This window comes from Quercus robur, chromosome 10 (genome assembly GCF_932294415.1).
Source record: "Quercus robur chromosome 10, dhQueRobu3.1, whole genome shotgun sequence".
NCBI classification, from domain to species: domain Eukaryota; kingdom Viridiplantae; phylum Streptophyta; class Magnoliopsida; order Fagales; family Fagaceae; genus Quercus; species Quercus robur.
Genome location: NC_065543.1, coordinates 55704851 through 55756107, shown reverse-complemented (window position 1 = coordinate 55756107; position 51257 = coordinate 55704851). Strand labels below are relative to the sequence as shown.

Sequence of the window (51257 nt, the reverse complement as noted above, 5' to 3'; positions counted from 1 at the left end):
TCAAATTGTAACCCAAATCAATTCAAAATATGAATATAAGGAAAAATCTAATAATCTTCACCATAATTAAAATTCCACCAAGCAATCTTTCAAACAAGTCAAAGAAAGAATTTCTAAAATTCTCCTACACCTCCATCAAAGTCTCTATGGATTATCTCAAATTGCAACCCAAATCAATTCAAAATATGAATATAAGTAAAAATCTAATAATCTTCACCATAACTAAAGTTCCACCAAGCAATCTTCCAAAGAAGTCAAAGAAAGAATTTCTCCTTAATCCAAAAATGAAGAATTACAAATTGCACCAAGCTTTTCAAAAATTATCCACAATGAAGAGATTTTGTAGATCACCAAATTTAATCAAAATCCTCCCTACCTTCTAGAGACTTCTCTCAAGCCTTGATTACTTAAGGTGCCAAATCAAAACGAAGTCCAACCAAAAGACCAAAGTGCAAATCATCTCAAGCTACTTCCAAATATGCCAATAGGCGCCAAATGCATCCAAAAATAGTGTCAAAAAACAAAAAACAAAAAAAAAAAAATGCTTGCTTCTATTCAAGGCAAGAGTGAAGATACCTGTGGCAATAGCAAATGGGGTCTCTTAAGAAGAACTAATTCTCTAAAACTTGATAACCATATAGAAATGTGTAGTGCCAATGTGGAAGACCTTCAAAATAGCGAAAAGAGCAATTTCTAAAATCTTAACCTTTTTTTTTTAACACACGAGACAAATCTAGGAGAATATATAGTACAATCCAGTATGAATCTTTTCACAAAATTAGGGTGACCTCATGTAATCATGTTGATATAATTAGCAAAAAGTAAGCATCCATTTTTTTTCCCTTCTCACCCTCTAACTTCTCGACATTTGACATGGAAATAATCTCAAATAAAAAAAATCAATAAGAAATATAAATAAAATATAAGGAGCTCAATGAACACACCATGGTAAGTTTGAAGATGAAAGTTCAATTAGTGTATTAAACACTATGAACGTTTAGACTCCCAATTTACAAATTACCAATTCAAGCTTAATATCAAACAATTAATATGCGGAATATGAGCATAAGCTTAATATAGAATTGATAAACAATCTAAACCAAATAAAATCACATCCACAACAGAAATTAAATGGCAAAGATTAAGGGAAGAGAGATGCAAACACAAGGACAACACACGATGTGTTATCGAAGAGGAAACCAAAGACCTCGGCGTAAAACCTCTCCGCCACCCTTCAAACGGTAAATAATCCACTAAAGAATGTAGTTGGGATACATGAATAGCAGAAGACCCTCCAAGCCTAATCTACTCAGTGTACCTAAGCCCTCCAAGCTCCTACTCCAATGAGGTTACGCCGAACCTATTTCTTCTTTAGCTTACCGAATTTCGCTACTTGACCATAGCATCAACTAATATGAAATTGGTCTCTTCTTAACTGCTTCCTAAAGCACCAAATGGCCTTCTCACAGATATGGTGATGGTGAGAAAAGGTTTTGGTAATGTACCTCTCAAGGATGTAACAATGGATAGGAAGAGAGTAGAGGAATTTGAAGAGTCTCTATGTGAAGATTGTGGATGAATCAATCTTATTTTTCTCTAGGGTTTCTCACTCAAAATTCTTTTTGGAAGCTCTCTATATTTCTTGGGTATAAGGGTCTATATATAGTGGGGTAAGAAAGGAATGCGAAGAGTCAGTTTTTCCCAAACAGGGTGGTCTGGCGACTTGGCCTCGCGATTGGACTAAGTCGCGAGTTCAAGTCGCGAGCTAACGGCCTGGCCAGCCTGGGACTTTTGTCCTATAGTGTAGCAGCTGGCATAACTCTTCAACTCCCTTGCATGCTTCACACATGTGCTAGCTTTGGCGGCTTGCCAGTCGCGAGTCCTAGCAGCGAGTCTCTGCATCCTTGCACAATCTTGAGCATTTCTTCACACTCTCTCACTCACTACCCTTACATGATTCCCACCTAAATACAGGATTACTAATTGCTAAAATACAAGCAAATTTGGCACGAAATAAAGCCAATAAGATGGTTGATAAAATTCAACCTTATAGAAGACAATGTTTTGATTGACCTTAACCAGTTTGGTTTCCTACACTTTAAGAGCTTTTGACCGAAAACATAAAGTAGAAGAAAGCAAGAAAGAACTCAGCTTCCTTTAAGCTTGAAGTGCTTAGTTAGGCTTGGATAGGTCTAGAGATGGAGGCTTGGACAGGTTGAAGATGGTGTTCTTGCAGTACTAGATGAACATTGAAGCGGCCATAGATTGGCGCTAGGCATCATAGTAGAGTAGAGATTCAAGCTCAATGCCGACAACTGTAGAGGAAATAAACAATCATGCAAAATTGTGGTTTTTTAAGTTTTAGCTTTATAAGTATTTAAAACTATACATGAGGATCGAATGCATACAAACAAGATGGTGTACTTAAGAATATATAAACACTAGTGAAGCTTAAATCAAATTTTCAAGACCAACAAGCTCACTTAATGTGATCATGCCCAAAGGCTTTGTGAGTGGGGATTTCCAAGTTGATAGCTTATGATAAACTTGCTGCATGGTCGGATGAGAATGTGGATTGGTGTGCAAGCATGCCAATGCTATCTTTACCACTAAAACCACCTTCTTCTTAGCTTGCCCTGTAGGCAACGCAAGCCGTTGATCCAATACATCTTCTAATAGCACATCATAGGAAGATGATGCAAATGAGGTTGATAGAAATGATGAGATCAAATCACCCAGATGCCTTCCCGTAATTACTTCTAATGTGACTACTCCAAAACTATAAATGTCGCACTTTTCACTTACTTCCATTGTGTAAGCATGTTCTGAAAGTAAAAGATCAGAGTTTTACTATTCTTTCACATTGTAGGAGCAAGTTTTTAATAACATTTCTATTCATATAGTAAATTCCTTTGGAATTAGGTGGAGGGGCAACTAAAGAAATCAAATTCTGCTAAAATTTTGAATGTCAAATAAGAAAAAGGGAATTCTTTTTCTTAGAGAGAGAGAAGGGGTGGGGTTACCTATGTATTATGTCATCTTCAAAAAATTTCCTTGAAAGCATGAGTATTATAGGTAGTGCAAGCAAAATTTTGATTTAAACTATTCACCAAATAATTAAATCTAGTTTGAAAGAATTGACCAATTGGAAAATGACGCTGACTTTGTAAAATGTGATTCTTTATTAAGTACAAATTAGTTGGATGTATTTATGCACAATTACTATGTAAAAAAAAAAAAAATTTAAATCTCAACAATTGAAAATAAAAAGAATATTTTATTTATTGTAATAGTGATTATGACCCTAAATAAAGGAGGTAACCATATAAATTATCAATGATTAGTGGACAAAGTTTACCTACAAAATTGGTTGTAGCCCAAGGCTACAACCTTACTCAATAAAATAAAGACGAAAATACACTTTTGGTTCCTACATTTTGAGCCGATTCTCATTTTGGTCTCTATTTTGATTTTACTACTATTCTAGTCCCTAAAAACTAAAAATCAATTCTATTTTGGTCCCTACTATAAACCCACTAACAAAAAAGGCATATGTGGCAAACAAAGTGCTTTGTTGGCAGGCTTTGCAATTAAAAAATATATAATTGATCCTACGTGTCATTAGCCACACGCCCATGTCATATCCACATTAGCAAAAAGATTCATTAGGCATTTAAATAATGCCATGTTAGCATTTAACTTATTTTCTTAATTAATTTTTTTAAAAGCCAAAAAACAATAATTAGTTTAAAGAAAGAAGCTAAAATTAGCTTATTTTCCTCATTTGCATTAGAGACAGACAAGCTTTCTTATTCGAAAAAGAGCTCTAGAAGTTCAGTCGGTGTTCTCTCATCTCTTAATTAAGATATTTCGAAATCGAGAATCATGAGACTCGCCCAACCTAGTAAAGGGGATTTCATCGGTATTTTGTTTAGGGATAAACCCTACTAAGGAAAGGATGAGATATGGCGTTAACTCCACTTGTTGGTATTCGTTGGGACGCATGGTTGGCTAAAAGTTCTAACTGCTCTAGTGGAGACTGCTGCTAGCTTTCCAGCTACTGGAACACTAAAATTCTTTCAATGGAGGTTTAACCACAATTACCAAACTTATGCATCGCACGTATATTAATCCATACTGTTGAGTTTGGAAACTCTACCTTTCCAAAGTGGAAGCTGATGAGAATGAAAGAAAGATTGGAACGAGTTGGAGTTAGACTAAATCACTGACACACACACATATATATATATATAAAAGTTTGGACGAAATATTTCAACAATTTTGGTAATTGTGGTTAAACCTCCATTCAAAGACTTAATATATATAACGTCCATTCTTATCTCTTCTTCACTTTCTTCTACCTCTAGCTCTCTCTCTCTACAAAGAAAAAATAATAATGGAAATTTCTCTGGACAAAGTTGCCACCTCCGTTCTTTTTGTTATAATGACAACGTTGTCATGCATGATTCTGAATTGAGTGTGGTTAAGCCCAAAATATTTAGAGAGGTGCTTGAGAAAGCAAGGTCTTGTAGGCAACCTATAGACTTTTCTTCGGGGACACGAAGGATAGCTCTATGATGATAAAGCAAGCTTGTTCTAAACCCATAGAACTCTCTGATGATATTGTGCCACGTGTTCTCCCCTTTGAACATCACACAGTGAAGCATTATGGTATGTATGTCTACTGTTAGGTTCTAAAGTGTAGGACTTTATGTATTTAGAACTCTAATTTGTATTGTTGGCAAACCATGATCAAAACAATGTGTTTAGAAGTGTTTAAAGCTAGCTCAAAGTTGTATGTCAATGTAAAGTTGGAATCGAGTGTAAAGCAGAAAGCACTGTGGCTTTCGGCCTGGCTCGATCGATCGAAGCTTAGGCTCGACCGATCAAACGTCGGGCAGATTGCTTTTCTGCAGAATTTTCCAACTCAGCTCTAATTGTTTTAAAACGTTTTTTGGGGTTTCTTATTTGTCCTAAGTATAAAAGGCAAACCCTAGCCACGTTTTAGTGTTGCTCATATTGTAGTTTGTGTAAATCTCTTGTGAGATCTAGAGGAGTTTTCCTTTATACAAACTTAGGGTTTTCAAGGAGGAGATATTCTCTACACCTTGATGATCAAAATAGTTGCTGCCATTAAAGCTTAAAGAATACAAAAGTGGGGGTGCTTGTAGCTGGTGGGAATCCAAGAAAGAAGGAGTCCGTGGATTCAGAGCTTGCACGTGGTCGTGTCAGTAAGTTCTACTGGTTGGTAGCATTAGGAAGTCAAGCGGGGGTGCTTATAAGTCCTTTTGTATGAACTTCGATTCTTTCTGAAAGTGGATTCAGGTTTACCTTGAGGATAGCTAAGTCAAATCCTCCCTAGGTTTTTACCGGTTTGGTTTCCTAGGTGATCATATCGTGTGTTATTTATTTTCCGCTGCTTTGCATGATTTGATCTTTATTATTATGATAACCTAAACTTGTTTAATTGGACTAAGTAACAACTTGGCTAATTACCTAGGTTTAATCAATTGTTTAAGGGGTCTAAAAACTGTCAAGTGGTATCAGAGCGGGTAGCTCTTTTGTTTTTGATCCTTTGATCTCTGAGCTTATCCTTGACCCCTGTTGTCATGGAACACGGACACTCTCTAGTTATTCCTCCTCACTTTGATGGGAATAATTACATTTACTGGAAAGTAAGGATGAAAGCCTTCCTGAAATCCATTGATGAGAGGGTGTGGAATTCCGTTGAATACGGATGGGAGAAGCCCACTACTCCTGTTAGTGAGTGGCAAACTTCTCAGAAAGAAGCAGCTTCGTTTAATAGCAAGGCTATGAATGCGATTTTTAATGCTGTTTCTATGGAGGAATTTAAGAGAATCTCGAATTTTGAGATCGCTCATATTGCTTGGAATATCCTCCAGACTGTGCATGAAGGCACAAAGGCTGTCAAAATAAATAAATTGCAGCAATTGACTTCTAAAATTGAAAGCATTAGGATGTCTGATGATGAATCTTTTGATGAATTCTATGCTAAACTGGATGATATTGTTAATTCTGCTTTTAACTTGGGTGAAATCTATGATCAACCTAAAATTGTTAGGAAGATTCTTAGATTTTTGACTGAAGACTTTAGACCCAAGGTGACTGCCATTACTGAAAGCAAGGATGTGGACTCCATCCCTATTGATGAGCTTGTAGGATCTCTTCAATCCTATGAGTTGGATCTACCCAAAACTTCCAAATCCAAATCAATGGCTCTTAAGTCAGTTGATGATGTTGATAGTGGTGGATTTGATGATGAGCTCTCTGCTACAGAAATTGCCTATCTTGCCAAGAATTTTAGAAATTTTCTCAAGAATAACAATAGAAAGGCAAGTGGCACAAACACTGCTGAACCTAAAAATTTTAGGAAGCATGATCCCACTAAGGTTAATAACAATGATAAACCTAGAGAAAGAATAGGTCAATCTTCCAATAATTCTTTGGGCTCTCAATGTTTTGGATGTCAAGGGTATGGACACTTGAAATCTGAATGTCCAATCTATTTGAAGTCTATGGGTAAGGCTATGGCTGTAACCCTTAATGATGGTGAAGTTTCTGATCATGATTCTGATTGTGATGAGGATGGAAACTTCATTGCTTTCACTGCTACTGCTGTAGTTGATGAGAGCATATATGTTGAAGAGAACCCTTCTGATGGGGAACTCTCTGAAGATGCAGATCTTCAAGAGGCCTATAACAAACTTTGCAAAGTTGCTGCAAAAGATGCTATGAATGTTGAACTTGACCTAAAGAAAATTGAATCTCTTGAGCCTGAAAAGAAAAATTTACTTATTAAATTGTTTGATGCTAATGATCTTTTGAACAATGTGAAAACTGAAAACATGCTTTTGCGTGATAAAGTTAAATCTTTGGAACTTGATTTATCTGTTGCTAGATCTGCTAGTTCTAAACTTGATCAAATGCTGAGTGTTCAAAAGTCATCTTCTGATAAAACTGGTTTAGGTTATGTTGATAGCATCTGTGTGTCCGCTCCCCATTCCACTAAGTTTGTTCCTTTATCTTCTTCTTCTAAACCTTCAGTAAGTGAGATAGTGAGTGAAACTGTCAAACCCCCTGTGAGTGAGGTTATTAAACCCTTAGAAGGTTCATCATCTAGGAAGATTAGGGTTGATCTGAAAGAATCTAAGCCTAAGAAGCCTACCCTATCTAAGGACAAGACACATGATAAACCTGCATGGGTTTGTCATTTTTGTGGAAAGACTGGACACATACGTCCAAATTGCTACAAGTTACAAGCTGCAAAGAGAGCAAACAAACCAAAAGTACCTGTGCCTCAAGCACTTGATCCTATGGTACTTATTGGTGATTTGGTAAAGGCTTTAAACCTTTATTCCAATCCTGGAGTTGGTAATCATTCTCAAGTGAATAAGAACTCCAATGCTCGTGGTGCATCTAAAAAGTTTTGGATGCAAAAGACTCGACCTAACTGAGTCTTTCTGACATGGTCCTTATGCTTCATTGCTCTACCCTTTGTGACCATTGTTCTTTGGTTGTTTTTTTTTTTTTGTCTCTAGGATTTGCATTGCATAACATTCATGCATTTCATTCTAGGTGTTTTTATTTTTATTAAAATAATTAAAAAAAAAGGAAAAAGGAAGCACATTTTGTTTTTGCACTATTCTTCTTGGTTTTTGAGAACAAGGTTGGTCAATTTATTTTCACATAACATGTTATTTGTACCTTATTTAGCTTTGATGAGCTTCTTTATTGCACTCTACTAGTTGAAGATTTGTAGTGCATGTTGTGTGAGAAAGATGTATATGGTTTTTGATTACTATGTCTTAATCTTGAAGTCACTTGTTTTTAAATGTCGGACTTGAACTTTTAGAGAAAGGCATAAATAACCATCTCACCACTGTTCACTAGCCAATCATGAACACCTTAGTGCATATCATAAGATTTTGTACTCGAGAAAGTGTAGCACATGCACAAAAAGAACATAAGGTGAAGCCTCGGTAAAAGTGCTTAATTCTTAAAATCTAATTGGTGTGTACTATTAGGCTTGATGCCAAACTCACATAAACTTAAAATTGGAATGTATATTATGAGGCATAAATACAAGAAACTTACATGATTGCAAGCTTATGATCTAGGAGATGTGGGAGTTATATGATGTAACTCTTTAGGTGATAGTCTCTTTTAAATTCTTTGTGATGAATTTTGTAGACTTTGTGATTGATTGCTATTCACATATCACCTCACATGTATCTCATGTCTTTGCTAGTCGCACACACTACACGAGTTACTCGTTGCTAAACATTGTACATGTTATTGTGTGTGTTTATGGTCTGACCAACCAAGTTTTTGCAATCACTTTGAATTATGTGCAAACTAAATTTGTTGCTTGAAAATTTGTGGAGAATGCAAAATTTTGTTTTTGGGAATATTGGGCTTAAAATTCTTGTTTGGAAAATCATATCATCTCATACTCATGCATTTTTGTTCTTGAATTACAATGCTTTGATTTAAATCAATTTGTTTTTCAAAAATTCTGGTTTTCCTGAAAAATATGGTGAGCCTCTGCCTGATTCGATCGGTCCATTCTGTTTTTCGACCGATCGAAATTTTTAAAATTTTAAAATTTTTAAGAGAGGGAGCCTCTGTCTATTTCGACCGGTCGAGACTGATTTTCGACCGATCGAAACTCGTGTATCAGGTTTTTTAAAAAGCAGAATAGGACCTTTTCAAAGTCACTATTCAAACTTTTTCAAGCTTCTCTCTCTCTCCGCGTTGGCTCTTGGCTCCACCATCAATTTTTTGTCGTTTTCCTTCAAGATTTTTGCAAGGTTTTTGTCCTTAGAAGCCGGTAAGACCCTTTTGCCCTTCTTTTTCAAGTTTCTTTCTTGTTTTCATGCATTTTTCATGCATTCTCATGGGTATTTTCGGCATCTTCAAAATTATTGGGGTTTTTGATGATTCAAGCCAATTCTTGTGTAATTGATCAATGGGTTTTTATGCCATGATGTTATATTGATGTTCCCTATAGTTTAATTTGATCAATTTGGTGGTTTTTGAAAAATTGAAAATTCTAGGGTTTTGAATTTGATCCGAATTGGGGATTTTGTCAAATTGGCTTAAATTGATGAAATTGGCTTCTCCAATTGATGTAATTGGTCATTATTGTTGTTATTCTATCATGTGTAATGATCAATTCGTCAATTTTTAAAAAAAATTGATCAAGTGGTTTCTATATTTTGGGGTTTTTGTGCTAAAAACTTTTATGTGCAAGCCAATTTTGTAATTTGAATCTTTTTGACTCAATTCACTGCACTAGCACATGCATCATGACATTTAAATTTGTTCATGCATCATATAGATTTTGTGTCTATTTTTTGTTTTTGTGCTAACTTGCAGTCTGCCTTTGGTTTTGGTTTTGTGGTTTTTGTTCTTTCGCTCTGTGTTTTGATCCTTATCTTAGCACCATGCCTAGGAAAACTAGAGCTCATAGGACCACTTCCACTTCCTCTGAGTCTCCACCTAGAGTAGAGCTGTTTAAGAATGATAAGTGTAGAGAAGCCTATGACACCTTGAACTGTAGGCGTAAGATCTGGTATGAGCGAGCTATTGTGTTAGATGCGCTTGATCCGGCCATTAGAGCTAATTTTAAGTCTAGGGGTTGGTTGCCTCTCGTACAGATAGATCATCCCCCTCCGACCACCCTGATTAGAGAGTTCTACTCGAACCTCTCTTGCCACATCTATGATTCCAACACCCTTGTTAGGAGTTGGATACGAGATGTAGAGTTCACCATTACCCCTCAGGTGGTGGCTGAGGCTCTTGGGGTGCCGGTTGTTCGGGATGCTGTCTATCCCTATGATGAGTCACCCTCTTTAGATGTAGTCATGTCTTACATCACTGGGTCATCTATCCAGTGGGGTTCTGATCCTCGGATCACGTCCGCTGAGTTTACCGAGATTGCCTATCTCTTCTTTAGGATTGCGTGTCATTCCTTGTGACCTATCTCTCACTTCCACACCATCCCTTTAGAGCGATGTGTGTTTTTGTACACCTTTGCTTCTGGAGTGTCTATCAGTTTTCCTCACTTGTTCCTTCGTTCTTTGAATGAGGTTCATAGGAGTTCTGCCGTAGGGCATACGCTGATTCATCCTATTTTCATTCATAGGATTCTGCTCTATTTGGGTCTAGATGGTTTTCCGTCAGGTGAGCCTGTTCATGTGATAGCTCCCATAGGTGCCACCTTTCTTCGTCAGAGGGCTGCTCAGTTGAGAGTTCCTCCTTCTCGTCCTAGCGGTGCGTCATCTAGTAGTGTTCCCCCTCCTCCCTCTTCTACAGGTACAGCTGCTGCTGAGCCTTCAGGTGCTGCTGCTGAAGCTGATGCTACTGTTCCTCCACCGACTGCTACGGATGATTCAGACATTCGTCGCACGTTGGATCATGTCTTGACCGTTCAGGCGGCTCAAGGACAGATTTTGGTGGACGTGCTTGATGTGATCCGTGCCTTGCGTGCAGAGTTGGCGCAGTTTAGACCACCTCCCTTTTAATGATGGATATCCTGTTTGCCCTTTGGCATTCCATCACAAAAAGGGGGAGTACTTGTCGAGTTTTTGCTTTCAGGGGGAGACTTTTTGTTTTTGGTTGGAGTTTGTGGAGTTTTAGATTGTATCTAGGTGCTTCACTGTGTACTTAACATTTTTAGCTCTTACCTTGTTTTTTATGGGATATTCATGATAGGGGGAGTTTTATGTTTTTGTTGGTACTTTATTTGTTTCTTGTTTCAAACTGCTTATTGATTTATATTTATGAGTTATTCATTGATATATGTCTTTATTTGTGTGTTGTTTGAAATCAAGAAGTTATTTTGTTTACTTGTATTATTTCCACACATGCGGTTATGCATTTTGTTTAGTGTTTCAGGAAATATACAGGTTGATTCAATTGAGCTGCTGTCTACACTTGCAACTGATGGATAGTAGTTAGGATTGAATTTTTGTTTATGAGCATTATTTTGTAAAGGGCTTTTCATTTTGTAAACTTTGAGCTTCTAAGTTGTGTTTTGTCACGGATTGCCAAAGGGAGAGTTTGTTAGGTTCTAAAGTGTAGGACTTTATGTATTTAGAACTCTAATTTGTATTATTGGCAAACCATGATCAAAACAATGTGTTTAGAAGTGTTTAAAGCTAGCTCAAAGTTGTATGCCAATGTAAAGTTGGAATCGAGTGTAAAGCAGAAAGCACTGTGGCTTTCGGCCTGGCTCGATCGATCGAAACTTAGGCTCGACCGATCGAACGTCAGGCAGATTGCTTTTCTGCAGAATTTTCCAACTCAGCCCTAATTATTTTAAAACGTTTTTTGGGGTTTCTTATTTGTCCTAAGTATAAAAGGCAAACCCTAGCCACGTTTTAGTGTTGCTCATATTGCGGTTTGTGTAAATCTCTTGTGAGATCTAGAGGAGCTTTCCTTTACACAAACTTAGGGTTTTCAAGGAGGAGATATTCTCTACACCTTGATGATCAAAACAGTTGCTGCCATTAAAGCTTAAAGAATACACAAGCGGGGGTGCTTGTAGCTGGTGCGAATTCAAGAAAGAAGGAGTCCGTGGATTCGGAGCTTGCACGTGGTCGTGTCAGTAAGTTCTACTGGTTGGTAGCATTAGGAAGTCGAGCGGGGGTGCTTGTAAGTCCTTTTGTATGAACTTCGATTCTTTCTGATAGTGGATTCAAGTTTACCTTGAGGATAGCTAGGTCAAATCCTCCCCAGGTTTTTACCGGTTTGGTTTCCTAGGTGATCATATCGTGTGTTATTTATTTTCCGCTGCTTTGCATGATTTGATCTTTATTATTGTGATAACCTAGACTTGTTTAATTGGACTAAGTAACAACTTGGCTAATTACCTAGGTTTAATAAATTGTTTAAGGAGTCTAAAAACTGTCATCTACAATAAACTTAATTACCTAAAGATTTTGTTGCAACAAACACAAATTATATCTCACTCATTTCCATAGCAATAAAGTATGTATGGTTGTTTTAAGTCCTGTAACTTCTGTTTAAAAGCTTCCAACTATGAATTAGTTTATGGCCAAAATCTTAAATCTGAACCAGAAAAACTAGACCGATTGATTAAACTATAAACAAGAATCTAAATTGGTAGCAGTGGAGCCAAAATTTTCTTAGGTAAAGCTAGTGTTACTACTTCTAGTTTAAACACACAACTAAAATTATTTTTTGCCAATTAGTAATAGTTAATTAATAAGAAACTCTCACTTGAGATTTGTTGTGAAAATGATATAGACATTATATTTTTTTAAAAATATTGGATTTTCTTCTAACCTTCGTGAACAAATGCAGGCAAGAATTCTTTTACATGGCTTGGCCCAAGACCCCGTATTAACATTATAAGCCCTGAACAAATCAAAGATGTTTTCACCAAGATAGGTGACTTTTAGAAGCCCAAAACAAATCCACTTACTAGATTGCTTGCAATGGGAGTAATAAACTACGAGGGTGAGAAATGGGCTAAACACAGAAAGATTATCAACCCTGCTTTCCATTTAGAGAAGTTGAAGGTTATATATTACATTTCTTATCTTTTTAAATCCATGTGGAGTCAATAGTTGTGTCCAGATTAGATTATTGTTATCACTTGAGTAAAAAATGTTGTACCTTAGTTTGGAGCAACATGATTTATCTTTAAAGTGATATTGTACAAATCACCAAGTTTAACACAAAAACACTTCTATACTAAACTCCATAGCTAAGTTTCAAATGTCCGTCTAGCACATGTTTGTGATCAAAAAACTTATAGGCACAGTACAATAATCACAATAGGGAATTGTTTGCATTTTCGTTATCAATAATGCTATAGACACAAACTATTTTACAAACTTTTTTACAAACTAATGATATGGTGAGTAATTATTTGTAAGTGAAAAGATGACGTTAGTAATGGACCTAGTCGAGAACCAGTAAGAATTTGCCACATAAAAAATTTGTAAAAATGTTGTGAAATAATTTGTGATTGTAGCAGTACTCATAACGTAAAAGTGACAATATTTTTTGAGATGGGTAGTTAATGGGCGAAGTAGGGTTCAAACTACATACACTAGGCACCACAAAGAATATGATTATTGCTAGATACTACCTTTGATTAATTAATTCAAAGTCATTAAAGAAAATACTACCTTTGATCTATTGCTTAAAATATGATTGACCGAAAATATTGTGTGCAAATAAGATTCTAAGTACATTCAAACATTCAAACATCAGTAATGCTAGTATAGCAAATAATATTATATGTCCATTTTCATCTTCTTCTTTTTTATAAAAATAAAAAAAATAAAAAAAAAAAGACTATATGCCCATTCAAACTTTTAAATATGAATAATATCAATTAAATTTAAACTTAGATTCTCGTTTGCTCAAATGGGAAAAGTTTGACTCCTACCTACACCCAAATTTTTTTTTTAATAGTATCTTGTTTTAAAAGTAAAGAATAATTATCATAGGGTAGATGCTACAAATTTTTAATTCTATCTCTATAAAAAAATTAACTTAAAAACATCTATACCAATCAAATTAAAAAAGAAAAAAGAAATAGTCATAAAGCATTTAACTACTTTGAATTCATTATATAAATGAAAGGGTAATTCTTTGTTGGCAATTTGACATATTTTACAAACCGCATGTGTATTATAAGCGTAGTTTGGATTCTATCAAAAACAATATAGAGTAATAATATAGACATAACATTTTTTTACTGTTATTGAAGTGGTAAATTGTTAGCAATTTTTCTCTTAAAAAAATGGTTATTGATTGTCATATGGGCTATATATCATTAGTAACTTGTCATTTGCAATAGCTGTGAAAAAATTTGTGCAGAAAGTTCCGTATGGAGATTTGTTGAACAATATAAAGCCAAATAATCTTGTTTCTATTTATTATAGTTTAAACAATTTACATTGTGATTGCTACAGCTTATGTTACCTGCATTTTATCAAAGTTGCATTGATATGATTAGCCAGTGGGAGAGGTTGACCTCTGAAAATGGATCCTGTGAGTTAGACGTATGGCCTTATCTTGAAAACATGTCAAGCAAAGTGATTTCAAGAACAGCATTTGGAAGTAGCTATAAAGAAGGAAGAAGAATATTTGAACTTCAAAGAGAGCAAGCACAACTTTTTGTAAAAGTATCACAATTTGTATACTTTCCTGGACTAAGGTAGTGATTAAACATTCAACTTTGAAATTTAGTCAAGTTTGGTTCCTTAACCCCCCCCCCCCCCCCAAAAAAAAGTCAAATTTGATTTTTATTGAGATATTATTAACCAATTACAATTCAGTTTATTGAAATTCTATTGTATCTATTAAAAAATATATATATATATATATATATGCTAATTTTTTTATATATATAGGAATGTGATATTTTTTAATATAAAAAGATTTCAATGAATTTCAACATTTGCTTGGCCCACCTTCCAAATAAAAATTCTCATGCATCTGAAGTCCGATCATTGTTTTAAAAATCTGTAAGGTCAAAAAATTGATTTTGGCCCCAATTCCCAGTTTAGCTCGGTTTTTGACAAATTTTGGGTGATTTTACCGGATCGGATTGGTTTCGGTTCCTAGTTGAATCGGTCGGTCCTGTTCAGTTTTTAAAACCATGTCTCCAATGAAAACAAAATTCCAAATTTTATTGTTTATTCAAAAACGAAATTGGTTATAACCAACTTTCCTGAACATCTCATCAAACACAAAAATTAATTGAGATCATCACATTATAATTAATACAATTTCCATATCTATGCCTTCAATCTTCTCAATTTACTAATAGCTAATATTTATGCATGTAGGTTTTTACCGACTAAGACACACAGAAGGATGAAGGAAATTGCAATAGAAGTACAAGACTTACTAATGGGAATCATTAACAAAAGGGAGAAGGCATGCAATGGCAGAAATGACAACTTATTAGGCATACTAATGGAATCAAATTCTAGAGAGATTATGGAATTTGGTAATAAGAAGAGTGCCGGAATGAGTATTAAGGATGTAATTGAGGAATGTAAGCTTTTCTACCTTGTCGGGGAAGAGACAACCTCGGTTTTACTTGTTTGGACAATGGTTTTGTTGAGTAAGTATCCAAATTGGCAAGCTCGTGCAAGAGAAGAGGTTTTGCAAGTCTTTAGTAAGAACAAACTTGACTTCGATGGGTTAAATCGCCTTAAAATTGTAAGTATTCCCTAAAGATTCCAATTTTTCTTTATTTTCCTATAAAATTTATATGTAATGTCTTTCGAAGATGAATCATTCACATCCATGAATATTCATGTCAATATTAGTTAATTGATCGAGTAAAAGCCATTTTCTATTGAGCTCATGATAGTCAGCATACTCATTTTTTGTTAGAGTTGGCACTTGGTCGTATAGATTATAGACCACTAATTTGAGTGCAAACCTCAAATTTGATTAGGTTTGTAAATCGAGTAATAAATTTTGTTTCAAATTTTATCAATCATAAATGAGCTTCAAAATCGAATACTCTTCAAGGGGAAAATTTAATGAACTTATTTTATTTTACAAAATTTTTTAAGAAATGCACGTTGGTAATAGTTGGTTATCCATGGCGTAGGTAACCATGATATTGAATGAGGCTCTGAGGTTGTACCCACCAGCAGCTTCGCTACTTCGAAGAGTTCACAAGGAAACTAAGTTGGGAAATATGATTATACCAGCTGGAGTGGAGATTGCTCTACCAATAATCCTAGTCCACCATGATTATGAACTGTGGGGTGAGAATGCAAAACAGTTTAACCTGGAGAGATTTTCAGAAGGCATTTCAAAGGCAACAAAGGGCCAAGTATCATTCTTCCCATTTGGTGGGGGTCCGAGGATATGTGTGGGTCAAAACTTTGCTCTAGTAGAGACCAAGATGGCCTTGTCACTCATTTTGCAGAACTTCTCATTTGAGACGTCTTCATCCTATGCTCATGCTCCTTGCTCAATCATAACTCTTCAACCTCAATTTGGCGCTCACATTATATTACATAAGATATAGTACCACAAAGTTGTTCCAGTTAAGCAAGATTTATCACCATCGTGCCTCGTGGCTTATTGGTGTTCTATTTATTATTTAGTGATTAAAATCTCATTTTCTAAAGAACAAGAAACAACATATTATGATTTCCACTCTATTATATTATGTTTGTGTTCTACATCCATTATTGCATTAATTGAAGGAAACAATGTTGAATAATGTTAAAAATATATATAATTAGAAATATACATCATTATTATTGGTAAATTTTCAATTTTAGAGTATAATGTTAATTTTTTAATCCTACGCAAATTAAAAACCCTTTTACCGATTATAAGATCTCGATTTTAACAACTTTATTACAAAGGCTAGAGTATATGATGCTAGTAGAAAATTAATGAATTTCCCTTAAGCGTTCTAAAATTGAAATATTACACATAGGGAGATAAAAATGCCATTAATCTCTTTGGACTCAGCCAAAAAACTAAGGAAAAGAGGGGAAGAAAATGAATTCTCTGAACTGAAGCAATTTATTTAAGAAATGCCAACCAAATTTTCTAAGAACCCTTCTGCAAATCAACCACCTTCTTCCACATGTCTCGGGTCGATATCTCGTCCCACCATCTCCCCACATTTTCTCTCGAAGTGAATGAATTGCCCTTATTAGTGTCACTAACCAAGTATTGAGTGTTGGGCGAGTGTGAAAGATCAGCCAAATAAAATTCATCACTAGCCAAGAACCGAGCCTCCCTGAGCCTCTTTTCATAGATATCAAGCACTTTCGACAGCTTCTCTTCATTCTGCCTTAAAACTACTTTGTCTTGCTTGATATTCATTCGAGGTGCAAATGCAAGTTGGAACACAAATTAGGTCCCAAATAATATTATTACAAATATAAGCAATCCAAAAGAACAATTACACACAAGAACACAAAATTTACGTGGAAAACCCTTTATCTTTGAAGGGAAAAACCATGGGACAAACTCCGAATAATTTCACTATGATAAAATTAATTATAATAATTCTTGTGTATGTCTCTCGGCTAAAGAAAATATCTTTTATTTTTCTTTGCTTTCACACACACACACTAATTATCTCTTTCAAAGGTGGCAACACTTTGCTTTCTCCTTTTTATTTTTTTCTCCATGCATAACTCTCTCTTGGCTGTCTTCTTTTTCTCTAAGTTGCACCCTCTTGTCTGCTATCTCTTCTTTTTCTTTCATGTATGGCTTTCTCTTTCTTTGCTCTTGCACATACTCTCTTTGTGTCTTCTCAGTGGTGGTAGTACCTTGCTATCTGCTTCCTCCTGTGTTCCTCCCAAGCAAAAATCCCCTTTCTCTCTCTTGGTTTCACACTCTGTTTTCCCTCTCCCCATAGGGAGGACCCTTGGGCCAAAGATATCAAATTCTTTGTAGCATAGTTTATTTATAAGACTCTTTTGCTATTTTCTCTTAGACTAGGAATACATTACCGCTTTAACAGGAATAGACTTTCTTCCTCACCAAAGAATAGTCTTTCCTTCTACAACAAGGAAACCTAATGTTAAGACATATGTGATTCACTTGTTAGGAACATATGTCACTATTTTATATAATTGGCTAATCCTTTGATAAAACGCACTTTACTTGTAATTGGGTAGATCTAGGTTTTTTTAATACTTCAAGAAATAAGGTTTCAAGATCAAGTATTGAAGTCATTCAAGTCTGTTCAAGAAACAGGCTGAATTGTGCAAATTCATTAAAACTCAACTGCTGGCTCGACCGTTGCATCTATCGAGCTTAGTAAAGCTGTTTCAGCCCTTGTGCACGACAGCTGCTCGACACCTCCTATCTGTTGAGGTTTAAGAAAGAAACAAAAATTCTGATATGTTTTCTTGGAATCCGTGAATATGTCTTTGGGCCTTCTTTTCTCCTAACCCTAGACATATAAAATGATTATTTTAAGGGCCGTCAAAGTGTTCACAAATTGCACAAGTATTAAGCAAAGTTTGTTCAAGCAAATTGTGATTGGAGACAGAATTTGCCTTAGTTCATCGTTCTTGAAGAAGTTGTTGTGTTTGTACACCGTAGGGTTTTGTGATCAAGCATCTTCTTGATCTTCATTGTTGGGATGAACTAAGGAACTTTGCAACCAACAACCTTCTCTAGTTGGTGATTGAAGTCACATACTGAGAACTGCGCAATTGGTTAGTCATGTACTTGGTAGCTGTGCATTGAAAGGAGAAATTGTCACTACAGAACAAGTCCAATTAGGTATTGGATTAAGGTTTCAACTGTAAGTTGGTATAAGGTACTGAGATTCGTTTACTTGTAACCACTTTTTGTGATAATAGTGGAATTTTGGGAGTGGTGACCTGAAAATCACCCGGTGAGGTTTTTGCCGTTAGGTTTTCCCCATTCGTAAACAAATCATCGTGTCAAATTTATTTTCCGCTGTATACTTAGTTTATTGGTGATTTGTTTGTGCTACCATGCATTTGCATGTTAATTAACTTAATTAATTCACATAGCTAAATTAATTGGTTAATTTATCACAAGGGGTCAATTCGTTTTTGGCCTATCAAGTGGTATCAGAGCAGGCACACTCTAATTAGGGTTAATCTTTGTTGTGTTGATCTATTGACCCCTGTTTTTCATGGATAGAAGACAGTCTTTAATCATACCTCCTTTATTTGATGGCACTAACTATACATATTGGAAAGTACACATGAGAGCTTTCTTGCAGTCCTTAGATGAGAAAGTGTGGCAAGCTTTTGAGATAGGCTGGACCAAGCCGAAGGAAGTGCCAGCTGATTGGGATGATGCCAAGATCAAGGTGGCAAACTCCAATAGTAGGGCATTGAATGCTTTATTTAGTGTGGTCACCAATTAGGAGTTTAAGAAGATATCCTCAACTGAAACTGCCAAGGAGGCTTGGACCATTCTCCAGACAACCTATAAGGGAACCAAGGTTGTCAAGGATTCGAAGCTACAGAGGCTCACTACAAGCTTTGAAGAGATTAAGATGGTGGAGGATGAGTCGTTTGATGAGTTCTATGCCAAGCTCAAAGACATAGTGAACTCAGCATTCAATCTTGGGGAAACCATTCCTGAACCTAAGATTATGAGAAAGGTACTCAGATTTCTGCCCGAGAGATTCCATGCCAAGATCATGATGATAGAAGAATCAAAGGATATTGACAAGATTCCTTTGACTGAGCTGGTTGGTAATCTGCAGACCTACAAGCTAGGGTTGACTAGGATTGGCAAGACAGGTAAAGGCAAGAGCATGGCTTTAAAGGCCAAGAGCAGTGAGATAGATGAGTCTTCAAATGATGAAGATTCTAAGATGAAGTCTTACATCACTAGATAGTTCAAAAAGTTTATGACGAATGCTAATGGAAAGGGCTTTGACAAGGACCGTAGACAATCCAGTTCTTCTCAGTTCAAGAGCCAAGATAAAGGGAAGAAGGATGTAAAGGATGGCGATCAGTACACTGTTCCTGCAGGACCTAAGTGCTTTGGGTGTCAAGGATTCGGTCACATGAAACAGGAGTGTCCTACATATCTCAAGAGCATTGGGAAGTGCAAGGCACTTGCTGCTACTTTAAGCGACACCGAGCCTGAGGATGATTCTGACAATGAGGATGATGGAATCTTGAATGCCTTCACTGCCACTATCAATCCTACTAATGGGATTGTTGAAGATGTGGTTGAAGAAGAGGAATTGGTGGAGTCCAAGTTTGGAAAGATGGATGATCAAGATGATATCCATACAACCTATGAGAAATTATACAAGATTTCTGAAAAACATGAAAAACTTTATAGGCTAACCACCAAGAAGCTCAGTGATGTTGAACTTGATCGTGAAGAGCTTTCCATAAAGTTTGATGAGGTTAATCAGACTATTGGAGCACTAAGGTTCAAGAACAATTTCTTAGCTGAGAAGACTAAGAAATTTGAAGCAGAGCTGTTTCAAGTTAGAGTTCAATTAGAGAGGACTTCAAGTGCAAAACTTGATAAAATGCTCAGTCTTCAAAAATCTACTTCTGATCGAATAGGTTTAGGATATGGTTTCTCTTCCTTTAATATTGCTTCAACTAGTACTACTGTTTTTGTTCCTCCTAGCAATAATGTTGAAATTGAGAACAATGATGTTAAAACTGATTTAGCTAGTGAGAACTTAGACAAAGGCAAATCTATCTTAGGAGCACCCCCTAAGCAAGATAAGGAAACTGTAAGCCCTAGGGCTAAGAAGGCTAACTCTTAAAAGCCAAAACAAAAGAAGCAGCATCTCTGTCATCATTGTGGAGTTGCCGATCATACTCGATCAAATTGCTATAAGTGGCTAGCCACTCAACAAAGCAACGGCATGATAGCATCTAGGAACCAGAATCAACATCAATCCTCTCTTTCTCCCCTTGGAAATCTTCTCAAAGCCCTCATGTTCCTTTCGAACTTGACTGGTTTCAATTCTTCCCCCTCACTGCCGGTTCAAGGGTTTAATCAAAGGAAAGGTTCTTCCAAGGTGTGGAAGAAAAAGGACTCAAAGTGATTTTATCACTTTTCTCTTTCTCTCTTCTTGTTTTTGTGTGTGCATTACTTGTGTGTTTTGCTTTCAAGTTTTGAGTCAGTCTAGTTTTTATGCTTTGCTTTGTTTAACATGTTTTTGTTTGGTTAATTTTTAGTTTTTCTTTGTTTTGTTTTTCATGTTAAAAAAAATTGAAAAATCAGAAAAATACAAAAACAGTGTGTGTTTGTATACATTGGTACTTGTGTACCTTGGATGGCCATTGGAACAAAGTTTTCTAAACTTTGTATCTCCTGTAGCTTAGATGAGCATCTTTATGCACAACTAAGCAAGTGAGCTTTATGGCTCTTATTTGTGATGAGTAAGATTAAGTTATCTCTTGTACTTAACACTCGTATCACTCTTTTTGAAGGGAAGGATTAGAAAATCCTAAGAAAAATGCATAAATAACCATCTCACCACTATTGCCCGCCAATCATGAAATGACATATGTATGCTTCGGCATAGTAAAAGTGCAATGTCAATGACATTTGTGTGCTTCGGCATAGCAAATTGGAATGTCAAAAGCTTAACATAATTGGGTTTTTCTTCTCTATCTCTTATATGCCCATACATGATTTGCTTAAAAGAAAAATATAAAGCAAAAAGATCAAAATGCTTTAAATATGATTGCAAGCGTGTATTCTAGAGATGTGGGAGTTATAGAATGTACCTCAAAGGTGATAGTCTCCATCAAACAGTTATGATTGTGTGTGAGTTAAAGTGATTCTCTCATATCTCAAATCGTCATAACATGTATACACTTATGTAATCTTGTGATGTTTTTCACACACAACACCCAATATTATTTGCTACTCTTAATATATGTGTAGGTACAATGTGATTTGGCCATCACAAGGTTTTACATGTGTTAATGTATGCTCACTAAACTGTCTTGACTTATTTTTGAAATATAAAATTGGTTAGACTTGTTTAGTGTGTGTGTGTATCTTTGAGATCCATTGCTTAAAATTGCTGTTGAGAGATGATTTTGAGAGGTTAATATGGTGTTTGGATTATTGGTTGAGTTGCATGCTTGATTGCATTCATGTCTGTGTTTTTCCCTTCTCGAAAAACTGTTTTTAAAAGCTAGCTCAACACCTCCTCGACACCTTCTCGACACCTGGCTATCTATCGAGCTTCCAAGCTTTTTCTTATCACAATCTCAACACCTCCTCGACACCTAGTGGGTCAATTGAGAAAGTTCTTGTCCCCTCAATAGCTTCTCGACACCTAGTGAATCGATCAAGCCTCATCTCTTGTGTCTGATGTTTTTGTACCTCGACACTTTCTCGACACCTGTATCTGTCGACAGCCAAATCCTCGACACTTGGCTCGACACCTCTCAACACCTTCATCTGTCGAGCTTTACTGAGGTTCTATATATTCTCCTCGTGCGATCCGAACCTCATTTCCCTCGATCTCTCTCTCGATAGCTTCATGTTCTCTCATCCTAAACACTCTAATCTCACTCCCTATCTTCTCCTTAAGGTTTCTTCAAGCTTTTTCAATATTTTCTTCACTTGGTAAGCTTTTAATCTCTTTGGTGTGCTGTCGCATGTAACCAAAAATTAAACCTATACTCCTAAAAATATATGTAGCAGTGCGAGTAAGGATCGTTCTCACAAAGAGTATCTAGCCTAGTTTTATGCTACGTGAACAAGGAGGGGGGGTTTGAGTATAATGAAAACAATTTTAAGAAAAACAAATAAGGAACAATTCAAATTAAAATATCGAAATCAATCAAGAGAACAAACCTTGGTCCAAGTCAACATCCACCATCGGAATATTACAACTGATCATCAATGCAAGTATATATATCAATTCAGACTTTGAATATTCACCATTGGAACTATTTTCCTATCTCTCCTTAGTCGTAGTTAATTAGAAAACAAGTAATCTAATAAACCCTGACTACTAAACAACCCAAGACAAGCGCTAAAGGTTTAATCTAGTAGCAGCCTTGAGAATTAGAGAGATCAATGAAACTAAACAACACAAACACAAGTGGTTGCATTTAATTTAGTCAAGCATTCTTCCGAAGATATATAATTTCTGACGCAGCAAATCATAAAATCTTGGTTGCTTCACAAGTTAGAGAGATCAAACAATTACGGATTTGATATCTAACCTAACAGTAGATTGCAATGAATAATAAACTAGTAGACCTCCTAGTAATTAAATGAGACAATCATGAAAATAGGCACAGAAGAACATCCGATATTCAAAGCATAAATCGAACAATAAGAACAAATTAGATCTCATAGTTTTATTGATTCCGAGGTTTCAGTTTCCTTTGACCAAGTATAAAAGTTTTACCATGCAGGGCCATGATGAAAACTCAAAGGAAGAAATTAGAGAAGAGGGGAGAGAGAGGCGTGTGTGTCTAATTTTGATTTCTCCTCCCCCTTTTACACGTTAATTCCCCCCTTTCCCAAGCCTACAAAATCTCCTAAAAATATTCTCAATAATAATATCCAAATCTAACTAATTAAGGAAAAATATTAAAAATAAAACAAAGCCCTAATACAACTAGGAAAGTGGTGTTTTTCAGCTGGAAATTTCGTGCATCAGACCTGGAGGCTTCCAAAAATAAACCACAACAGATACGCGTATTAGAATTTCAGGCAAACGAACATTCCAGAATGTCAGCAGTGCAGGTGCAGCAACTTCAAGCCCGTATTTGTCAAAACTCAAAACATGAAAGTTTTAGAGCTTTGTCTTGGCGTTCCATATCATCTTGAATCATCTCAATTGGAGCTTGTATGAGAGAGTTATTCCCAGATTACGAAGTGATGTCAAACTTGTCCAGAATTGCCCAATTAGCTACGTTTTGCACTTAACTCCTCCATTTGCATCCTAAATTAAAATATAAAAATAATGAGTACATTTAGGCACCAAATAAATATAAAAGACTAAACATTAAGAGAGAAAAATATGACAATTTGCATTCTTATCACTCTCATTCTTCATGCATTTCATATTTTGAAACCTAGATTTTGGGGATTTTGAAAATTTTTGGGGTTTTTCAAAATTGATGAGTGTTTGTTGAAATTGTGGGATAGGTTTTTGCTTAAATGAGTTTAAAATCTCATTGATTGCATCACATTAGCATAATAACAGTAATATCATGCATTTTAGATGTATGCAATTGATTGTGTGCTGGTAGGATTGGATTGGGGTGAGCCCATGATGCAATTTCTTTTGGATATCACATGTTCATGCATTCCCCATGCATACGTACTCTCTTTTCAATATACTTGTTATATTTAAATTTTTTTTGGAGTTTTTCTGATTGACTCTTTTTCTCTCCCTCTCTTTCTGTTTACGTTAGTCGTGTCTATGGCACCTAATTGTAAATCTACTCCGGCTCAGAACCCTCTTCGTTTCGAAGCCTCTTCATCTTCTGATTTTGCTCCTATCTCTCTTCGGTTCCGTGATGATGATGCCCACAAGGCATTCTCGGAGAACTTTTCTAGATGCGGCATTCATTCGGAACACCAAGTCATTCTGGTGATCTTCGCCGACACCGACCTTCCTGATGTCATTCACAGTTGGGGATGGGAGTCGCTGTGTGACATCTCGGTCACTTGTCCTCTCGTGCTTATTCTAGAGTTTTACTCCAACACGCACGGGATTGATCGTTCAGTACCTTTTTTCTTCACTTGCGTTCGAAGTACGCGCATCCCTGTCACACCGCAGCTTGTTGCGGATGTGCTTCGAGTTCCTAGGGTAGAGTTCCCTGACTACCCTAGTTGTAAGCGTCTGCGGACTCTGTCCAAGGATGAGCTCAAATACGCTTTTTGTGAGCGTCCTTCCGAGTGGGGTGAGGGCTAGTTCACTTACTATTCGGGCTTTGCAAAAGGCACTCGGTTTTTAAACATGGTGATGACCTTTGTACTCTATCCTCTCTCTCATTATAACTTCATTACAGAGCCTCATGCTCAGTTTTTATTATCCCTCCTTGAGCATCTTACTATTGATTTCCCTTCTCATTTTATTCTTTCCATTATAGATGTTCATCTGGATTCGGCGTCCCATGATAAGCTCATCTTTCCTTCCGCTATCACAAGGATTTTATGCCATTTTTCCATCCCTTTTCCTGTGTCCGACCACGTCACTCATATTTGTGCCATAGACTATGCTATCGTTAAACGTAGCGAGGTGCAGTTCAGGTCGCGACACACGAATTTAGCAGCTCCCACCTGTCCGGCATAACTTCAGCGCATGGATGCTCGCCTAGATACACTCTCTACAAAGTTGTATTAGGTGAACGTCTGTGTTGGCCGCATTGCTAGATGCCAGGTGATCATGGGCAGTTTTGCTCCTGAGGCTTCTCCTCTACCTCCTCTAGTGGCTTCTAATTCTGATTCTAAGGATAAGGATGATGATGATGGTGATGACGATAATGCTTCTGATGATAATGATGGAGATGCTAGCTCTATCGATGAGATGTCTACTTGACACTCTTATCCTTTGTCACTCGTGACAAAAAGGGGAAGTAGTTTTGGTATATAAGAGTAGTCATACTTGGGGAGAGAGTTCGTATAGGACATACTTTTGTTAGGGGGAGTATTGATATCTTCAGGGATGTAGTGAGGATTTTATGTATCTTTTTCTTTTCTTTCTTTTATAGATACATTGTTCTTGTACCTTAGGTCTTGTGACCTTTTATTGACATACATTATACTTATTCTTCTCTATATATGGATGTATGTTTTTCTTTCACTTACCCTTACATGTGTTGTTTCTTTTCTATCTTTATACACATGTTTTTTATTACTTGTATGCTATCTACTATTTCTGTTTCACACAAAGATGCCTTGATAAGTTTCGTTTAAAGTGTTTCAGAAATACAGGTTGTCAAAGTCTTCTTGCCATAAACTCTCTTCTTGCAAAGTTTTTCAAGAGTTTGTGTTAAGATAGATTTTATTGTATTCAACAAGTAAATATAAGTTGAGTGATTTATGACTTCTCTCATATGTTCATTTGTTTGTTGTGGTTTTGTCACGGATTGCCAAAGGGGGAGATTGTTAGGACATATGTGATTCACTTGTTAGGAACATATGTCACTATTTTATGTAATTGGCTAATCCTTGGACAAAATGCACTTTACTTGTAATTGGGTAGATCTAGGTATTTTTAATACTTCAAGAAACAAGGTTTCAAGATCAAGTATTGAAGTCATTCAAGTCTGTTCAAGAAACAAGCTGGTTCAAGAAACAAGCTGAATAGTGCAAATTCATTAAAGCTCGATAGCTGGCTTGACAGCTACATCTATCGAGCTTAAGAAAGCTGTTTCCACTCGTGTGCTTGACACCTGCTCAATAGCTGCTCGACACCTCCTATCTGTCAAGGTTTAAGAAAGAAACAGAAATTTTGATCTATTTTCTTGGAATCCATGAATGTGTCTTTGGGCCTTCTTTTCTCCTAACCCTAGACATGTAAAAGGATTATTTTAAGGGCCGTCAAAGTGTTCACAAGTTGCACAATTGAGCAAAATTTGTTCAAGCAAATTGTGACTGGAGACAAAATTTGTCTTAGTTCATCGTTCTTGAAGAAGTTGCTGTGTTTGTGCACCGTAGGGTTTTGTGACCAAGCATCTTCTTGATCTTCATCATTAGGATGAACTGAAAAACTTTGCAGCCAACAACCTTCTCTAGTTGGTGATTGAAGTCGTGTATTGGGATCCGTGCAATTGGTTAGTCACGTACTTAGGAGCTGTGCATTGAAATGAGAAATTGTCACTACAGAACAAGTTCAATTGGGTACTGGGGTAAGGGTTCAACTGTAGGTTGGTATAAGGTACTAGGATTCATTTACTTGTAATCGCTTGTTGTGGTAATGATTGAATTTTGGGAGTGGTGACCTGAAAATCACCCGATGGGGTTTTTACCATTAGGTTTTCCTCATTCATAAACAAATCACTGTGTCAAATTTATTTTCTGCATACTTAGTTTATTGGTGATTTGTTTGTGCTACCACGCGTTTGCGCGCTAATTAACTTAATTAATTTACTTGGCTAAATTAATTTGTTAATTTATCACAAGGAGTCAATTCGTTTTTGGCCTATCACCTAAATTAATTTTCCCTTCTTCAATTAGGAAACCTAATTGACTTTCCAAGTCACAATTGGAATTTGAGGCAATTTCCCAACAATCTCCACCTTCACTCAAATTCCACCAGTTGTCCTTAACTATCTTCTTTCCTCTTGGGATAGCTCCTACCTTAATCAAGTAGTCCTCTTTTCATCTTAGAATAGCTCCACCTTAATCAAAGTAATCCCTTCTCTTCCATCTTAATTCACATAAAGAGCCATCCACTAAATCAACCAAGCTCTAATACCACTGTTGGTCTTTTCTTTCACAGCATTGTGCGCAACTGATCTTAATAGAATTAATCGAATAGCTCCCAATACCTGTTTATCAAGAAGGTTCCATTCTTCATCCTTCATAATATCAGGTTTCTTCCCTAAAAGAGGCAGATGCAACTTCTTCCCATAGAGATAATCTTCAATCTGCATCCTCCAATATCCAAAATATGTTCCATCAAACAATCCCCGTAGATGAACTTAAAAAAAATTCCTTCTACCGCTTCAGAACCTCTGAACTCTTCAATATATAAACGCCACCCTTTTTGTACGGATCCCAATACGTGACTAACCAATGATGCACGGTTCCTAGTACGTGACTAACACACCAACTTGAAGAAGATGTTGGCTGCAAAGTTCTTCACTTCATCAACAATGAAGATCAAGAAGCACTTGGTTACAAAACCGTAAGGCGCAAAGACGCAATAGCTTCTTTCAAAGAGAATAAGGCATCGGTCACCTTTTTCATATGTTCTCCTTGTATTCTCTTATGTGACGGCCTCTAAAATAAGTCTTATATATGTCTAGGGTTGTGAGAAATGAAGCCCTACACAAATACATAAGCATGGGCCGAAAATCAGATCTGAAAATCTGAATTCCTGTAACATCAATAGATACTCGATAGATAGTCTCTGTCGAGCCTCATTAAATCTTGATAGATAGCTATCTGTCAAGAAGCTATCGAGCTATCTGTCCACAGGTGTCAAGCTATCTGTCCAGCTTTAGTGAATAGCTTTTTTCACTTGTTTCTTGGTCCAATCTTCATGGCTTTAATACTAGACTTGAACAACATGTTTCTTGAAGTATTAAACACATCCTAGATCTACCCAAATACAAGTAAAGTGCATTTTGTTAAAGGATTAGCCAATTACACAAAATATGTCCTTAATAATCTCCCCCTTTGGTAATCCATGACAAAATCACAACAAATAAATGAACATATGAGAGAAGTCATAAATCACTAAACTCATACTCACTTGTTGAATACATTAAAATCTATCCTAACACAAATTCTTGAAATACTTTGCAAGAAGAGAGTTTATGGCAAATTGACTTTGACAACCTATATTTCTGAAACACTTTAAATAAAACTCATCAAGGCATCTTTGTGTGAAACAGAAATAATAGATTGCATACAAAAATAAGAAACATGTGTATAAAGATAGAAAAGAAACTGAAAGCTCGAAAATGTGTTAAAAACACAAGAACTGTTTAGACTCCCAAAATAAAAGTTACAGCTCAATAGATTTTACACTAACTTAATTCTAAGTGCAGAATAGTATAAATGTGAGCAGATAAATAAACAAGCTACTCTAATACATATTCATAAAATCACGGTAGTAAAATGAAATATAAAAGAGTAGGGAAGAAGAATGCAAACACAGATAACATGCCAATGTGTTATCGAAGAGGAAACCGAAGAACTCAAGGAAAAACCTCTCCGCCACCCTCCAAGCAGTAATCAATCCACTAGAGAATCAGTTGGGATACATGGGTTAGAAAGAGACCCTCCAAGCCTAATCTACCTGCTGTAGCTAAGCCCTCCAAGCTCCTACTCCAACAAGGCTTCTCGGAACCGTGTCTTGTCTAGCTTTCCGGATCCCGCAACAAGCTCCATGTTGCATCTGGCATCCTTGGCTTCTTCCAATGCTTCCCACAGCACCAAACGATCACTTGACACTCTGAAAGGGTGTGTTAAGTGTTTAGGCTATCAACCTCTCAATGTTATGGAAATAGAGAGGTAAGAGTTGAGGAAAATCCACAAGCTATTATGTAGAGGATTGTGGGTATAACAATCTCTAACTCTCAAGGTGTTTGGCTAAGGTTTTCTCTCAGAAGCACTTCTTAACATTTGTGGGTAATATGGGTATATATAGTGTGGGTACAGAAAGTGTGTATCAGATAATACAGTCTGGCAAAACAGAATGTCTCGTGGGTGTCTCGCGAGAAGGCATTACCCGCGAGATACTCGCAAGACACAGCTATCTTCATCTGTACTAACTCTTCGCACAATAATGTGCAGGGCACATGCATTACTTCACGGGATGCTAGGTTGCGAGATACCCGCAAATACCTCTTCTATCTTCAATAGCTTGAGTCTTCACACTCTCACTCTCTCTCTCTCTCTCTCTCTATCACACAACTTTTAGAATCAAATCCCACAATAAATACAGGGTACAAAAGATTGAATAAAATTAAAATCAAATTTGGCCTGGAATAAAAGCCATAGTTGTAAATCACAACTTTACAATCTTCCCCTTTGGCTATTTCGTGACAAAACCCCTATAACAGACTCTAAACTTAAACATGAGTTTGGAAACAGTGGCAAAACTCATTCACACCTAATCTAGAAGCTGTGAAGCACTTGCACTACTATACCTGTAACCTGAAATGCTTGCACACAAACAAAACTTCCATTAAGCTTATGACAAGTTGAATACATGGTACATATATGAGCAAGTAAAAAGCGATCAAGTTAGTAAACACACTAGAGCATGTAAGCAAAACTTGATCAAACAAAATCAGTCATTGAAGAATGACTACAATGAACATTTAGCAAGTAAATGCTTATCCGAACATGCAATGCAATAAAGAGTAATCCCATGGATCAATTGCATGTCCAACACTCTACCAATGCAAAATACATGAAGTATATGCATCTAAGAACAATATCCTACTAGGGCATAAGAGTGAGGTACTTAAGACATATTGGCAATATCTTAAGAGTACAAAAAGATGCTACAAAGCAATAAGGTAAACAACAAACTGAATATAAACTAAAATTAAAAAAAGAGTGTACTGAAATTTTAAACAGAAGCAGTAAAAGTATAAACATAAACCAGCAATTATAAAGGCTAAAAATAAACACAAGTAAACCGCCTATGAACCAATAACCAATGTTTCTAAGCCTAAACCTATGCTCCCCCTAACACTGTGCAAGCTCTTCCTCAGCTCCCCCTCAAAATTTTCTCCCCCTTTTTGACCGGAATGGCCAAAGGTCTAGGATCTCTCGGACTCAGAGTCTAAACTATGATCAACGGACAATTCCTCGATCCGAGAAGATAAGGCTGTGATCTATCCCTGAACATAAGCAAACTGGTCCGCTGTGTGCTGCACATGGGAATCCAGCATAGTGCATAACTGGTCCACTCTAGCTAGGATGCGATCTAGTCTATCTGATCCTCGTACTGGTGCAGAAGATGATGGCTGAGCTGAAGGCTGATCTAATGGCTTTGGAGCAGTAGTAAATCGCTCTATCTCTTCCTCTGTATCACCTCCCTCATCCTCAACACGAGGAAGCAATGCAAAGGAATACAAAACAGAAAAGAAACAAGTGTGCAAACACAAAACAGAACACAAAACATGATTAGGAACATGTTAGTTCAGAGTACAAGTAAAACCAACTCAAAACAGAGTATATAAACTTAAACAACATGCTAAAGATGTTAAACCAAGTAAGCATAGACACAATGCATGAATTAAGTAACTGTGCATGTGTGTGTCTGTGCTGAGCATATGCTAATGCATGTGTGTGCAACATGTGATGCGTAGGGATGTAGCATGAGATGCATGAGGTGTGCCTAAAGAGCTATAGTGTGTGCAACATAGGCAAAGTGTGTGAAACACATAAGCAGTGACCAAAACAAGTTAAACAAGGTCAAACAAGTGTAAACCCAAAAATTGGAGTTCACTTGAATCCAATTTAGCACAAAAATGTCACTAGGACATTCTGTCAAGCACTTGACATGCCACAATGCACAACAGTTTGTGAGAGACCGCGCCCCCGACCCATTTTATGGGATGTTGGGCCAAATCCACATGAATGGGTGGAGTCGTGTTATTGCCTCTTAAAATGAAAGTTCAACTAGTTATATTTTTCCCCTTTAGATTAAGGGTTTTACAATGGAGTCGCTACTTATTTAATTATTGGGATAAATAAGAAAACCAAAATTGAAAAATTCCTCATTTTATTAATTTTCAATTGAATTTACATTGATCATAAGAAAGTTACATGGCTTTGGTCCTAGATACAATCTAAGATAAAGTACATGGCTTTGTTTCCTAGTTACAATATAAAAATTGAAAATTACATGGATAAGCATTTGATCTACTAATCTTTGATCTAAGCTCGGAGACTATGTTACAAGGTGAGAAGGTATTAGGCACCCACCTTACCCGGTGAAACCGGTTTTCTAGACTATGGTGGCCTACATTCATATCACATCATCCAATATGTTATCAATCAATTTGCATGTTGAATTTAAAGTGTGTGCATGTGATAAACCCTAATTCAATTTATTAAGCATTGCATTTGGATTGAAAAATAAATTCTAGTGAATGTGTATGGATGGTGATAACCTAGATTCAAGGATTTGAAAGAATTATGAAACAAACATGTTTTTCATGTGGATTTAAGAAAAAACTAGTGTTAGTATGAACATGTGATGAACAACCAAGAATATGTGAAGAACATATAAGGACATTCAAACATATTCAAGAGAATTCAAATAATTACTATCATGCTTTAATCTTAAATTCTCATCAAGGCAACACAAAAAACAAGTTAGGGAAAGGGATTATACCTTCATGCAAGATCCATACGATGGAGGAGGAGACTCTTGGTGGAGGTCCTAAGGGTGGAGGAAAAAAAAAAGAACTAGGAGAGGGAGAGTGAGTCTCACTCAATACCTTGAGTCTCAAGAAGACTAAGATATGACAAGATTACTCAACTTCACTAGAACTCAAGAGAGGAGAAGAAAGGGGGTTCTTTGTGTGCTTTGGAATGAAGGAGAAGGGGGGTTTATATAGTAGTGGTAGAGGAAATATGAATGGAAGGTCATTTAATGAGGGTTGACAAAGAATCATGAACCTAGACCTCATTTTAGCCTTTGGGGAAATCTGGTGCATTAAATGTGGAGATTGATGAGAGTGAGGAGCAAGCAAAGTTCGGTTTTCCCGTAGCTGCTGTAACAGCCTGTAGAGCCAACTTCGAAAAATCATATTTGTCTCAATTCTGATCGGAATTATCTCATTCTTGTGCTCAAATTGAAGCCCCGGATGTCTAGTTTCTAGGAAAATAACCTCATTCACAGATTCAAAATATTCTAGGATATATCGATGAAATGATGAGCAAAGGTCATTTGTTAGAAAATGGTTTCAGCACAATTAACATTAATAGGTCTCAAATTAACTCCCAATTAACATTAAATGGCTCCAATCACTCACATTTCAAACTTAATTGGTACTCTAGTTAAAAGATAATTGCACAAATTACTCATTGAATAATTAATGTTTAACTATCTAGTTAATTAGGTGTGTGCAACCCTACCATAAAATGTAGTCCTAACTAATCAAATTATGACACATCATCGATCTCAAATTGATTATACTTATAACCAATTGAAATCAATTGTTCATAATCGCATATAGTCGGACTCAATTTGTGATATTACATCTCAGCCATTAAAACTTGATTTGATGATAACTTTCAATCTGATGGTCTGATTAGAGCTCATGACCAGTCGGTTTGATCATTACAACATCAAGATCATTTTGGTGAAATGAGATTAAGGATCTAATGACCAGAATTAAGATGCATATTTCCAAGGTGATATTACCCTTTTACCCACCATATGAGATTAAATGCGGGTTGCAAAATAGGATATCAACACAGTTATAAACAATGCATGATCATAGTGAAAAATGCCTCAACACAAGCTCAAACTGCCACAAGGGGCCAACACAGATACACAAACATCAAATGGGACTCAGCCTAATCAAAGATTTTGAAAAATTTTCACAAAAATTAAGAACTCCAACCCATTTTTGAAAATTCCCCAATTTTTGAACCCTAACTTAAAATCTGCATAAACTAAGAAAAACATGAAGAAAATGTTTAGGAAAACATACCTTGAAGTAAGTTTGCAGAGATTTTAGCTTGAAAATGATGGGGTTTGAGTGAAAAATGAGTTTTAGGTTGAAGGGGGTTCAAGAGAGTCTAAGCGAGGGAAGTGAAGAATTTTTGAAAACCTATCACATCTGCTACATAAAAACTGAAAACACGCATTTTTCGCGGGTTAGAAAGTAGCAACACAGTTGTGAGAAAGTCGCAAGACATATTGAAGCTTTTGCGAGAAGCCCTTAGTCGCGAAATAGTCACAAGACAGTCGCAATAGCCTCTATATAAATTTGAAAATTTTCAATTTTTGCCTAAAAACATTTCGCAAGAAGAGTTTAGTCGTGAAATACTCGTGAGGTAGTAGCAAGACTTTTTGTATGAAAATGTGACTTTTTAATTTCCCTTAAGCACATTTTGCAGGAAGATCTTAGTCGCGAGCTTCTCGCGAAAAGACTTCTGAACCAGTTTTTTTGAAGAAAAACACAAAAATGCATTTTGAACAAAAACTAAAAGCACAAAATTATAAAATCACTTTCAAAAACATATAAAACACTCAAAAATCTTTTTGGGTTTGATCAGCAAGTACTTGAGCATACACATCACATTTGAAAATGTATAATCACACAAATGAAATAAGCATTAATTTAATCGAAGTCTTGTGTGTTGTGGGTGAGTATCAAATGTGGAATAGTTCTTAGACTAGAGTGAAGCTTCAATGATCAATTCAATCAAGTCATACACAACTGGTATGAAAACAAGTGAACTATCTCAATTATAGAAATGAACATATATGACCTCCCACAAGAGAATGATTACAAAACTTAGAAGCTTTTCATTTGGCTTCTGCATAAATCATAACAATTGATCCTTTTTGGATAATACATCTCTTTTTGAGATCGGTGTTTGAAATTTTGATATTTCAACTTTTAGATTTAGCCTTTGGCTTTTTGAGCACCATACATTTCAATACATAAGTCGCTTTCCCTTTTTCCTAGTCAAATACTAGTATGTGTGACAGGCTTTTGCAACTCATTATCTCTTTTCATTTGGAGATTTACATTTGGAGAGCTCTATAGAAAAAACATAAAAATAAAGTGGGAAGAGATATAGGCACAAGTCTATGTAAGTATCAAGACCATCAAGACTATTAACCAATCATTCATGACAAACTTGAAGATCTATTTACAACAATCACACATAGATTTCAAGATTTCTTCCACACAAATAAATGTGCATACATAACAAGCTAAGCTCGTAAATGCACTACGCCATTAGTACGAAGGTACTAGGCCAAACTCACATGTGATACACACAAAACAAGTGATCAAACTTTTTGAAGATTTTTCAATTTTTTTTTTTATGGTTTTTTTTTTTAATTTTTGAACACACTCAAAAATAGAACAAGGAAAGTAAGATCGATAACAACAAGTAAGAGCAAAACTTGTAAAAGAAACATGATAAAAACAAAAATAAATGCATGATATGATGCATGAACCTATGATCCTAAGCATTGGAAGTATTGGTGCATGGACATTGGAGATAATCATGCATAAGTACCCCTCTTCATCCACACGTCACCTGCGTTTAGGGTGATATTCCTATAGGATTGGGTACATTAATTGTGTCCTTCAAACCTGCTGTTGAAGTTTTCCAAACATGTGGTGAATGCCTCAATCATCTTCATTACGTCCATCACACCGGAATCTCTATTTTGACTTCTTGGTTGCCCAACAGCCCAATTCCTCTTGTCATCTTTTGGTCCTCTTGACCTTTGATCCCTAACATTATTCAATGCTCTTAGCTTATGACAATTAGGTTTGGTGTGTCCTTGAAGTCCACAATGATGGCATACATGGTTCGTTCTTGAACCTCTTTGTGATTTTGAAGGTGAACTCCCTTTGGCTTCAGACCTGAACATTGATTGGTTGTGAGGCTTGTTCAACATCCTTTGGTTAGCCACATTCTTCTTTTTCTTAACCTTTGCCTTCTCTATAGGAGGGGCAAGTACAACTGGCTCTTTGGCCTTCACAAACTTCACTTCTTTGAAGATATTCATGGCTAAATTACTTTCTCCGATGTATCCCAATCCAGTTTTGTCGGAGAAAGGTTTTTGATGAGAAAGGACTTCATCGAGCTTCTTAGAGGAGACTCGCTCTACTTTAGCATTGGCATGAACCACTTCAAGCTCAAGAAATTTTATCTTTGAGTAGGCTTCGGTCAGTTCTCCATTCAATGTCTCTATTTCACATTTGGTCTCCTTATAACGCACTAAAAGACTTCTATAGTCCTCCTCTACTTTCTTCATCTTCTTCACAGCCACCTTGGCCAACCTTGTATACTCTCCTGACTTCTCAAGGAGGGTTGTAATTCTCTCAGAGTCCAACTGTATCTTCATCTACTTCAGCATCCAATTCTTCTACAATTCCCATGGATTCCTCATCACTATGCTCCCTAAGTTCTTGCACAAGCAAATTCAAGTCCTCTGAAGATTCAACATGAGCAATAATCATAAATGTTGAAAAATTCCCTTCTTCATCACAACTATCCTCTGAATCTGAATTGGAAGAATCTGAATCACTGAGAGTTGTGGCATATGCCTTGCCCTTCATTCTCAAATAATTAGGACATTCTCTCTTGACATGTTCATGTTCATTTCCCTTTGTTGAAAGGCTTCCCACTGTTTTTCATCTTCAGAAATTTTCGGAAGTTCTTTGCAAGGAATGATACTTCCTTCTCCACATCATCCTCTTCGAAGGAGTTGTCCATTCTCTCAGTAATGGTTTTAAGAGCAAGTGATTTGCTTAATTTATAAGAAGGCAATCCCAGCTCATATGTTTGGAGAGATCCAATTAGCTCTTGGATTTTGATCTCATCCAAGTCTTTACTCTCTTCTATAACTATGACTTTTGCTCAGAAACTCTCCGGTAAAGACCTCAAAATCTTTCTCACCACCTTAGAATCTTTAATCTTCTCTCCGAGATTGAGTTTGGCAATTACAATTTCATTGAGCTTTCCATAGAAAGAATCAAAAGCCTCATCATCTCCCATCTTAAGTTCTTCAAATTTGGTGGTAAGCATTTGAAGCTTCGTGTCCTTGACTTTCTTGGTACCCTCATAGGTTGTTTCAAGGATCATCCAAGCTTCCTTAGCTATCTTCATGTATGATATCTTGTGATACTCATCAGGGGACACACCACAGAATATAGCATTAATGGCCTTACTATTCGCATTAGCTAATGCAAAAGCTGCCTTGTCCTATTCGGACTTGGCAGTTGTGGGTTTGACATACCCATTCTCAACAGAATCCCATACGGACTCATCTATAGCACACAAGAAAGCCCTCATTCGAACCTTCCAAAAAGCATAGTTGCCTCCATCAAAGAATGGTGGGGCATTAAGAGATTGTGATTGGTCCATCACAAAGGGTCAATGAACACACTCAGGTATTTAAACCATAGCGAGTGTACCTGCTCTGATATCAATTGAAAGCTCGAAAATGTGTTAAAAACACAAGAGCTATTTAGACCCCCAAATGAAAGTTATGGCTCAATAGATTTTACACTAACTTAATTCTAAGTGCGGAATAGTGTAAATGCGAGTAGATAAACAAACAAGCTACTCTAACACATATTCATATAATCATAGTAGTAAAATGAAATGTAAAAGAGTAGGGAAGAAGAATGCAAACACAAATAACACGTCGATGTGTTATCGAAGAGGAAACCGAAGAACTCGGCGAAAAACCTCTCCGCCGCCCTCCAAGCGGTAATCAATCCACTAGACAATCAGTTGGGATACATGGGTTAACAAGAGACCCTCCAAGCCTAATCTACCCACTGAACCTAAGTCCTCCAAGATCCTACTCCAACAAGGCTTCTCAAAACCGTGTCTTATCTAGCTCTCCGAATCCCGCAACAAGCTCCATGTTGCATCTACCATCCTTGGCTTCTTCCAATGCTTCCCGGCAGCACCAAATGATCACTTGACACTCTGAAAGGGTGTGTTAAGTGTTTGGGCTATCAACCTCTCAATGGTATGAAAATGGAGAGGTAGGAGTTGAGGAAAATCCACAAGCTATTGTGTAGAGGATTATGGGTATAACAATCACTAACTTTCAAGGTGTTTGGCTAGGGTTTTCTCTCAGAAGCACTCATTAACATTTGTGGGTAATATGGGTATATATAGTGTGGGTACAGAAAGTGTGTATCAGATAGTACAGTCTGGCAAAACAGAATGTCTCCCAAGTATCTCACGGGAAGGCCTTACCCACGAGACACAGTTGTCTCCATCTATACTGACTCTTTGCATTCCATTCATGTGCAGGGCACATGCATTACTTTACAGGATGCTAAGTCGCGAGATACCCGCAAAAACCTCTTCAGTCTTCAATAGCTTAAGTTTTCACACACTCTCTCTCTCTATCACACAACCCTTGCAATCAAATCCCACAATAAATACAAGGTACAAAAGATTGAATAAAATTAAAATCAAATTTGGCACGGAATAAAAGCCAACTATATACATAGTTGTAAATCACAACTTTACAGAAACAACACATGTAGATGTAGATGAAGAAGACATACATCATATATATATATATATATATCAAAGATAAGCACAATGTATGTACACATGGTCACAAGACTGGTGTACAAGAAAAAGGAGGTAAGCACTCCCCCTAACAAGATGAAACACATCTCCCCCTTACAGAGGCATGTATTTCTCCCCCTAACATGTACAATCTTAAAAAGAAACCACATCACAATTTCTCCCCCTTTTTGTCATGATTGTCAAAGGGTACAAGAAACTAGAATACGTCACCCGAGAAATATAAAGATGATCAAAGATGATCAAGGGACACAAAGAAATCCATATAAATGCATGAATGTGATTAAACAAGATGTTATGGATGACAAGATAAAAGAAAGATGCAAAACGTATGAAAAACAATGCATGCAAAAAAAAAATCTCGATGGATCGAGAGGTGTCGAGATACTATCGAGTAGCTATCGAGCATCTATCAAGGGGACAAAAAGTTGCTTGATCAATCAACCTAGCTATCGAGAGGTGTCGAGATTGCGATAAAAAGAAACTGAAGAGCTCGATACAAAAGCTAGGTGTCGAGAGGTGTCGAGGAGCTATCGAGACTGCTTAAAAATAGTTTTTCAAAGAAGAGAAAAACACAGACATGAATGTAATCAAGCATGCAACTCAATCAATGATCCAATCAACATTTTGAACTCTCAAAATCATCTCTCAACAAAAATTTTAAGCACAAAGATCCCAAAAACACACACATACACACTAAATAAGTCTAACCAATTTTATATTTCAAAAACAAGTCAAGACAGTTTAGTGAGCATACATTAACACATGTAAACCTTGTGATGGTCAAATCACATTGTACCTACACATGTATCAAGAGTAGCAAAGAATATTGCGTGTTGTGTGTGAAAAATATCGCAAGATTGCATAAGTGTCTACATGTTATGACGATTTGAGATATGAGAAAAATCACTTTAACTCACACACAATCATAACTGTTTGATGGGGACTATCACCTTCGAGGTACATCCTATAACTCCCACGTCTCCTAAAATACACGCTTGCAATCATATATAAAGCATTTTTATTCTTTTTGCTTTTTATTTTTCTTTGCATATTTTTCTTTTTAAGCAAATCATGCATGGGCATATAAGAGATAGAAAAGAAATACTCAATTATGTTTAAGCATTTGACATTCCAATTTTGCTATGTCGAAGCACACAAATGTCATTCATGATTGGCAGGCAACAGTGGTGAGATGGTTATTAATGCCTTTCTCTTAGGATTTTCTAGTCCTTCCCATCAAAAAGAGCGATACGAGTGTTAAGTACAAAAGATTACTTAATCTTACTCATCACAAACACGAGCCACAAAGCTCACTTGCTTAGTTGTGCATGGAAATGTTCATCTAAGTTATAAAAGATACAAAGTTTAAAAAACTTTGTTTCAGTGGCCATCCAAGGTGCACAAGTACCTTTGTGTACAAACACACACTATTTTTGTATTTTTCTAATTTTAACTTTTTATTTTTATTTTGAGAACAAAACAAAATAAAAACTAAACAACCAAACACAAACAGACAAACAACAGGAAAGCATGAAAGAAAGATGCATATGCATGAAGGCATGATAAAAGGGTGTAGATGCATGAAAACATGATTCCAAAAGCAGATAAGAGAGTCCTACTTTAGATAGAAAAAAAGTAAAGAACAAACAGAAAAGACAAATTAAGTCTTAGGCTCCTTTCTCACCCACACAGCACGAGTCTTTGGCCGTGAAGATGAAAAGGCACGTGTCCTAGTATGTCTACTAAAGGACATAGATGAATTAGAATTCTCTTGAAATTGAGTTAAAAAGCTCAAAGCTTTTAATAACTCTCCAAACAAAGGTGTAGGTCCTTGAGAGGAAACCTGTTACCATTTGGACACTTGCTTTTGAGGATACAACTTAAAGCAATTAGGACGAATGTGTCCAGAAACACCACAACGGTGACAAACATGAGGTCTAACAAAGGATTTAGAATTAGCTAGATCAGTTTTGGATTTCATACCTTTATTACCTTTCTCAGATTGGGGCACGAAGATAGTCTTTGATCCAGAAGCCATGGAAGAGGAAGGGCCAGAATAGACAACATATCCTAAGCCAATCTTATCATAACTAGGCTTTTGAGCACTCAAAATCTAATCAAGCTTTGCGCTAAACATCCTTTCTATTTAAGTTCTAGCTTGACTAAGCTCTTCCTCAAGATTTTTTACCTTCTCTTCTAATGAGGTGTTCTCCACAGCAAGAGTCTCAACTAACCTTGTAGTCTCATCTAGTTTGACTAACAGATCAACTTTTTCAGTTTTTACCTCATTAAGATCTTTTCTACAAAGATGAGAAGTCTTTTCAGATTTTATGAATTTAGTGCATAGCTTATCATAGGCTTCCTGAAGAGTCATCTTCTTGAATACTTCATCATCAGAAGAGTCCTCACTATCACTAGTGATGGTGTTACAAAAAACACTAACTCCTGAACTCGTCCATATGGCTCGTCCAATAAAAGACCGACTAGGGCGAACCAAGCATATGAAGTGATCGTCCCAAGCGTCCTTGATGACCTCATCCATCTTTGGACGAACGAGGTCCCATGGGAAGCTTAACCATCCTTAGAATCGTTTGGACAAGGACGAGTCGTCCTTAATAGTCTCGTCTGTCCTTAATAAAGGATGGACGAGTTCATTGGACTGGACTACTATGTGCCAAATTCTCCATTAACCACTATGGAACGCAAGTCCAACTGAGGTAACTTCCATGGCGGTTATGGAAGTTACCTCCAAATTTTCTAGACTCCTCAACAATAGGAACGGTTATTAAACAGATAACCGTTTCACACATGCTATATAAGCATTCTTCGATGAGAAGGTAAGGCTATTCAGACATTTTATTTTTAGAGATCACTTCCTTCTTACTAAGAATCACAAATTCACTAACTTCACCATCGAAGGACTTTTGGCCGGTCCCCTCTGACTTAGTATTTGTTTTCAGGATCAAGCCCAAGATCATCAGTGCCCGAGACTTATCAACCTTCTGATTTCCAAGGAATTATCAACTAGCACTCTCCACAATCACCTTATTGGTTGAGGCTGTAAAGGCCATAACGTGACTACATTCATCCACATACTCATTAGAAGAGTCATTCTCAGTTTCACTCCAAGTAGCAACCAACTTTTTATCTTTTGACTTCTTGGTCTTTTCCTTCATAAGATAGTTTGGGCACTTTATCCTCATATGACCAAAACCTTTGCACTCCTGGCATTAGATGAGGGGTTTCTCATTCTTGCCCTTCCTTCAGGATTTAGATTTCCTAGGAGGTTTGCCCTTATCCTTTTTCTTAAATTGAAGAAGCTTGATAATCTCATCAGTTATGAAGGTTACATCCTTATCCTCATCCTCATCCTCATCATCATCTTCATCTTCATCTTCAAAGTCCAAGTTTCTACTCTTTCCACCTTTTTCCCATTAAACCTAATCCCATCTCATAGGTTTGAAGATTCCTTACAAGCTCAGTTAAAGGAATTTGATCAATGTCCTTCACTTCTTCAATGGCAGTAATCTTGGCATGGAATCTTTCAGGTAAGGACCTAAGGATTTTTCTCACAATTTTGGATTCTGCTATAGATTCTCCAAGGTTGAAGGCAAAATTCCCAATATCCATGAGTTTAGCATAGAACTCATTAAAGATCTCATCCTCCTCCATCCTTATTTCTTCAAAGCTACTAGTGAGTCTTTGAAGCTTCACAGTCTTTACTGCCTTGGTACCTTCATAGGAGGTCTCAAGAATAGTCCATGCTTCCTTGGCAACTTCTATGGATGATATTCTCTTGAATTCCTCATTGGTCACCCCACAAAACAAAGCATTCAAGGCCCTATTGTTAAAATTTGCCGCATTGATTGTTGCTTCATCCCAATCCACTGGCGCTTCCTTTGGCTTGATCCAGCCAACTTCAACAGCTTGCCATACCTGTTCACCTAGAGCCTGCAAAAAGACATTCATACGAACTTTCCAATAATTAGTTCCATCAAATAAAGGAGGAATCAAAAGAGATTGTCCACGATCCATGACAATAGGGGTCAAGGATCACACTTAGGAAATTAAACCAATTGGAGTGTACCCGCTCTGATACCACTTGTTGGGAAATTTAAACTCCGATTGATAGAATTAACAAGTTTTAAACCCAAGTTGTTAATTAGTTTTATTATGAATAAAACTTGTTAAAACAAACTAACATCAATATCATGTCAAAATCATGCAGCAGAAAAGTAAATAAGACAAGATATGATGATCCAGGAAAACCAATGAAACAAACTAGTTTCATAGTAAAAAACCTGGGGGGGAAACCTTCCGAAAAGCAATCCACTATAGTAAAAAGAAGTTTCAGATCTAGTACAAAACCTTTGTCCCTAGACTCTACAATCCCCGTAGATGAATTTACAACAGAAACCTTCTACCACTTCAGAACCTCTGAACTCTTCAATATATGAATGCCACCCTTTTTGCACGGATCCCAGTACGTGACTAACTAATGATACATGGCTCCTAGTACATGACTAACACACCAACTTGAAGAAGATGTTGGCTGCAAAGTTCTTTACTTCATCAACAATGAAGATCAAGAAGTACTTGGTTACAAAATCTTAAGGCGCAAAGACGCAGTAGCTTCTTTTAGAAAGAATAAGGCATCGGTCACCTTTTGCATATGTTCTCCTTGTATTCTCTTATGTGACGGCCTCTAAAATAAGTCTTATATATGTCTAAGGTTGTGAGAAAAGAAGCCCTATACAATACACAAGCATGGGCCGAAAATCATATCTGAAAATCTGAATTCCCATAACCTCGATAGATAGTATCTATCGAGCCTCATTAAACCTCGATAGATAGCTATTTGTCAAGAAGCTGTCGAGCTATCTGTCCAGCTTTAGTGAATAGCTTTTCTTCACTTGTATCTTTGTCTAATCTTCATGGCTTTAATACTAGAACAACATGTTTCTTGAAGTATTAAACACATCCTAGATCTACCCAAATATAAGTAAAGTGTGTTTTGTCAAAGGATTAGCCAATTACACAAAATATGTCCTTAACAGATTGCTTTTCTAGAAGGTTTCCCCCCAGGTTTTTTATTGCGAAACTAGTTTGTTTCATTGGTTTTCCTAGGTTATCATATCTTCTCTTATTTAATTTTCCGCTGTGCATGATATTGATGTTTGTTTTTTTTTTAAAGGTTTATTCATAATAAATCCAATTAACAACTTGGGTTTAAAACTTGTTGATTCTAAAACTTGTTAGATCCAAACACACACACACACAAAACAAGTCTAACCAATTTTATATTTCAAAAAAAAGTCAAGACAGTTTAGTGAGTATACATTAACACATATTCCATGTGATGGCCAAATCACATTGTACCTGCACATGTATCAAAAGTAGCAAAGAAAATTACGTGTTGTGCGTGAAAAACCTCACAAGATTGCATAAGTGTCTACATGTTATGATGATTTGAGATATGAGAAAATCACTTTAACTCACACACAATCATAATTGCTTGATAGGGACTATCACCTTGGAGGTACATCCTATAACTCCTACATCTCCTATAAGACACGCTTGCAATCATATATAAAGCGTTAACAAGACAAGATAGATTTAACAAGTTTTAAACGATATCAACTAGGGGATGGTAACTCACATTATAAAAAGGGTAATCAAGTCAGGCATAAACCCTAATTAGAACCAATTTAATGGCTCCCAAAAAGGAAGAAGCGTCTTTAGTAAAGACAACCATCTTTCCCACCATATATAGATCTAAACCAAAATTACAGCCTATGTTTTTTCTCATTTTTTGAATTCTTTTTTGTTCACTCTTGACACACACCTTCCCCTAATATTATTTTTCGCAATTATTTTCTAAAGCTATTGTCTCGCAATTTCTTGAATTTTTTTTGGCATTCATATTTTCTTAACCTACTATCTCGTACTTCTCATTTTTTTTCTTGACTTATTTTCTCACAACATCATCTACTTCTAAGATCACCTCTGGAAATTTTTTTTTTTTTTTTTTTGATACACACCTCTGAAAAGTTTTAATTACTCTTAAACCATTTTTTTCACAATTTTTAAAGGGTTTTAATTTTTTTTTTTCTGCATTTACTCTCTCTTTGTTTTCTATTTTATTTTTGGTTTTCTGATTTTTTTGGTTGTATTTATTCTTTGTTCATTGGTTATTTGGAAACGAAAATATGTGTTATGGTTTTACTGGAAGAAATATAATGAGGGTTTGTTTAGATTTAAAGTAGGATGATGGATGTCTCTTTATTAGAGAAGTTTGTTACATATTTAGCGTATAAACCATTCTGGGAAAACAAAATTATGCTTTGTGTAGATCGAGGCACGTATTTTATAACTTGCTAGTTATTTTCCCCTTTAATTTTGATACAAATGTAGAGGACCTCTAAATGCTCTTTTAGTTGCTTTCAAAGCATCATGAAGATTCATATATATGTCTGATTGAACCTGAGGATCCGATGATGGCTTGATGGAATTCTCGTTTATGGAGAATTGTCACAAATGCAATTTACATTTTAGCACCCCCCCAAAAAAAAAAAAAAAATTAACACTCTGACTGACTCACTAAATGCATTGGCTATTTTGTTGACCCTCAAAGTTATTAGTATTGGTATTAACTAATATACCAAATATATTAGGCATTTGGAACAAATGGATTGCCCATTTAATTTTGATGTACAACCTTGTGCTAAATCAATCTTCTGTGCTTTTTTTAATCTTTTTTCTTTCTCACCATACTACAAGTTTTAATTTTTCAATTAAATGCTATTATAATACTTAAATGTATTAATTAATAGATACATGGACCCTTCCATAAAAAAAAAATAATAATAATATTTTAACCAAAAAAATATAAAGTATAAACAAAGAAAAGAGAACACCAAGAATTTACGTGGTTCGGTTTGACTTACGTCCACAGGTGGCAACAACAAGAAATTTCACTAACAAATTTGGTGAATACAAAATGATGTAGAGACATTCTCACAAAACTCAAACCCCAATACACCCAAAATTATTCTCTCTCAAAGACAAAGTTTACTACCTCCATAAAATGTTTGGGATTGAATACAAAACTTGAGGCTGAATGTAAAATAAGTAGAAGATTTCCCTTCTCTAGAATTCTTGCACAGCACTCATTAAAGTGGTTTCTCACTTTGACCTTTTGCCACACCTTTTTGTATCACCCAACTTGTTAGACTCGCCACACAAATCAAATAAAAGAGCAACATATATATATTTGACTAAGAGAGAATACAAATCATCTATACCATTTTTTTTTCTACCAATTTTCCACCATTTTTTTTTTTTTTTTTTTTGCTGTCCACCAATTATGATATGTCACATGTTCTCTTTTTTTCCATTTTAAAATTTAGTTATTTTATAAGGAACGTAAAAAAGAATACATGGTAAGAATTAGTTTTCGATCAAGAAGAAACCAAAGTCAACAAAGGAGAATATGTTGTTATGCACCAAAAGATATGCAATTAAAGCATGAATGAAACAAAAGTGACACATCTCCACTATAGCTTGAATTTAATCAAACCACCTAAATGAAAAATCCTCCTACACCTCCATTAAAGTCTCCATAAATTATCTCAAATTGCAACCCAAATATGAATATAAGGAAAAATCTAATAATCTTCACCATAATTAAAATTCCACCAAGCAATCTGTGAGAGTGCCTTTTTCGGGATACTCAGGCCCAAGGATCCCGGGCCTGAATGAAAAGGAAGGATTTGGTGGACCGGGCCTTGACTCACCGCAGCTAACGAGCTGTTTTAGAATCAAGTGAATGCAGAGAATACTTCTGACAATATACAAAAAAATGACAAACAAGGATATCAAAGAGTGCCAAAAATTAACAACGGAAGTTCAGAAGGAAAGAAAAACAGGATTAGCAAGACGATAAAAAAAAAAGTGCTGTGGGGATCCTGGGAATTATGAAACAGTATTTCATTAATACATTATCTGTTTGATTACAGAAAACTCACTAGGACGTGATACAAGGTCCAATCAAGCTCAAAAATTGCAGTCTTGAATGGCTATTTCAGCCTTCAAAACTTGCAAAGTTTGATTCTCGTTGAATCCGAGTATATGCAATAGTGGCCTTTACAGGATATCGGGAAGCAGTATTTGTTTTTCCCTTAGTATTTTCTTTCTGCACAGATTTTTCTGATAGTTTTTCCTAGAGAATTTCTTCTTTCTTGCGTTTCTTTCTTTTTTTTTCTCGCTGCCTTCTTCACAACCCATCCCCTCCTTTTATAATGGAGTTTTCTGGGCGTCCCGGGGAACCGTTGGTTCCCCTGTTTTGTTCTTTTGCAAACAGAGCATGTTCTGTCCCCATCGTCTCGGTAAGTCCCTTTTCCGTTTTCTCTCATTCTTTCCTTCTCTTGGTTCTGATTCCTTCGAAAGCTTCTGGTTGGCCATCCTCTTTGGGACGTGCTGAGGTATGCCCTTCTTGGCATCCCCATTTCTGGCGTCTTCCTCTTTTCCCTTTCTTTCCTATTTGGGCGGAATCCTGTTCTGCCATTTTTGAAAGTCATTTCTTACCATTCTTCTTCCCTGTCCTGGTTCCCCGAGGCCCTTTTTCTGTCTGTGCCATGAGAGGTCGCTCGCGTTTTTTGCTTTTATTTCTTGTTTTTTCTTCTTCTGTCTTCTTTCTATCGATCTGTCCCAGTCTTCCTTTTTATTTGTGCTTGAAGGGATCTGCGCTTATTGAGGATCCTTGCTTCTTTATACTTTGTCGTGGTCTCTTTTTTGGATGCTTCTTTCTTTTCTGGGCTTCAGGATCCTCTGGGCCTTCCTTTTATTCCCCCATGGGTCATCCGTATCTATTGCTTTGGGCTTAGCCTGAATTTTTCCTTTTGGGCTTGACTTGTTCTTCTGTTTTGGGCTTATTTTATTATGACCTTTTTTAGACCTCAACATTTAGCCCCTCGAGCTTGTGGGTTGCCTGAAACCCACGCGTGAGTGATTTAGGTTTCCTAAGATTTTCGTGGTATCCCTCTTTTTTCAACTTCTACTGGGTTCCCTTCCTTTTTACTTGGGATCCCGGCCCTTTTCTGCTGCTTTTAGTCACCTCCTTTTTGCGTGTTGCATTCCCTTATAATTATTACTTTTTGCAGCTTCCTCTTTATACGGGACGTGGCAGTTAGGTATTTGAGGTAAAACTCCTCTACCCACTTTTCTCGTTTCCCGTTATTTCTCATTAATAACTGCTGATTAATCCCTACTTCAAATTAAATTTCTTGGCAACTGGCGCGTCTTTCCATAAACTGTTTTCCCCAACTGCTATTTGCGCCTTTATTGTAGCCGTTTCATCTTATCACTTTGCTTCTCTGAGTTTTTCACTCTGTGTTTCTCTTTCTTTTTCTCTTCTTCTCTGTTACTCTGGTCTTCCTCCCTTTCGCACCTTCAATCTCTTTTCTTCTCATAGTGCGTGTTGTTTCGATGGCTTCTTCTTCTTCTCGAAAGAGGAGAGAGCGTACTCCCAGTCCTTCTGAGGGTGAAGGTTCTTCTGGTTCTGCTCCGAGTGATTCTCACGAGGTTACTGAACGTCCGGCCTTCCCTTTACGGGATCCTTGGTATTCTCTCAGTTTATTTTTCCCTCATATATCTCATGGTGAGGCTCCTCCATCCCCTCACGTTTGGATGTTTTCTGGCCAAGCGGGTTTCGCTGGTTCCGCCCAGGTTCCTGATCCTAGAGAGATTTTCGATCTCCAGATCAGACAAGGAATCCGAGAGGCGGTTCCTATTTTCTTTGATTTTGTTCCGGGAAAGATTCAGGGTTGGCCTATATGGGTAGACAAGGAACTGTCTGATGCTGAGTTTGTGGGTCGTTTGGAGCGCGCCGGTATCCTAAAGGCAGTGGCTATTTCCAGAAACCTTGAGGGCTTCAGAGACGCCAAAGGGCTCAGGCATCTGGTACGTCGTTGGTGTCCTTCCCTTCATACTTTTTTCTTTTCTACTGGTGAATTGACGATCACCTTGGAGGATGTGGTTAAAAACTTCCTCCTCCCGGTGTTTGGTGAAGAGAATCCCTTTGATATTAACCTTTCTGGTGAGGATCTCGTGGTAGAAGAAAAATTATTTGGTCATTTTGGTGGTCGCGCCGCCTCTTCTGGTGGTAAGCCGGCTAGGATGGGGAGATGGGTGATGACCCTCTCTCGTGAAAAAGATAAGGAAGTGAGGTGGGCCGGTTTCCTGGCTTTTTGGCTTAGTAAGTTTTTGTTTAGTGAGTTCCCTGGGTACGGAGTTAAGTCTTCGTTTTTTCCGTTGGCAATCAAGTTGGCTCGAGGTACCTAGTATCCTTTGGCCCTTCTGTTTTTGGGTCATGTTTATTCTCATTTGGACCAGCTTCATGGAGATGAGGCTGAGGGTGATTCTTGTTATGTGATCACTTCATCTCTTCACTGTGCTATTCTTCAGATTTTCATGTGGGACCGTTCTGCAGCTACTTTGGCTAAGTGCAGGAATTTGAAATTTGTGAAGGACAAGTTCCAAGGATCCCCCGACATAGTGAAGGGTCTTTGTGGCAATTCTACCGATGCCTTTCCCATTATTTTTCGTTGGATTAGCTTGAAAGGTGATGGCCTCAATCTTATGGAGTTGTTTGACCAAGCAGGGAGCTTATATTGGAGATCCCCTCGTGAGTTTGGTCCTGGCTTTGCGTGTGATTCTGTGTTGTCTTCTTTTTTATCTTCTACAGGTAATACCTTTGACTTGCGCCGTGGTGATGAGGGCAGTCTGGCTTATCTTGCCTACATTAGCCCCTCCTGGCTTCCTGTGCCTTCTTCAAGTGGCCCAAAATATACTCATTATTCAGCACACCGGGTGCTCCAACAATTTGGTTTTGATCAGGACATTCCTCCAGTTTTTAAGGATGTGGTGCCATCCCTTCCTTCCTTGGATCCTTTCTTGAGGCTGCAGGCCTTTCCTTATTGGTCACGGAGGAGCCCCCAATTTGCAGTGCCTAACTCCCAGAGAGGAGTCTTTGCTTCTAGTGGCTATACCAGTTATTGGAGAAGAGTACAAAAGTCTTTTGTTGATTATGTTGGCACTGGTACAGTTCGGGAAGCCCCGAATCCTAGCATTGTTTTTGCTCCGACATCCAATAGACGTTTATCCCTTCCTACCGCTGGGATTGTTTCTGCTGCTGCAAGCAGCAAGACTGGGTTTGCAAAGTGGCATGCCTCCAGGGGAGGTTGGGTGGCTTATGGACAGGATTTTCCTGAGACCTGGCTGGGTGATAGTCTCATCATTGGTGCTTCCTCTGGGGTGCCCATCAAAAAGGGTGCAACAGAGACAATAAGTGCTGCCACTGCTCCGAGTAAAGGTAAGGATGTCAAGTCGAAGAAAATGAAAGCTGCTGATGTTGGCGAAAGTACAGGGGGTGTGGAGATAGGCTCTGAGGCGAAAAGAAGGAAAACGGGGAAATCTCAAGCACACTTGGCATCTCAGGAAGGCAAGGATGTCAGGGAACCTTTGGTTTCAAGGACCCGGAAGAAGACCAAGGTAGAGTCTTCTTTTCCCCAGGCTCCTGTGACTGCTTCAGTCCATGGTTCTTTAGGATCCTCTGGTTTGGTATCCCAGCCTCCTTTAGGACCCTCTGGGCGTACTCGTAGTAAGTAAAAGACTTCCAGAGAATCTGTAGAGAGAGAGAGAAGGGCAAGACTTCTTTCCTTCTTCTCTTTTTTTTTTTTTTTACCTGTTCACCTTGTTGCACTTATTTCTATTTTGCTGACGAGTGGTGATTTCCTTTGCAGTCCAAGCGCAAGTCTGATCACAAGAAGGGTAAGAGCCAATCTTCTGGAGACGACGTGGTACGTGTGTTCCCCCCCTTCTTTTGTTCTTTCCCTTTTGTTCTGACATTGTGTTGTTAGCATTTCCTGCTGTTGTGTTTTTCTCTTCTTTTTTTTTTTTTCACTTGGCACTGCCTTCTCCGCTTCTTCTTCCTTTAGGTGGAGGTATCCCCTTCTATGACTGACAAGGCTCTGGGGGAGGAAACTATCACAGCTCTTTCTGTTGTTTTTCCTGTTATGGGGGAGGAGCCCCCTACTGATGATCCAGCTGAGGAAACCGGGCAACCGATGCAAGGTTCCCAGGATTCTCAGGATCCCAAAGCTTCTAGGATCCCGTCATCTCAAAGTCCCCATCTTGAACGCACTCCTAGTCCTATCAGGACTGTGTTTCCTCAATCCTTGTCAGATAAAGGTGCTTTGGGAGACACTCCTTTATCCAAACAAACAGGTAAACCTTGTTTCCTTGAAATAGCATTATATTTTTACTTTCTTTTCCAGTTTTTCTTGAGTTCCTCCTTTTCCTTTTCCTTTTAGGTCAAACCAATGAGAAATCCGCTCCCAGTATTGCCTCTTCTTTAGAATCAGAAAGCTCAGAAGGTGAGTGCAAGCTGCTCCCATCGTGTTTCCTTTTCTTCCCCCCTTTTTTTTTCTTTTATATGGCGAAGCCCCCTGCATCTATCCCTTCCTTTAGCCACTTTGCCATTGGTCCTTCACCTTTTCTTCAACTTGCCTTATGTTCCTTCCCAGAATCTTCGGGGAAGTCAGGAGATCAGGAAGAAGAGGCTCTGCCCCAAGAAACTGGAACCGGTTTGTTCTTCTTTTTCTCCTTTTTTTTTTAAAAAAAAAAAGACTAAATCTGTTCTTCCTTTTCTTTTCTTCTTTTTTTTTGAATATTGATACAGGCTTTGCAGGTTCTGAGCCTGTTATCCCTGAAGGAATTGTGAGACCTGTTCAAGTTGCTGACCTTCATCCAGAGCAAAAGGCTGCAAGTCTTCCTATCTCTGCAAGTGATGACACGGCGATGGGGGATGCCTCGAAGATGGCTGCCTCAGATCTTGATTCAAGGCTTTCCTCTTTCCTGGCTCACTTTGATCTCTTAGAATTCAACAGTCTTCCTGCCAGCCACTTCCATGTTTTTGGGTCTTCTTATGGCAGCTTCCTGCGCTTCTCTGTTCCTGTGGAAGGCCTGCCGCTGCTAGAGAGCCTGCTCAAGAGTCACGGGGATTTTACCAGCGGCTTCAGGGGAGGCGTTTTTCTAGGCAATATTTTGATGGAGTTGCTGTGTGCTGTGCTGATTTCCCTAAGGAATTCCTCTGTAGATTCCTTGTCTGAAGAAAAGCTTCTGGAGTGGAGAGGGGTGGTGCAAGACCTTCTAGAGGCCAAGTTCAATTTGTCTTTTCTGCTGGATCACTTGCGTCTGCTAGCTCATATGCTGTTTCAGAGGCAATCATTCAAGAGTATAGACACTGAGATAACTGCTGCTGAGGAAGTTTTGGCTCATGCTCACAAGGTTTTACAAGACTTGAAGGTCAAGCGGCAGAGGATCCTTTCTACTTTGGCTGTGCCTGTTATTTCTCCGGATGCCTCCCTGTTGGTCGGCCTCATTCCTTAGCTTATTTTTTTTTTCAGATTTACATGAACAATTTGGGGTTGTATAAGTTTTTTTTTTTTTTTGAACATTGCTCTGCTCTTTGCTTTCTCTTTTGTGTTTCAAAACTGCTTCTTATTTCTTAGTATGTGAATCTGCCTTTTTCTTTGGTATATTGCCTTTTCTTTCCTATGGCTCTTTTCTTTCCTGAGTCCTGGACCATGGTTTCCACAGGCTTCACTGTAAATTCTGGTCCAGGTACCCGGTAATCTATTATGTAAGTACTGAACTGGGTACACTGGTATCCTTCCCTATGTATATATTTTTTTTTTTTTGAGATACGGTCCCAGTTCATGAACTTTGAC

At 37.2% G+C, this 51257-nt stretch overlaps 1 protein-coding gene across 1 annotated transcript; it reads left to right on the top strand.

Annotated features, from left to right (window-relative positions):
* The first annotated feature begins 4378 nt into the window (after positions 1–4378).
* LOC126702112 (cytochrome P450 72A397-like) lies at positions 4379–16152 on the top strand. The gene is made up of 5 exons (XM_050400737.1): positions 4379–4671; positions 12352–12569; positions 13977–14221; positions 14856–15234; positions 15635–16152. The coding sequence occupies exons 2-5, from the start codon at positions 12486–12488 to the stop codon at positions 16058–16060; spliced, it is 1134 nt and encodes a 377-aa protein (XP_050256694.1). The 5' UTR covers positions 4379–4671; positions 12352–12485; the 3' UTR covers positions 16061–16152.
* The last annotated feature ends 35105 nt before the right edge of the window (positions 16153–51257 follow it).

Coding starts and splice junctions, on each gene's coding strand:
- LOC126702112 (XM_050400737.1), top strand. CDS start 12,486: ATGGGAGTAATAAACTACGAGGGTGAGAAATGGGCTAAACACAGAAAG. Junction 12,570..13,976: donor TCCATTTAGAGAAGTTGAAG/GTTATATATTAC, acceptor TGATTGCTACAG/CTTATGTTACCTGCATTTTA. Junction 15,235..15,634: donor GGTTAAATCGCCTTAAAATT/GTAAGTATTCCC, acceptor TCCATGGCGTAG/GTAACCATGATATTGAATGA.